The 72,089-nt window shown below is 45.0% G+C and overlaps 4 pseudogenes across 1 annotated transcript; 2 read left to right on the forward strand and 2 right to left on the reverse strand.

Annotated features, from left to right (window-relative positions):
* Window positions 1–9,095: 9,095 nt before the first annotated feature.
* LOC113177964 (ras-related GTP-binding protein C-like) lies at window positions 9,096–17,294 on the forward strand (annotated as a pseudogene).
* A 4,863-nt stretch (window positions 17,295–22,157) lies between these two features.
* LOC113177965 (rho-related GTP-binding protein RhoC-like) lies at window positions 22,158–24,762 on the reverse strand (annotated as a pseudogene). The gene is made up of 4 exons (XR_013344027.1): window positions 24,747–24,762; window positions 23,957–24,077; window positions 23,562–23,691; window positions 22,158–22,712 (listed from the first exon to the last, which is right to left on the reverse strand). The product of XR_013344027.1 is annotated as a rho-related GTP-binding protein RhoC-like (transcript).
* A 4,242-nt stretch (window positions 24,763–29,004) lies between these two features.
* LOC144256037 (protein phosphatase 1J-like) lies at window positions 29,005–36,014 on the reverse strand (annotated as a pseudogene).
* A 7,372-nt stretch (window positions 36,015–43,386) lies between these two features.
* LOC113178491 (chemokine-like protein TAFA-3) lies at window positions 43,387–45,556 on the forward strand (annotated as a pseudogene).
* The last annotated feature ends 26,533 nt before the right edge of the window (window positions 45,557–72,089 follow it).

Here is a 72,089-nt window from a genome sequence, read left to right on the forward strand (position 1 = left end):
GAGCACTCTCTGTGTTGGGTAGTCACCAAGTCATCACAGCTATGGAGAAAGGGAGTTGGAAAATGGCAACCTGTTCTGACTTATCCTCTATGATAGCCATGCTCACTGAAAGCTGGCGAGAACAGTTTGGGGTTATCACAATGGAAGAGGGGGAGTTGGAGATCTGGCACCTTCTCAGTTTCACTGGGCTGATATCACCCACAGAGACCTGGTGAGAAAGGTTTTGGTTATCACAGCTGGGGGGAGGGGGAGTTGGAGATCAGGCACCTTTTCAATTTCACTCGGCTCTGATTTTCATGCCCATTGAGAACTGGCAAGAAAAGTTTTTGAGTTATCACAGCTGTGTGGAAGAGGGGGCTGGGGGTCACACACCTGTTCTGTTGCCGATCTCACTGCCCTTTAGATCCACCAAAAGTTGATGAGGTAGATTTTTCCAAGATGGTGACCTCCTGTTTCCTCATGTCTGGTGAGGAGGAGGGAACTGGGCTGTTTCTCCACTAAGTCCAAATATCAGTCCTGGGTCTGGTGCCATGTGGAGATGCAGGTCACAGTGGTGTGCTCTATCTCCATAGAATCTGAGACTCTGTGTCTCTATGCTGCCAGATCTCTGCAGTGCTCAATTCCTCCCATTTTTGGCGAGCTGCTGTTCTGCTGGCAGGGTTCTGTGCATGGAGGAACTCAGAATTTCTCGAGTTCTGGACTGTGTTTTTGACCTGTTGCTGTTTAAAATCCTGACACAGGCTCCATGAAGCTTAAATTTGTAGGTGGGGGCTCCTATGAGGGGGAGTGTCTGTTCACTAACTCAGGGTCATGCCAGCAACGAGTTCTCCTCTAATCCTCCATCCAAGAGTAGTTTGTTGAAATGAAACCTGCCTGCTGTATTTAGAGGAGAAGACCCTTGTGGCTCGTGTTTGTGTCTTGTAGCCCCTAAACTCACATCTACCAATGCCTGAGTAGTTGAGTCTGATTTGCCTTCAAGCATGAAAGAAAAAGCCAAGGTGAGTGGGACCACTCTGCATTCCATGCCTGTGGGAATTGAAGTGCTCTATAGGTCCCCTAGGTCTAAAATGTGTATTGACTAAATAGATCTCGGGTTGCATTCTGAAGGCTGAGTCACCCTTGGGGCCTCAGTGCCCACTCAATCTGCATAAACAGAGAAGGCCTGAGTCTGAGCACTCTGGGCTGGTTTCCTCAGCAGGCCATACCTCTGAGCAGGGTGGGTGGTCTTGCAGCCTCTTTTACACTGGGTGATTTCAGTTTCTCCTCCAAGGTTATGTGAACCAGGAGCTTCTCTGAGCCAATTCCCAGGCTTCAAAGTTCACTATAAAGACACACAGACTCTTTGCTTCCCATATTCTGGAGAATAAAGATGACCCACATGGTAGACTGGAATCTCAGCATGAAGAAGCCATTGTTCCCCTTAAGACAGGTAAAGGAAAAGGCAGTGGGCCTCTTATTGTTCTCCTGTAGCAATAGTAGTACCAATATGGTCCTGTCTACTACCATTGGCTCTCCAAATGAGGAGTTTGGGTTTCCAGTGAGACAGAGCAACACTCCTCAAAGTGCAGGTAGGGCCTACCCCAAAGTGTCAGCTTGCATGGTCTGGCAGTCCATGAGCCATGTGTATCCAGGAGGGGAAGCTGGTTGCAGCTATAGGAGAACATCTGCCTAAAGGAAGCAGCACCCTGACTTGTGAAGTACACATTTCTCTCTCCAGCCAGCCCTTCTGACTTTTATTCCCAACACACACTATCATGCTGTGGATTATAGGCACTAAAGGTGTCTCAGACCAAGAATGAGCTGGCAATGGATCAGCCCAAAGCAACTCTGACACACTGTAAAGCATTGACCATCCCCTGGCCCCCCTGGGCTTCTAAGTATGTCTCAAGAAGGCTCTGCAGAGCGTGATGACTCCAGGACATGGCAAGGTACAGCACACAGAAAAAAATCACATAGCCTTTGGAGAGAAGATTCAAGGGTCTGTGGGAACAGTCAGTGTCACTGCCCTCCGCCAGGTGTGACATGGATGCTTACCTATATCACTCCTAATGTGAGTACCTCCAGAGCCAGTCCACTGAGCTTTTTTGAAGAGCCCAGCATATAAGATTTTTATGCATGTTCAGCCCAGAATGGTGTAGATCTCTGACTAGGTCAGAGGCTGTGGTCTGAGGCAGTGGCAAGGCCCAGGTTTTGATCTTCAAGATACAGCTTCACTGGCTGGGACAGCCGCAGATTGTTTGCTGACTTTCCTCCTCAGTGTTCTTTCTGTTAGATGTAGGTGTGACAAAAAGACAGTTTAGAAGTGGGTGTAGAAGGATTTCTATGCCTGTGCAGTCACCACACAATTATAAAATGCTAAGCAGAGGTGTGGAAAATTGTAAAAAAAAAAAAGGCGGCACCAGAAGTCACTCTGGCAGGCAGTAAATCTGCTTAGTCAGTCACCACTTGTGTATTCAGTGCCCCCCACCAGAAAGCCTAGAGCCCAGGACTGGAAAGGCCAAGGGGCTTCTGTTTCAATGGATTGGGAATCAAGTGTCTACAATCCCTTCATTTTTATTTTAAATCCGCAGTTTGTTACTGAGGGACTTTGTTATTCATCCATTTGCTCATTTTACAAGCAGGGAAACTCAGTCTTTGAGAGGAGATAGGTCCTGGAAGCAATTACCTACATTGGTGGAAAAGTCAGAATCACAGACCAGATCTTCTGACCCAGCTCTGGGTCGGCTTGATAAAAGATTCTTTCTCCCTCCTGGTTTCCATTTCATCTCATAGGTAGAGAGGGCCTCACTTAAACATTCTGGGTTCTGGGTTTGTAGTCTTTTCCCCACCTTTATATGAATGGAGGATTGAATAAGAAGACAAAGAGCTCTAAGTTGAATGTAAGGTCCATGTATGAGAAAGGCATGAACTTTGGAGCATATTTGGGGTAGAGTGACCCCTGGACCTTGACCTCTTCTCTACAGCATTGTAAAAGAATGAACATTTTCCCTTGCATCCTCTCAGCTCTCACTATATGGACATTTGTCCCAGCTCCCAATGGTCTGTGACCCCAAGTCCTCTCTCAGCAGATGCCACCAAGGAAAGCAGCAAGAAAGGCTTGAAAAGGAAGTTGTCGGAAGACCGGTCAAACCCCAAGATTAAGAAGAAGCAACAGCCAGAGATCAGGGAAGGCTTAGAGGGAGCTATTTTATCAGAAAAGCCCTCCATGCCTTCCAAAGGGACATCAAAGGGAGACAAAGCAAGGGACATCCAAAAGGAAAAGAAGGGGAAGGAATCTTATGACCCCCAAGGGGCCAAAATCAAGCCAGAAGGGGAGGTGGGAATGGTGAAGGTCAAGGTTGGAGATACAAATGACCCAAGAAGCAAAAGCAAGAAGAATAAATATGATAAAGGTAAGTAAGCCCATGTCCTTAGGCCCATGCTGAGTGTGTCCGGGACCCTTAGACAACTGTTGGTTTTCCACCCATGCAGAGGAAGATCCCTCGGAAGTGATTTGTTCAGGGTCTTGGGGGCAGCTAGTGGCAAAGCCAGGAAAGAATCCGAAGCACCTGGTTCATTGGGGAATGCCAGCTCCCCAAAGCCCAGAAATCTCTCTTTGCATTTGGTAGTCACATTCATTTCCAGCTTCAGGCTTCTAGAAGGTCCAGGCTCAGGCTGCATCCTGACCATTGCAGAGACTGGTATCCTCTACCCATGTGCCCCATGTCAAATTTTGGAAGAGCCTATTTTTTTCAGCTAGCTGTGGGGTGCTTATTGGACCAGAACGCCTGAGATCTTTTCATCTCTCTAGACTTCATTTTCTCATTTATTGATACCTCTGCTGGAGACTGCACTCAGCGGGTCCTTGTAAGTCTTCATGCCAGCACAAGTACCTAGAGAATTGAGGCTCAGAGTAGCAGTCTTCTCATGGTCACAGATTTTCACTGGCTCCAAATTAGCAACCCTTAGCACACTGTGGGCATTGGAGTTTAACCAGTTTGACACAGATTCATTGTGAGTCTCTTCTTCTTTCCTCTGGATTATTTGTGGGTATCTTCCATTGAATGGCATCTGTTAGCCTGGGAGGGTTCATCTTTCTGGGTGCCTACGACCAGACCCACTGCCTGCTGTCAGACATGGGGAAAGAGGGTTCCTGAGCGGATGCCACTCGTGAACTTCCATGAAGAAAGGGGGCCCCAGTGAGAGCCCTGCCTTCTGGGAAGCAGCAGAACTTGTGCTGAAGCCTAAAGCTGCTATGACTATGACCATGGTACTCATGGTCAGACTGGCTGGAGTTGTCATCAGGATGCCACAAAGAAAATGTGTCATGGTGGGACTCTGAACATCCCTTCAGAACACCATAAGAAATGTCCCTGGCAGTGCCACAGCCAGCCTGGCAAAGCTTGCATATGATCTGTATATGATCTATCATTTCCTACCACCCCATAGTGGATGCTGTAGAGAGATTGTTATAATTTGAAAAGAATGACAAGGGAAGGAGGAAGTGGGGTGGGGGTGCAAAAGCTGTGCATGTGGGCATTTCTCCCTGGGGTCAGTTCCTGTGGTGTAAGGTTAGAGCTCTGTTTAAAAAGCACCTCCGGCAGGTGCAGACAGGATTTCTTCCTGTTAACAAGGTGCTATATTCAATGACCCTCAGGTGGCATCTACCAATACATGGTCCAGTGACCCATGTGGTGTGTGAGAGGAAGTGGGCATGTGCAGCTCCAGTGGCTAAATAGGGGCATGCAGTCCTTCAGGAAGTCTGATCGATCCCTACTCCATTGTTCTGCCTCCAGGCTCAGATGGGGCCTGGACTAGAGCTGGAAACAGCAATGCTTCCTCTTTCTTAGTGGAGTCATCCCTGGAAGGAGAGAAGATGAAATGGAAAAATCACTATACTTTGGGGGTTTATGGCTTTACTAATGAAATGCAGGTGTAGAAAAATTCAGAGAGAAATCATAGGAATCTAACTGTCGTGTCTACCCTGGAGCCATAGTACATGATCCTGCCTTGCCCAAATTTCCCCCTACTGGGGAAAATATTAAAAGCAGAATGACTGAATTGATAAGGTAATCTATGGAAAAGAAGGAACGAGCCAAGCCATATGCTCAACACTTATAAATCAACCTTTATTAAAGACACTTCAATGCCATTTGTTAGACACTTCAATATTTTACATGATTTTCAATGTACATTGTAACAAAATTTCTATAAATACATAAGTCTGTACATAAAAGTAATACTTCCTGTTTCACAATGCCTCTCAGAAGCAGCAGATTCACATATTTTGTGAAAGTAACATTAATAAGTTAACTGTTGAGGACAAAACTAAATGTGCTTACCTTCTGGAACAATGATAACCTCTGACAGAAACATCTTACACAGGTAGCCATTTGGCTAATATCTCCCCTTCAGATTTTTGGCTAAATAAATGTACTTTGAGATTTTTTTAAGGACCTTATTTGTTTCAATGTAATTTTCAGTGAATTGGCACTCATAAGATGGTTAGCTACAGGTCTCAAAAGTGAAAACTCACCCAGGTCTAGGGAAAAATCTTACATAGTCCACACCCATTCCCGTCTGTGTGAGGGAAGGGTGTGGACAGGCCTGCTCTGGCTCCTCAGTAGAAATAGCCCAGAAGGGTGAGAACTTGATCTTTTTTATCCCCCAATGTAATATTATATTGGCAGAATTAAAATGTCACTATTGAAAGATGCACAGCTACCAACACCAGTAGCCTTTTCCTTAATAAAAGCCTCAGCTAATAATCCGGCAACATGGACAACACCACATTTGCTTTAACAAAAAATGGGGTTCAGAGAAGGAAGAAAGCCTAACTGTTCTGACCCATGGTGTGTGTTGGATTAGCAACATTCACTCCACCCGTCCCTAGGCACCACTGCAAAGATGATGTGGAGATTCTCCTCCATCAGGCTGGCTGGGCTCCTGGCCATGCAGTGCACTTGGCTATGTGCTGTCTGCTGTCTGTGGATGTGGGCTGAGAGTTTGGGGCCTGCTCCTTGGAGTAACTGTCCATGTCAGCATTGCAGTCACTGCACACAAGAGGGCCACTGGGTTCTGAAGGAGAGAGCAAGCCAGATCAGAACCACTTCTAGCTCATCTCCATCCCCGCTCAGAGAACAATCCACCCACTCACACCAAAGTGAGGTCAGGCTCCCCCATCAAACACCTTCTCAGAAAAGTCTGGGGGCATGCCACATTGTTAGTGGAGATGGGTCTTTTATGCTCACATGCCCAAGATCAAGCTAATCTCGTACTTAGAGAATGTAGTCACACTACTTTGATCACAGCCAAAAAAAAAAAAAGAAAGAAAGAAAAAGAAAACAAAAGCAAACCCCAACAGTTGAATTAGGTACCATGCAGGGTTAAGAGTTTTCTGAAAAACTAGAAATTTAACCTCAAAACAGCCTTGGTGAACAGATACTAAAATCTCCCTATGCTGCTTATTATTCTGGAAAATTCTTGCTCAGGTTTACTGTACCATAAATAGTATCTAAGAGACACACTCTTCTAGAATTAAAAGGGCACCTTCCTGTTTATATACTAAATACCAAATTCAGAGAGAGTACTAGATGGAAATGGAGGCATCTCCCCTCTTCATTTAGTGAGTAGGTCAACCCAGATTTTGATTTCAAAAAGGCACTGCTTTTCCTGATGAAAGCATCACCTACCCATCTCAGGTGGACCAGGTGCCCCAGTAGCTTTCTCTGTCAATTTTCCAGGGTTCTTTACTGTACCTAACACAGAGCTTGGGCTGCCTGAGTGTGATGCTGGGATCAACCTCTGGGAAGAGGCCTGAATCTCTCAGACACACAATTGCAACAGACTCCCTAGTTTAGAAACTGCTTAGGATGTCTCAATAAGCCTTAGGTACAGAATGGGCAGAGCTGCTGCTGCAATCTTTCTATCAATGATGGGTTATTATTGTGCAACCACGAAGCTGGCAATGGGCCTGTTTTCTAGTAACATTTTCCCAGCAAACAGTCCTTCAGCATCTGCAACCATATTAGAGGAGCAGCTCTCACAGGCTCAGCCTTCAGCCTAGCAAGCGCTCATATTTTCCACCAACTGAAACAATGCCCCCTGTAGAGTGCTCTCCCTGTGACACTGAAATACAGAGCATATCTAGGTACTGCCCCTGGACTCTCATCCCTTGGTATCCATGAGGGGCTGGTGCCAGAGCCCCACGCAGATACCAAAATCCAGATTTGCTCAAGTCCCTTGTATACAATAACACACCATTTGCACATTACCTACATATATCATCCCATATGAGTTACCTCTAGATTAATCATCATGACTAGTAAAATGTAACTATATACATAGCTGTTGGACTGTATTTTTAGGGAATAATGATAAGGAAAAGAAGGCTGCATGCTCTTGCAGCTTCTCCGCCCTGAATATTTCTAGTGTGTAGGTACTCACAGACACAAATGGCCAACTGTGAAAGCAGGGGCTTGGATTCGGGGCCTGGGTTGTCCCTTGCAGCTGTTCTTACAGCAGTCCTACCTTATCCCGACTGGGAGACTCATTAATAATCCCAGGCAGTGACTTTTCTGAGACACAGGATGTTAAAACCTCTGCAGAATTTGACAGACCAGGACTGAGCCAAAGAGCAGAGACCTTGGCAGGGTAGCCACCTTCTTCACCTGATGCTGCCCATCTAATGCTAGATGCCTGTCTTGGGAGGAGCCTAAGCAACTCAGTGAGACCCTGTCTCTAAATAAAATATTAAAACAGGCTGGGATGTGGATCAGTGGTTAAGCACCCCTTAGTTCAATCCCCAGTACCAAAAACAGAAAGAAAGAAATGAGACTCATTTCACATACACATTCACACACAGTCACTGTCATGATAATGGAAGACCCAAATGGAAGGATGAGATATAAATGATAAATGAGATTTGTAGAAAAGCCAACACATGGACGCATACATATTTCAATACTTAGATGAAAAGTTAGGAAAAGATGTACTTCACAAGACCCCAAAATGAAGTAGGGCTTCTGCTTTTGACTTTCTGCATTTCTGAAATATCAGATTTTCTTTGAATCAACATATGTTGTCTCTCAGTATCTGTGTAGGTTTGGTTCCATGACCCTCCTAACCCAATAACAAAATCTGTGGAAGCTCAACACTCACATAAAATGGGATAGACTTTACATAAGACTTACCTACAACCTCCCATATAATTTAAATCATCTCCAGACCACTTATAAAACATCCAATAGAGTGCCTACACAATATTTCACTTGTGTGCATTTAGGGTGTTATGTAGGATGTAGTCATTTCAAGTTTTGCTTTTGGGGATTTTCCAGAATTTTTGATTTTGAGGAGTTTCTGGAATTTTTTGCTAATTATTTTTATTCTTTTTTAATCTGTGGAGGCAATTTTCTCAGATGTCCGACATCTCTTGATCTTAAAGCAGTTTTAAGGGCAGGTAGGGTCCAAATCCGTTCCAGTTTCAAGCCCTTTGTTGGATACTCAGTATCAAGGCATCAGTAATTATTGGTTCCAGGAGTATAATTAGAGGAGCAGAACAATCAGTTCTTCCCCAAAATCCCAGAAAGCATCTCCCGTTGTGGGGTGCTCTCAAGAGCTCAGAAGAATGTAGAGACACTGTGAGGAGCCTTGCACTACAGGGAAGGACCATGGTGCGTGTGGTCAAGGGCCGAGCCAAGGGCAGAGGGACTAAGATTTGCAAGAATTGAGGCAGGGCCGCACTCCTCACGAATCCTCATCCCAGCCCCACTGCCATGAGTCAGACGATTCCGGGCACGTGCAAGGCACCACCTACCTTACAGCTCCTAAGAAGCGGCTCAGGCAGCAGGCGGAGGGGCAGCAAAGGTAGCGGCAGCGGCAACAGGCGGTGGAGGCAGCAGGCGGAGCAGCAGAGGTGGCAGGAAGCAGGGCTGAGGCCGCGGGAGGCGGGGCCTTGGCAGCCAGGGCAGCAGCGGGATGTGGGTCGGTGGCGGCTGCTGCTGAAGGCGGGGAGGAGGCAGCAGCTGCAGGTGGAGCAGCGGTGGCGGCGGCAGCAGCGGCAGGCGCGGGAGCCTGTGGAGCGGCGGCGGGGGCACGCGAGGCTGAGGGGGCAGCATTGGCGGCAGGTGGGGCGGTAGTTCCAGTGGCGGGAGGCAAGGCAAAGGTAGCAGCAGGCGGGGCCGCGGAGGTGGCAGGAAGCGGGGCTGGGGCCGCGGGAGGCGGGGCCTTGGTAGACGGGGCAGCGGCGCTGAAGGCGGGGAGGAGGCAGCAGCTGCAGGTGGAGCAGCGGCGGTGGTGGGAGCATGCGGAGCGGCGGCGGGCGGCCGCACCAGAGGCTGAGGAGGCAGCATTGGCCGCTGGTGGGGCGGTAGTTCCAGTGGCGGGAGGCGAGGAAAAGGTAGCAGCAGGCGGGCCAACAGCAGCGGTGGTGGCAGAAACGGAGGCGGTGGTAGGTTGGGCGTCGTCGACAGCAGGCAGCGAGGTGCCACTGCGGCAGGCAGCGGGGCGTGGGCGTCAGGCGGCCTGGCGTCCGCAGCAGGAGGTCGGAGGTGACTGCGGCGGCAGTCGGGTGGGAGGCAGAGGCAGCCACGGCAGGCAGGTCTGAGGCTTTGGCGGCGGCGGCGGCGGCGGCGGCAGGCGTGTGGGTAGGCGGGGTGAGGTGGCATCGCCTGGTCTGTCCTGGCCTGTCAGGGCGCGGGCGGTGGTGTTCTGTTTTCTGCCACCGTGTCCCTGCAGTATGGGGCGGAGGAGACGCCCCTGATATGTAGTTCCGACTGCGTGGATTGGTTCCCAAAGGACTTCTTCTCTGGTGGAGAGGAGAAGGATGAGCTCAAAGCTGAGGATTCTTCTCTTGGGGATGCTGCACAGCCGCAAGTCCTGCATTCAGAGGGTGAGTTGGTGGTGTTGGGTCCTTCGGTCCTCCCTTGGCTCCCCTCCAGTGTCCCAGGTGGCCGCTATCAGGAGGCCCAGAGGAGGGTGATGGTCATGCTGGCCTACACCTGGGTCGAAGCGCACTTTCTCTCACACTCCCACAAGTGGGCATGGAGCCAAATGCACAGGAATCCCGAACTCTGGCAAAACCGACTGGAGACAGACCGAAACCTCCCGTGGGGACACAGGCCCTTGGGCATTGACGGGGGGAACCCCCCTCTCCAGATCTCACTAGGAGAACTTGTTGGATTCCATCTCCTGCCCTGGCTCCTTTCAGGTGACCTGAGTTTGCAGAGATTCCCAGCCAAGCCCCAGGGAGCAGGGTCCAAAGGGTTTTGAGTAAGGCACCAGGCATTTAAATACTTTACTACTCCAGAGGAGTCTTGGCTCCAACACTTTTGGGAATTGGGTACTGTCACTCCACCTACTTAAATCCTAGTGACCTGGTGAGTGTAGTTACTGGTGGTATCCGCCTTGTAGATGTGTAGTTAGAAACATCTTCGAAAACTTTGAAAATGTTTTGCAGATACACATTAGTCCATTTGTTTTCACTTTGGGTCTATCAGAAATGAATGGAGGACTATATACTGTTTGGTAAAGGGGAAAATAAAGGCATAGTTGACTTCTTTCATCCTCATTACACACAAAACAAACTTCTAAACTATTATTGTGCACACCTAGAATTTCCCCCTTTCCACTCTGTTGAAAAAATCTATGCAAAAAAAGTCTGTGTGGTATTTCATAGTTGTGATTTTTTAAAAAGTACCCTCTTGAATTTGCTTTATTACTGTGTTTTATTTACTTTCCTTCTCACCTCTACAAAGACTTGGGTGTACTTATGATAGGTTTTTAGCAAACTGATTTTAGCTCCTCCCATTTGTTACAAAACCTTGTAAATCATTTTTTTATACAGTGTAATGGTGAGGCAAATTAATTTTATGTTATGATTGTATGGATTGTGAATATTTTGATTCTTAATATTTGCATTTACCATTTCTTTTCTCAAGAGAGTTGCCTATCTAACCTGTCAGCTCCCACAAGTCCCCCTCATGTTTTGGACATTTCTGTATAATTACATTCCTTGTTTGTTTTTTCCACAAGAGTGCAAACTTAATGAGGGAAGATTTAATGTTTATTAATCCTCAGAGCCTGGAGTAGGCATTGGAGTAATTTTTGAATGACCAAAACTTCTGGAAATTTTGCTACAAAAGTTTAATGATATTAAATTAGAGTTGGGCAAGTTTAAATCCCCAATAAAAGCAAACAAACAAAACCAAAAAACAACCCCCCCCAAAATAACAACAACAATGTGGGTACAATAGAGTGCTAATGCTAGTACTGAGTATGTTGCAAAGAAAATAGCATAAAATGTTTCAGCTTTAAAATAGATTGAATGGAAAATGATTTAGTGTTTTCCTTAGCTATAAGTAAAAAGATAGTACCAATGCATTTATAAACATTCAGTTTTTACCTTAGTTTGTTTGTTTGTTTATGCCAAAAGATCAAGTTTTCTAATGTTAATCCAGGATGGAGTTTTAAATTTAAATTCTGAAGTTGAAGAGACATAACATTTTTTTTCTCCTAGAAGGTAGTGTTTTATAAGATGCCACCCATTCTATTTGGAGAGTACCAACAAGATTTATAAAGATGACATTTCCAATAGCTACTTTGTGAATTTCCAGATTTGGGATTTTCCTGGGCCGATGGATTTTTTTGACCCAACCTTTGACAGCAAGATTATATGCAGGGGAACAAGAGCATTGATATATGTTATTGATGCACAGGTAGTTAGAAATAATTATGTTCACTTCTCTTCCCTGGTGGCAAAAATATGTAGAAACAATGGAAAATTGTTCGTCTCATTGCCATTTGTTTGCAGCTCATTTCTCTACCAGCAGATTCCATAACAGTATTCCATGCAACTGCAGAGGTGCTTTTGGAACAGGCATGTCATTGCAATTTGAAAGAATCAGTTGGTTAGGAGATTTAGTTTACATCCTGAGCCCTAGTTAATGAGCACTTAGCATTGGCTTTCCAGTAAATTTTGCTACACATTACTATTAGCTATTATAGTAGTACTACAACTTATCAAAAAGATCCTGCCAGTGCCCATAACATAAGATGGACTATGAGAAAGAACTGAGTCAATATATACTAGAGTGATTAGTTTCCTTGAGTGTCCCAATTGAATTTAGTCCAACAAGCATTTATTGAGGGCCTACTGTGTGCCAGGCAGTCAGATGAATGATACATGTCCCTATTCCTAAGAATCTTACTTTTCATAGCTGATACATTATTTAGGAATGCATTCTGAGTAATAGACCATATATTGGGAACTTTCACATGCATGATCTAATTTAATCTTCACAACATTGTGAAGTTAATATTGTAATTCCTGTTTTATAGATGTGTAAACAGAAATCGCAGAGTTGAAGCAACTTGTTTAAAGTCACACATCTAATAAATGGCAGAGCTGGGATTGCTTAGAAACTATTTGGAAGAATTGTTCATTTCCCCTTTCCTTAATATTATCATTATTAAAATTTGAGGCATTAATTTGGGATTTTAATTTTTTATCTTAAGAAGTGGAAGGACTAACTATTAGTATATTTGAATGTTTGGATATTTCTGAATAAATAGTGTAATATATTTTCTGTGGTTTGGGAGTTAGTTTGACACTTAACGAATTCCTTGCCTTTTGTAAGATTCTTTTTATAAAATTATTTTTCTGACTGACAGGATAACTACAGGGAGGCTTCAACAAGACTTCACATTACTGTTTCTAAAGTCTACAGAGTTGGGACTGGGGTTGTGGCTCAGAGGTAGAATGCTCACCTAGCATGTGTGAGGCCCTGGGTTTGATCCTCAGCACCACATAAAAATAAATAAATTTTTAAAAAAGGTACTGTGTACAACTAAAATACATAAATATTTTTTAAATAAAGCCTACAAAGTTAAGCCAGACATGAAATTTGAGGGATTTATTCCCAAAGTTGATGGTCTGTCTGATTCTCACAAAATAGAAACAAAGAGGGACATTCATCAAAGGGCCAGTGATGACCTTGCAGATGTTGGGCTAGAAAAAAATCCATGTTAGGTAAAAATACATATATTTGAAATGAGATCCCTCCCTTAAAAAACAACATGTGTGTTTGATATGAGAGCCCTGAAGATATATTCCCATCTCTGTCATTACAACCTCATAGCTTTTTGTTACTGATAGGCCCATTCCTAGTCTCTTCTTTGTTGAATTCCAAGCTATCTTGTAAGCCTGGTGAAATTGAGAAGTTATTTTTCTTTCTTTTCACATTTTCCTGGTGATTGAATCCATGTGACATGTATCCATTGGTGCTTTTGCCCCACCCCCAACCTCCAATTGCCTTAGGCAAATAATCTCTTGTTATATTTGTTGTTAAAGTCTAGCTTGAATTTCCATACTATCTTTATTAGTAGCAAAGGTTTTTTATAAATGTGGTACACTTTCAAGTCTGGACTGATTCTAATATATCTTAGTTTTTATAACACTTTACTTTTATGAAACTCTATCCTTTGTGTTAGGTGGATTTATTCTATAAGTTTGCACCCTTTTTCTATGAAATAGTTGAAAGTATTGCTTATTTATAATTATTTAATTAAGAAACTACTGTTAAAGATCACCTGCTAATTAAGATTAATGATTTTGAATTTGCTTTCTATAAGCATATAAGGAATAACTTTGCCCATCTTATTTTTTGTGATATTGGTACAAATGAGCATTTAAAAATACCAAGAAAATGTTCTCTTAATGATAGTAACAGATTACAGGGGAAGCAGAGGAGCAATACAATATAGTAATTACCTTATCCTGAGTCTGTTATGGTGACTTCCCTATAAGCTCAATAATGTTCTCTGGGCCTCAGGGTCCAAGAGCTTTTAGTAACTCCCCTAGAAAACCATGCAAAAAAGTCTCATTGACTTCTAGTTTGCCTGGATTAAATTTTTAAATCATTTATAGAAAATTAGTGCTTACAAAATAAAACTCAGTTCTGAGGTTGTGGAGCAGTGCTAAAACTCTTGCCTCACACATATGAGGCACTGGGTTCCATCCTGAGAACCACATATAAATAAGTAAAATAAAGGGTTTTTGTCCATTTACAACTAAAACATTCTAAAAATCAAACTATCTTCCTCTAAAAAGTATCCTCCTTTCTTCTCCCACTAAAATCTGTTGTTGTTTGTGGTGGTGGTGGTGTTTTTTGGGGGGAGTTTTTTTTGGGGGGGGTATGGGGAAGTTAACCACTGAGCCTCATCTGCAGCCCATTTTTGCATGTTTAATTTGGAGAGCAGAGCTACCTGAGTATCTTAGGACCTCAATAAGTTGCTGAGTTGGCTTTGAATCTTGCTCTTCCTGCATTAGCCTCCTGAGCCATTGGGATTATAGGTATATGCCACCACACCCAGCCACCAAATGTAATATTAGATTTATGTTTTTGTGTTCTCATTTTGAAGATTCAGTTTAACAAAAAATGATCACTTCTCCCATCCCAGTAAATTTAATATGTATCTATTATATTTTCCAAACATTAATTTGAAAGGATTCAGTGTTCAGTGGTTTCTTGGGCTTTTGTGTTATGTTAGATATTGACATCAAACTTTAAATCTTTTGTGTTTTACTGATTGCACACATAAGAACTTTCTGGTAGCATGATGACTCAAATCAGAGATGGATTATAATTATGTATAGCTTGAGTTTGGATAAATTTTTTGTTAAATGTTTTGGTGATCTCTTAGAAAATGATTCACTTAACCAAAGAGGAATAAGAAAAACATTTAACATATGCAATTATGTCAGTAAAATAGAGATGCAATTCAACTTTTATTCTTTGATAATTGAAGTGTTTCTCAAACAAGTACTATTTTTGTTTTGGTATTGTGTTGTATGGCCTTATATGTTATTTAATAATTTATGGTCTTTGAGTTTTTGCTAACTTTGATTCTTAAAAGATACTGAATACTTCCCTAATTTTGTTTTTTCAAGAATTCAGGTATTGGAAAATCTTTTCTCTTTGATGTTTTCACCAATATGTACATTGCAACAGACAGTCCCCCCATGTATATGTGGTCTTATGAACTTTGCTGTCTTGTGATTCATGTAGTAATGGATTTGTATTCTATATATGGGTGAGTTATATACATAATTCTGCAAGACTTCAGACACATGGAATAATAGCTCTATTTGTTGATCAAATTTCTGAGGCAAGTACCATATAAAATGTGATTGTGTTGATGGTAGTGCTTTAACTTGGAGCAAGACTTCTTTTAAAGCAGACTGATGGATCTTACTCTTTGAAATAGCTTGTCAAAGAGCAGTTGTAAAATTTGAGTGCTGACTTACTTATCTCTGAATATTTGTTCTACCATTATTTAGGGATTTGCACTGTGTCTTCTCACTACTGGGAGTTAACTAGATCAAACACTGTTAATTTATTTAAAAGAATGACAAAGTGCTTTATGAAATGTTTGAATCTTAATCTTTTAGGAGCACATAAGTAAGGTAGTCAGAATTCTAGATGGCAGAGGACTTATGCATACAAAAATTTAACCTACATATCTGAATTTCCAAAATAAAATAAATCTCTGAAATATGAAATATGAGCATATCCCATATGTTTACTCACAAAATGAAAGACAGCAAACAGCGTTTTTCTGTAATAGGTACTAGAACCAATGAAAACTGGAGCAAATAAGTGGTGTGTCAAAAGCAAATGGCATTCTGTGAATCTTCTGATAGCCCTGATTCCTTTATTATATTAACATGAATTCCAAAGATGATTTTAATTGCTCTTTGGCTTCTAATCCCTGTGTCCTCTGTTCCTGTTCTCAGATTTACCTATGACCACATCCATCATTTTGGTTTTTCTCCAGCTAACTCTGGACAGGAGAAGGTATTTTTTTTTTCAGTGCTGGGCTTAGAGCTCCAGATGTTGTGTGGAATACATACACCACCTCCAGCCCTGTCTTATCCATTTTAAAAATATTTTTCAGATGTTGATGGAACTTTATTTTATACATTTATACATGGTGCTGAGAATTGAACCAACTGCCTCACACTTTCTAGACAAGTGCTCTACTTCTGAGCCACAACCCCAGGTGTCTTATCCATTTCTGACCCACCTATTCTTATTTCCATTTCTTATATCTTATTCACTTTTGTGATTACTTGTTCACCTTTTTCTTTTCCTATAATGAAAATGAGACATATTACCCATTATATTGCTCACTCCTATTTTTTTTTTTTTTGGTACTAAGGATTGAACTCAGGGGCACTGAGCCACATCCCCAGCCCCATGTTGTATTTTATTTAGAGTCAGGGTCTCACTGAGTACCCTAGTACCTCACCTTTGCTGAGGCTGGCTTTAAACTCATGATCCTCCTGTTTTAGCCTCCCAAGCTGCTGGGATTATAGGCATGTGCCACCAAGCCTGGCTTTTAAAAATGGATGAGTAGAATGTTTGCTTCTCTTTAAGACAAATCAAAATTTCATAAGACAAATATTTTACAATTTGAAAATCAAATTTAATTTTAAAATTTATTTAGTAAGGCAAACCAGAAAAGTAGGGAGACTTGGATCCTCATCCTTGGGTGGGTGAGAACCTTCCCTGGGCCTCAGTTTCCTTGTCTATAAAGTGGCCCATTGTCAGAGTGAGGGTGGGCATGGGTAGAGCCAAGCTGATGCCTCATGTTGCTTCACAGTCCACAGCCCTATTGTAACAGGGATGTGAAAAAGGGGGAGTATGTGTTTCCTGCCAAGCAGGAACTGTAGGAATACCGAGTCTTAATTACCACTCATCATGGCCAGCAGGTGGGGAGTGTGTGTGTAAATAAAAGTGTAGTGGGCTGGGAAGATGGGGAAGGGTTCTCAGTGGGTGAGTGAGGGACCAGATTGGGTGAACATTCAGGTTTGATAGTTGGGTGCCTGGGGATGACCCTGCCTGGCCTGAAACCTCCCAGGTTGGTATCAGCCTAGTTTCCCATCCATCACTTCACACACATCTTCATTGATGATGCTGACCACTGCATGGAACCTGAGAGTCAGGTGGCCATAGCAGGTGAGCAGCTCAGGGTGGGGTGCAGGTGTGCCACCCTGCATGGGGAGATCCCATCACTTACCTTTCTCCTCATTCCACCCTTGCCTTCTAGGACTGATGGAAGTTAAGGAAACAGGCAATCCAGGAGGGCAACTGGTGCTGGCTGGAGACCCTCGACAGCTGGGACCTGTGCTGTGGTCCCCACTGACACAGAAGTATGGGCTGGGGTACTCGATGCTGGAATGGCTGCTCACCTACAGTGCCCTGTACAAGAAGGGCCCTGACGGCTATGACCAAGTTCATCACCTCAGTTCATAACCAAGCTGCTATGAAACTACAGATATGCCCACACCCTAATCTCCCTCCACTGCTAGCCCATGCCTTCGCACCCACTACGCCCCAGCAGGAGGCTCTGGTCTGCATTCCTGGTGCTCTGCGCCTCTGTGATGCAGAAATGACTATAGACTGGAAGGTCCAGAGGCCTCCTTTAGCTAGTGGTTTCATTCTGGACTAGTGAGATTATCTAGATATGGGGGTGGTCAGCCACCAGGATGTGTCTGATGTCTGTCTCAGATGGCATTTCCAGGCAATCCAAGGAGAAATGAGAAAATGAATAGTTTTTCATAAACATATTATCAAATTAGAGGGCTAGGCAGGGTTGTTTGTTTTGCAGTGGTGGGGATTGAACCCAGGCTCTCACACATGCTAGGCAAAAATTCTACCACTTAGTTACCTAGCCAGCTCTGTTTTGTTTTGATTTTTTAAGAATCTCTTTGTTGCCCAGGCTGGCCTCAGGCAGTCCTCCTGCCTCAGCCTCCTGAATAGCTAGCTGGACCTACAAGCACACAGAACCACACCCTGTTTATATACTTCTTTTACTGAATAAGTTTAGACATTAAAAATGCTTGGATGAGTACCAATAGGACAGTTGCAGAAAAGAAATGTTATTGTGTTGTTACTACTTTTATTTTTTGATTTAACATATAATGGGAAGTGATACATTGTTTTTGTACTGCCCTTCCTTGGCAAAATTGAAAGCTGAGTCCCTAATTTCTTAGTTTTTTTCTTTCTTTTTTTTTTTTTTTTGAGGGATGGGGTGTGCCAGGGATTGAACTGGGCACATGACCACTAAGCCACATCTCCAGGCCTATTTTGTATTTTTTAGAGACACGGTCTTACTGAGTTGCTTAAGTGCCTTGCTTTGTGCTGAGGCTGGCTTTGAACTGGTCATCCTCCTGCCTCTGCCTCCAAAGCCACTGGGATAACAGGCATGCACCACCATACCTGGCAAATCTTAGTTTTTAAAAGTAATTTGAAAAAATAATAATTTCGCTGGTCACTGGATCCCTATGGACCCACAAATTCTGCTTTATGTGGTGTGCAATGCCTGGCAGGAGAGCTTGCAGGTGAATGTGTCCTGCTATGCAGGAAGCAAGATGCTCATGTGTGGGCCTAAAGCCTGTCCCCTCAGGGCAGGACAAAAGTAATCCAGGCCTTGGTCTAGCTCTCCCTCCCTCCTGCCTGTCAGGTCCCATCCCACCATCCTGGACATTCCCTACTACAACGGAGAGCTGCAGGCCTGTGCAGATGTGGTGCATTGAGAGTGCTTCTGCCGCTAAGAGGGTCTGCCTCAACAGGTGAGGCTGGACAGAGCAGGACTCAGGCCCCCACCCCCATATCTTGATTGTTTACTGAAGGTAGGAAAAGGCTCGACTGGACACCAGGGGTCCCTCCAGTTGTCACCTTGGCCTAAGCTTCCTTATTGCCTGCAAGGGTTTTGGAGTGGGAGGGAAGGGAAGCAGGGAAGTCCAGCTGAGGGTTTCTTCTAACCCTGTGTCCAGGGATTTCCATCATCTTTCATGGTGTGATGGGCATCCTTCTTCAACCCTGAAGATGCTGCCATGGTGACCTCCTACCTGAAGCTGCTCCTGGCCCCTTCCTTTAATCTTTAAAAAACAAATACCAAATGACTCCTTTGATATAAGGGGAGTAAACAAGGACAGGGTAGGGACGAAGAGCTTGAGAAGAAGATTTACATTAAACAGGGATGAGAGGTGGGAGGGAAAGGGAGTGAGAAGGGAAATTGCATGGAAATGGAAGGTGATCCTCAGGGTTATACAAAATGTCATATAAGAGGAAAGGAGGGGTAAGACAAGATAATACAAATGGAAGAAATGATTTACAGTAGAAGGGGTAGAGAGAGAAAAGGGGAGGGTAGGGGAGGGGAGGGGGGATAGTAGAGAATAGGACAGACAACAGAATACATCAGACACTAGAAAGGCAATATGTCAATCAATGAAAGGGAAACTGATGTGATACAGCAATTTGTATACGGGGTAAAAGCGGGAGTTCATAATCCACGTGAATCAACCGTGTAATATGATGTATTAAGAACTATGTAATGTTATGAACGACCAATAAAAAAATAAATAAATATAAAAAAAAAAGAAGGGGAAAGCCCGCCTGAGCCCACGAAGCATTGGAGTCATCTCGCCATACCGGAAGCAAGTCAGGCCCTCAGTTCCCAGCAAGGATGGGTCCTCCCCCAGGTGATACCTCTCGAACAGCCCTGGCCTCTGCTGGCCCTATATCTCAGAAGAGTGCAGAGGTCATCCGCCTCCTCCCTCTTTGCTCCCCAGCTCTCTGGCCTCCTTTCTGCCTGGTTCCTCTTGAATTGAGGTGACTGCATAAGAGAAAGATGCCTTTCCCTTCATTCCAGGTGGAAAAAATCCATTATTGCATCACCAAACTTGACAGGGAGCTTCGGAGACTGGATGACATAAAGGACTTGAAGGTGACGCACTACTTCACATTCACTCTCACCTTCTTTGTACCCTTCTTTTTCCCAAATCAGAGACCTCAGCTCCTGTGCCACTGCTTCAGTCTGGCCCATGTCCCTGTCCCACCTCCACTGCCTTGGACAGAACTGGGTTTTTCCCCATCCTCTTGCTCCTCAAAGCTCCAGCTTATAGTTCTGGCATGGGATCAGGAAGCCTGCATATTTAACAACCTCCCAGGTCACTGTGATTGGGCAGGTTTGAGGTCTTTTCCCTAAGAATGAAGTCCAAATGCCACAGCCTACCCTTGCCTGTCATGTGATATTGTCACCTCATCTCCACCCTCAGTACCTTAACACTTGCTCTGAGATGGTGATTTGAAGCTCTTAGTACAGAGAAAAATCACCTGGAGCGCTTTTAATACTGCCAGGGCCAATTAACACTGATATCTCCGGGCAGAGCCAGGGCACTAGTATTTTTTACAGCTCCTCAGGTACAAGCCTGAAACCTACTCTTTTGAGATTTGGAGACATCTGCCTCGGAAAATTCTGATCAGGAGGTCTGGGTTAGGGCCCAAGGTTCTATAGTCTTAACAAGTACTTGCTGATTATCTCCAGGAAAGTTTCAGAAACACTGTTTGTAGTTACTGTGTTCTTTGCAACACTGTTTGCTTTGTTCTGATGGTTTTACAGGCTCAATCCCAGAGCTAGCTTCACTCTTGAGGTTGTGCTTCCAGAGCATGCCTCCTGTCCCCTGTGGCAGCACTCACCCACTGATCGGCAATTTCCCAGTGTACCCTCCTTGCAGCTCAAGCGCCATGGGGCGGATGTCCCTTAAGTTCCCCTTGAACCCACCTATTCTCACGCCCTGCCTCTATCTCTTCTAGGTGGGCTCTGTGGAAGAATTCCAAGGCCAAGAATGCAGTGTGGTATTTATCTCCTCTGTGTGAAGCAGACAGAGCTTTGTGCAGCTGGATCTGCACTTTAACCTGGGTTTCCTTAAGAACCCCAAGGTTGGAGGCCTGGTGGGTGTGGCAGAAATTCTTCCTTCCTCTGGCCCTTCCTTCCCATGACCCCACCACTTCTTCCTTCCAGAGGTTCAACGTGGCTGTGACCTGGGCCAAAGCTTTGCTCATCATAGTGGGCAACCCCATTCTCTTGGGCCATGACCCCGACTGGAAAGCCTGAGCATTCCTGCCCTGTAATCCCTCATGGTGGCCACAAGCCCCAGCTTAGGCAGCTGTATCTTCATTAGTACCTGCTTATGGCTCAATCCTCAGGATCAGTTAATCTTCATAAAACCTCCATCTTATTTGTAAGTGAGCTGACACTTAGAGCTTGAGCAACCAAGGCTCAGATGTGGCAGGACCCAGGCCTGGCCTCCAGCCTGCGCTGGTACTCCTCATCCAGGCCTGCACAACTCTGTGTGCCAACACCTCTGTACCCCACAGATTCCTGGAGTTCTGTAAAGAAAACGGAGGGTATACAGGGTGTCCCTTTCCTGCCAAACTGGACCTACAGAACGGACAGAACTTACTTCAAGATCTGAGCAAGCTCAGCCCCTCTACCTTAGGTATGGCTGGGCCAGGGTGGGCCAAGCAGGGGACAGTGGTGGAAGAGAAGGTAAAGAAGACAAAGCATACCTCCTTTCTTTCTAGGGCCCCATGGTCATGACTACCTCCCCCAGGAGTGGGAGAGTGAAGGGGGCCTGTCCCTGCAAGTGGAGCCCGAGTGGAGGAATGAGCTCTGAAGACACAGCTTCCTGCCTTCTCACACCAAGCCAAGCCTTAGCCCGCTGCACCCATCCCTGAACCAGAACCCAGCTGAGCTGCCCCTCTTAGGGACAGGAAGGCTGGGGGAGGGTGTTTACAACCAAGCCATTCCACCCTTCCACTGCTGGGGAGAATGACACATCAAGCTGCTTGTTAGCATTGTTATGGGGGAAGGGGAAGGAAGAAAAACTCTGAAAACAAAAAATCTTATTCTATGCAAAAGTTTCTTGATCGTATCTCCTCATCTTGGCCCCAGCTTCCTGTGTCCCCAAGCTGACCTACAAGAGGGTGAGACTGTCACACCCTGTCCAGGGCCACATCTCCTCACAGCTTCCATGTCCAGGGGAGGAAACTCAGTGGGAAGCCACCCACTGGTTTCTAAGTTTAGTCCAGGCTAGAGACCATGCCCCTCACCCGCCTCCCAGGCTAAGCCAGGCATGACCTCATCTCTGCTCTAAGACTCCACCCTTCCACCCTAGTCCTCCTTTGCCAACAGGGGGCCAGTCTGGCAAGCAACTTGGAAATGAAGAGAGAGATGGGACTCTAGGCTTGTAGCCAAGATAGGAACCAGACAAAGGAAATAGGAAGCTGCCATACCCGTGTTAGAACCTATGGCCTTTATTCATGCCCCCCACCAAGTGCAGTCAGAGACAAGGCCCCTGCCCAAAGGAGAAACCCCAATCCACCTACCCTAGAAATGCTCCTCTGAGCCATAAGTATATAAAGTGCTAGTGTGTGACCATCCTCTGGGGAGGGCCAAAGAGAGCAAGAGCCCTACCCCTGGACCAAGGCAGCAGGGAGAGGAACTGCTCAAGAAGGGCAGGCCACAGGCCCAGCTCCCAGAGGACAGGGAGGGAGGGCAGGCCTGCCACCACTCTGGGGGCTAGGGAAACGATGCAATCCTGGGCATGAGGGAACTGGAAAAAGGAGCCTTCAGCATGGAGTCCTAAGGGAGGAGCTCAAGGGCAGGTGGGTGATCCCTAAGCCCCTGTGAAGGAAAAGGGCATCAGGAGCTGTGGGGATCTCAGAGAATGGGACAGCCCCTCTGGTGCTTATTCTTGCGGACCTGGAGGCCAGCTTGAGTGGCCATCTCAAAAACCTCCGGCATTCCCTCATAGGTTTTGGCAGAGCACTCAAGGCACTGATATGATTTGCCATATCCCGGCCTTCCTCAGATCGGACAGGTTCCTGAGAAGACAGAAGATAAGGCAGAGGAAGCTGTTGGTTAGGTGCACCTCTCACCACATCACCCATAAGTATAGTAATTTTAACAAATACCTCCTCCAGCCTTGAGCCCACAAAGCATCCAGGCCCCGGCTGCCCCAGGCAGGGATCTAAACCTCATGTTTACATTCAAAATTGTCCCCAGACTAGCCCCTCCTCTCCCACCTAGTTGCAGACCCTATGGTCCACATATGTTTTGCCTGAATGTGTGTTGGCTACCTCCTAAATTACTACCTTCTCCATCATCCCCCCAACCCATCCTCTGCCTGCTGTCCCCAGTTTAAAACCTTGCCTTATATAATTATCCTCTCAAGATAGTCTCTATTCCATACCCTGGCAGCTTCCTATAATAAACTCTTCCTCTGGTCAGTGGACCACTTAGTGAGACCCTGAATAAGCCAGCTCCCTCACCCTCTAAGCCTTTCTTAAGCCATTGATGATGCCCTTCCTCCCCAGGTACACTGATGGCACAGTCTGCATACCCTAAGTGAAACATAAACTGTCTCCCCATGGACAAGGACTTCCTTATTCATCTTAGTAGCCCCAATTCCAAAGACAGATTAATAAACTGGAATAAATGAAAATGACAAGTGACCTTGGACAAGTCATTTCACTCTCTGATCATCTGATTTGATACTGAGGTTTCTTCTGGTTCTTAGCAGGGCACACACATGGGAGTGGGGGAGGTAGATATCACTATGACTGCTTAACACAGGACAGTTGGCTGAAGAGAGAGCTCCTTTCTGCCCCAGCCTGCAACCCCTCAGAGGGCACCTTCCTCCCCAGGGTTCCCCATCAGGCAGCCCCACCCACCTGCTTCATCTTGGCCAGCTCTCTCCTGGTATGCTCATCTTGCCCGAGTCCTTCTTATTCCCCACTAGGATGATGGGCATGTTGGGGCAGAAGTGCTTCACCTCCAGGGTCCACTTCTCAGGAATGTTTTCTGCACAGACATGTCCCAACAGGTACCTCAGTTTAAGCATGTGAGCACTGGTCTTCCTTCCCATAGCAGTCTGAGGCTGATGGTCTCCTTCATACCTCAAAACCCCGTCCCTTGTAGCATATCCTCCCCCAAGCCCTTCCAAACACCAGAGATGCCACAACAAAGGAGCCAGCAGAGCCTGTGTGGACCTTGTGACTCCATCCCCACAGCCTCGGAAGATGGATGACTCCAAAGGGTCTCCACCTCCTCTCTCCAAAGTCCTCACCCAGGCTGTCAGGGCTGTTAATGGAGATGCACATGAGGATGACATCTGTGTCCAGATAGGAGAGAGGCCATAGACATTCATAGTCTTCTTGCCCTGCTGTGTCGCACAAAGCCAGTTCCACCTGACAAATGGGCAATGCATAGCTGACCCCAAGGGCCCCAACCTACTACCCAGAGATCCTCTCAAACCACTGGTCCTGCTGTGTGCAAGGCACCGTATTAATCACAGTCATAACAAACTCAATTGAGTTTTTCTTTAAATTTCTAAGATGTAAACTGGATGTACTGGTGCATACCTATAAACCAGCTATGTGGGAGGCTGAGGCAGAAGAATTGCCAAGTTCAAGGCCATCCTGGGAAACTTAACAAGATGCTGTCTCAATTTGTTTAAAAAAGTAAAAAGGGTTGGGGATGTAGTTCAGTGACAAAGTGCTGCTGGGTTCAACCCCTAGTAACCCCTCTCCAAAAAAAAATCACTAAAATGTGTTTGATTTTTGTGATCTCAAATGAATTGCTATCATGAATACCACTTTAATTCTCACACTCCTTTGGGGTAAGTCATGCCATCATCACCATTTTGTGGTGGTGGGGATTTTAAACCCAGAAGCAAAGGGACTTGGCCCTGATTACAAAGCGAGTATGTGGTAGAACCAGAGGATATATCCAGGTTTTCTTTGGGATACTGGGGATTAACTCAGAGCCTCACACATGCTAGGCAAGTACTCTACCAATAAGCCACACTCCAGCCCTTTTTATTTTAGAGAGGGTCTGGATAAGTTGCCCACACTGACCTCAAACTTGTGATCAATCTTCCTGCTTCGTCTCCCGAGTAGCTGGCATGATGGGCATGTACCACCACACATGTTTACACAGCTGCATGAGTTGAACTAATGGGAGTAGGTGGCGGAGTTGGAAGAAATCCTAGTGTTAGTCACCTGGGTAGACTTCAATGAACCCCTGTTTGGAAAGGGATGTGCTGGCAGAGCACATCTTCCCTGTTATTTGGGGTATCAGCAAGATCCCCTCTGTGATCCAGAGAGTGGTTCCGATAAATTCTCAGTGACTCATGTCCTCTTCCCCCACATCCCAGTTTTCTGAAGGTGTAAGTGGAGGAGAGGGAGGGGCCGCCAGGCATCCCACTGTTGAAGAGAAACAGCCTGGGGCTGGAGTATTCTGCTTCCTAAAAAGCAGACCCAGGCTTTGTGAGGTGGTGGAATGCAGGGACTAGAAGAGCTCAGCCCAGCATGACAGGATGTGGGACTGAGGAAAAACTAGGTTTGAGGCAGAGATCAGGTTACCTACCATACCCTGTGCTCCCTGCCTAGTTGATGGAGGGACTGGTCCTCATTTGTCATTTCTTTGGGGGCTCCTCCCAGCCCAGGCTCTAGCTCCCTCCCTCTTCCCAACAGCCTAGATTTCATTTCAGCTCCAGAGCACACCCTCTCTTTCTCCCTGACTGCAGGGCTGGGAATCTAGCTGGGTGGAGGTTGGCTCCCCTCCCTGGGGAAGGAGGAAGTGAGGGGAGCTGTGAAGGTGTGATGAACTGCAGGTGTGATGAACTGCTCCTTCATGTGTGTTGGTACTCATGAGGGACACATGTTAACCCTGGGAAGCTGACTTCCCCTGAAGTTTGGGAAATACTCACTCTTCAGTTGACACTTCTTCCTCAACTTTAAAGCCAGAACTGAGAGAACTCTGTGCCCCAGGATCCCCAGCCAACACCCCTAAAATAAATCTTTAGCCTAGCTAGGGAGTGTGGAGGGTACATTCCTTCACACACTCGCATGAAGGAACACACGAACACACAAGGGCTGGACCCTTCCCGTTCTCCCCTACCCCATGCCCCAGGCAGTTTCCAAGGACTTTCGAGGGCAGTGTCCAACCTCCGCAGAACAGTGGCAGCCCCCAAGGGTCACACCGCGCCCTTATTCCCTCCACTCCACCTTCCGGGCCTGGGAGAACTCCCAGCGCATCCCCAGCACCCCAGGCCAGGTCCGCGCTGGGCCGTCTAGCTTGGGGCTAGCCAGGGCGTCTGGGCTGGGTTCCCTCGCCTAGGGAGATCAAGGCCGCTCCCTTGTTCCGCAGGGGAGGCTAGGGGAAACCCGGAGGGAAGGGAAAGGGCTCCCATCAGGGCCTCAGCAGGAGAGAGCCCCTGCCAGGCCGCTCCTGGGGCCCCTCGCTGCAGTCCGGGGAGGAGCCGAGCAGGCCCGACCCCAGCACAGCCCGGATGCCGCGTCCAAGGGGAGGGAACGGGCCAAAACCCCTCGCTGACCCGCCCGAGCTCCCAGCGAGTGGAGAGGAGGAAAGTGTTCTCCCGGGAACTGGTACGCCCTTCTCCCCCTGTCCGGACCCCTGTACCTTCCGCTCCGTGGCCTCGAGTTGCGTGGCGGTTGCAGGAGGCTGAGACTGACCCTAGGGGCCGGGCCCCGCCCTCTCCCTCCTTCAGTCCTTGGCTAGGCTGGCCTCTGGCCCAGCCCCAGGCGGCCAAGGGTCGCATCCGCTGCGGCTCGAAGATTGGGGGCGCCTGCCCTGGGCTGGGTGAGAGGCTGGAAGGAGAATCGCTGCGAGCTGCCAAGACTGCAGAGGAGTGGGCGGTGACCAGAGCGGGTGGGACCCTGGAGGACTCGGCCTCTGCCCCGCCTTCCAGCCCCTAGGGGCAGATGGGCGTAGAGAAAGTTGAGAAAGTTGAGAGGCGCTCAGGGTGGCGTCAGGAAAGGCCGCTGCTGCCCTCCCTCAGCCAAACAGCACCCGCTCCTGCCCCACCTGGGCGCTCTCGGGAGGCAGGACTGGGAAACCAGGGTGCCAGCGCGAGCGATGAAGTGGGACGTGGTGTGTGCAGAAGACCACTCTCTGCCACTAGAATCCTTGCGGACCTTCTGGGACCTGCAGACCCAGACCACCGTTCTGCCTCATATTCCCTTCCTTCCATTGCCTGGAATTTCCCTGAGTCCAATTCCTACCTACTTCTCCAAGGGTACTCTTGGAAGTGCTTCTGGATCCCCAACCAGGAATACAGTTCCCACTCCTATTGTATTATTGTGCCCTTAGTCACGCTTAGCCCCCGTCTGATACCGTATTTACCTACATGTAGATCTTTCTTGTAAAAATGACTGAGGAGGTGGACAAAGAAGGAGGAAATCTATCAACATTTTATTGACTTGTATATTCTAGGAACTACATAACTCAACCTTTTAAATACTTGTCACAATCCTTTCGGGGGAAGTATACCCATCTCCTTTTGCCTGTAAGGAAACTGAGATTTGAAGACACAGCTTAGCAAATGTTTGAGATTTCTGATAGCAAGAATTCATACAGTCAGTCCTGTGTGACTACAATGCTGGTGCTGTCTTCTGATGACTACTGTGCTCCTCCAGTCTTCCCTTCCCCTCGTCTAGCACAGTGTGTGTCCCATGATTGGTTTTCAAGAAATATTTGCCAAATGGATGCATGTTAGAAGTATTACAGACTTTAAAGATCTGAAGTACAGCCAACACATTTGGTAAATGAGCAAACTGAGTTCAAGAGCAGTTTGGTCCCCAGGACTCTTAATCCACTCAATAGTTCACTCAGTATGAAGTGAGAGCTATGTGCTGAAGATTGATTTATGCCTTCAAATAATTTATAGTCTAAATGAGGAATACAGATAATCTCAAGATATCTAACGCTTAGGGAACCTGACTCTATATACATTAACTATTTCAGTCCTCACAATAACCTGATGGCCTAGTAGTGTTATCTCCATTTTACTGAGAAAACAAATGGGGGCTCAGAGAGATTACAGAGTTGATTTTGGGTCTGGTCAAATGGATTCTAGAGACCTTGCTCTTAATTGCCATTCCCTATGGACAACTCTTGCAGGCGGCCATACAGGAGGCATTTGCTGTTGGGGTTGGAGAGAATGCATTAGCTGTGGGATGCTCAGCCCTGAAGAACAAATGAACTATTCAAATTAGGTTGATGTCTATATTTTAAATAACAAATTGAAGGTACTGCAGGCCTACAGAGTCATGGGAACTCCCCAGAAGACAGTGATGGTGATGGAAGATGAGGCTGGAGAAGGAAACAGAGACAGACCATAAAGGTCCTTATATGCCATGTCCAGGAGTTGACTGTGAATTTTGCTCAGGTACAGCAAGGAGCTGCTAGAGTTAGGAAACTAATATAATGAAAAAATAAGGAGATGACAGTGGGAGTGAAGATATGTGGGAAAAGGTACACACACACGGATACATAAATGTATATATTCAACAATACAGTCATGCATCATTTAATGATGGGGATATAAGAAATGCATCATTAGGCAATTTTATTGTTGTGTAAACATCATAGAGTGTACTTACACAAACTGAGAAGGCATAGCCTACTACACACCAAGGCTATATGGTGTATACCATCATAAATGCAGCTCATTGTCATCATATAGTACATGATGGTACTTAGTGATGATTAGCATGATGAAGAGGAAATTAAAGGGTTACCAACTCCAAGATTTCTAATTTGAGCAGCCAAGCTGATGCCCTTTGAGAAGATGAAGTAGGAGAAGTAACATGCTGTGGGGAAAATAGTGGATTGAGGTGTGTTGAGGTGAAGTGTCAGTGGGCTTTCACGGAAATGTTTGGGAGATGATTGATATGTATGAATCTAAAGCTCAGGAAAGATTTGGGAAGAGAGCCCAATTTGGAAGAAACATCAGCAGATGGATGAAGATACAGAAGTGTCTGAGAACACTTAGGGCAAGTGAGTGGATTGAGGAGAGGAGAGGGCAGAAAGAAGAACCTAGAAAAAAATTCATTTGGGGGGGGGGGCTTTTCTGATGTCCTTTCCACCACAGCACAGAACTTTTCCTTAACTTTTAGTTTCTAATCAAAGCAAATAAAGACACACACCTTTATCCATCGGGTTTATTTGCCAAGAGCTGTAATTCTGGGTCTAGTGGATATCCCTTTTTGGGTTAAACTGCCACTAAAGGGAGACAACTGCAGAATTTGGGCTTAGAGAGAGGTAAGCATGGAGAGGCTGGGTGGTGGTGGGAGGGATGGGCTGATCCCCTCAGAAGTAACTGCCCGGCCCTCCTAGGGGGATGACAAAGACCGAGATGTCATCCCGGGAACCCAGCTTGTTGTTAGGGAGATGCCAGCCATGGTCCTGGGGGGTGCCCCGTGCCCCCAGGACCAGAGCTTGGGCAAGAGCTGTATACTTGCCAGGAGCACATGTGCACATTCATGTATATGGGAAGATAGACATAGAGGCCCACATGGGGTCCTCAAGCATTGCTTCCCTTTGCACTTTCCTTTGCCAGTGCCACCCCCTTACCATCATGCCATGCAACCCCTACCAGCTGGGGTCATTGGGTTCTTAGGCTGACAGCACCCTGTCCACAGTGGCAGCTACCTCACAATCATTGGTGACATCCCATAGGCCATGTGTTCCCAGGACTAGCACATCGTCTGGGAAGTGCTCATACTATGTCAGGTCATATACGAGAACCTGGTGGGGAAAGAGTATAGGGAGGATTGAGGTGTGGGGTTTGCTGGACAGGAAGCTTGGGGATAAAAGGACCCTGGATGAAAGCCAGCTTGAGACCCACAGAGGAGGGAAGGTATAGTTAAGGAGGCCCCCATACAGCTCACCTCAGGGAAACAGGAGAGGAAAGGCTTGATGGGCAGGGTGGATCTGCAGACATTAAGGTTGTGGTCTCCCAATCCCCAGGTTACCCCAATAGTGGCCATCACTCGTGCCTGAGGGAAACATGGAGGGGAGACAGCTATTTAGTCCTCTGCCAGGCTCTCTGAAACCACACAGCCCTCCCACACTGCCAAATGCCAATGTCTCGGCTTGGCACAGAATCACAAGCCACCACACAGCTTTGTAGGTTCAAACAGCAATTCTTTATTCCCGATCTCACACCGCCTCCACACAGGTTCAGGGGAAATTCTCTATCTCCCCCACAATACACTGTAAGAGGGGTCCGGCAGAGCGTCGGAGGGAGAGACCACACAAGAGACTTACTCGATGCAATTGGCAAAAGGGGATTTATTGGGGATCCATTCCAGCGCGCTGGGGCCCTGTGCTCACTCAAGAAGGGAGAGCAGGCCGGAGCCCAGAGCAAAGGTCAAGCAGAGCTTAAGTACACTTTTTGGAGAGGGCGGTGGGCTTTGCATACATCAGAACAAATCATCATGAGGCGTGGGAAAATTGAACAACAACTCTGAGAAGTGATTGGCACATTCATTGGCGGGAACAGGTCGGGCGGGGGTGATTGGTCATTCCTAAGCAGGTTACACATTCAAACTGATTGGTTCGGGCCCTGTGACAAACTGCACAGGGCCCTAGGCTAAATGGCCAGTAGGGCGTTGTTTTATTTTATTTAATTTTTTTTAATATTTATTTATTTATTTATTTTTAGTTTTCAGCAGATACAACATCTTTGTTTGCATGTGGTGCTGAGGATCGAACCCGGGCTGCACGCACGCTATGCGAGTGCGCTACCGCTTGAGCCACATCCCCAGCCCGAGCTGTTTTAACTATCTCAGGAATTCCAGGTTCTGGGTGTAACAGAGGAACTTAATAATACCTAATATTTTACATTCAAGCTTTCCAGCTTAGAATCTTTACCCTTTCAACACGTCCTAAAATACATTTTTTCCACGAGAACTCAGCAGGAACTCAGGCAACAGGCACGCCCTACTCCCAGCAGCAATAATCTTCAACCTCCTACTTCCCTAAAACTCCTTTTGTCTTAAACCGGGAACACCCTAAGGAGCGGGATACTTCCTCAAACCTGATCAGCTCTAAACCCGGATCCGCCTTGGTCCTTGAGCAAGGTCACCTTACATGCAATGTCAACAGCGAAATCTATTTAACATGGGGTACGCTGGCAAGGAAATTTTGAAGCGTCATTCCTACTTGACAATGGCCCTCAGCACCACACCTACCCTCAGGTAGAACCTCCACCTCTCTAGACAAATTGTGGTGGGTCCTCCTGCCCTCTCCCACCTCTACTGTGGATCTTACCTTTTTGCCCTCCCCACAGACCAGAGGAAACCTGAGGTCCTCCAACTGGATCTTTTTGTAGGCCCTGGGGAGGGGGTGGGGTAGAGGCATCACCTAGGCATCAAAGCCCCCTCTCTTCTAGGAGCTGGACACCCGCACACAAACCCCTTAGAAGGGCCCCATCCCCCAACTCCCAGCCTGGCCCAGCCTTCAGCTTCCACCTTGCTACTGGTGAGGGACTGGTTGGGTTGCCATGGGAATGACCCAGCTCTGAGGTAAGTGTTACCAGCCAGTCATGTTCTGGTCCCAGTAGAGCATCCTCTGCCCCAGCTCCTTGGGCTGAGCTCTGCAGGGGAACTCAAGGTGGGTGAATTCACCACCCAGCAGCTCTGATTTCAGGAAGCCCTGGGGTTGAGAATGGCCAGACAGAGCAAAGGGCCAGGGGGTGTTACACTCACAGCGTACCCTAGTACAATATATAGATAATGTTAATTTTTTTCTTCTTTTGCAGTAATGGGGATTAAACTGAGGGGTGCTTTACCACTGAGCTACATTCCCAGCCCTTTTTGATTTTTATTCTGAGACAGGGTCTTGCTAATTTTTTGAGGCTGTCATTGAACTTATGCTCTTCCTGCCTCAGGCTCCCGAGTTGCAGGAATCACAGGTGTGCCACACTGTATCTGGCTAGATGATATTTATTATAGCAGACCTTTAAGTAAAGGTCCACATGCTACACCCTATTCTGATACACACATTAACTCAGTTACTCTTCAAAACCACCCATGGGGCAGGAACTATTACTGCACAGAGAGGTTAAGGAATTGTCAAAGGTCACATAATTAGCAGAGAACAACAAACCAGGATTCAGTATCCAGGCAGTCCAGTTCCAGAGTCCAGGGGCCTTTTCTGTTCCCTCCCCCCACCTCTGATTTTACTTCCTTCCTCAGCTGGGGCCACAGTGGGTGCTGCAAACCATCTCAGGCTCCTTCCTGTAGCATTATCCCCTGGGCTCAGCCCTGCACTCAAGAGCCCACACAGCCAACTTCCCAAGAAGCTCCCAGTAGGGAGTATTCTGTGTTTAGTGGTAGTGGTGGTTGTGGTGGTGGTGGTGGTGTGTGTGTGTGTGTGAGAGAGAGAGAGAGAGACAGAGAGACAGAGAGAGGGTAGGGCTGGGGGATGTTCTCAGGGACAAGAGTGCAGAGAGGCACAAGAACCAGTAAACGATGGGAGTAGGAAGTTTGGTTTCTACTTACAAGCAGCTGAAGATGCTGGCACTCAGTCTCCGGGGTAAACTCCCGGAACATTGGAATGATTTCACCATTCCGGACAACGATGGCCCTGCCCAGAGACAGAAAAGGCCTGGCTCTCCTCAGCCCCCTTCATGGATAATTCCAGAGGGACCAGGCCTTCTGCTTAGGATTCCTTACCCAGGACTCCATCTTTCCTCTCCTTGTGGATATATCAGGCCTTTCTTTATATCTATGGTCCTCCAAGCTCCTTCAATCTTTAGGATTTCTTTAAATATTTTATTTTTTTACAGTACTGGGGATTGAACCCAGGGAAGCTTTACCACTGAGATATATCCCCAGCCATTTTGATTTTATTTTGAGACCCAATTTATTATAGGGTCTCACTAAAGTTCTGAGGTTGATCTTGAGCTTGTGATCCTCCTGCCTCAGCCTCCTGAGTTTCTGGGATTACAGGCATGTGCCACCATGCCAAGTCCAATATTTGACTTTGAACCCCACCACCTCACTCTTCTATCCCCCCATCCTAGAGAGTATGTCCCCTTGTTGCCACTTTTAAAGCCCTTCTCCTTCATACCGGCTGTCACCTGCATTGGCCACATACACCTTGCCTAGCAGGTACACCACAACCAGTGCACAGCAGCCCCCTTCTACTTGGTGGCCAAGACACTCCTGCTCCCAAGCCATCTGCTCATCCTGCCAAGTGAGGAAGGGTCAAGAGAGAGGAGAGTAAAAGAAGAGGTTGTAGACACCGAGTCACCCTCCCCACTCCCATCTGCAGAAATCATCTGGCACAGCCAAACCACAACTGGAAAAATAGTGAAACACATGGGGGTAACTATCCCTTCTGCCTCCCCTCAGAACCAAACTCTGCTCTGGCTCTCAATAGCATTGTGGGTTCTCAGGGTCAGTCCCTGAGGCCACCTGACTCTCACACAGAATTGGCCAGAGTGTCTGCCTAGCCAGCCTTTGTCCTGGGCCACCCACTCACCATGAGCTGGAAGGCATTCTCAATGGCCCCTACTACCAGGCTTTCATGGGTCACTTCCTTCTGTGAGGACCAGCAGGACTGAGGACCAATCAAGTGAGTAGAATCAGAGGAACCTGGGGTCCCTGAGGTGCACGGGAGGCAGAGGGGAGGTGGTGAGTGGTCTTTTTTTTTTTTTTAAAGAGAGAGTGAGAGAGGAGAGAGAGAGAGAGAGAGAGAGAGAGAGAGAGAGAGAGAATTTTTAATATTTATTTTTTAGTTCTCGGCGGACACAACATCTTTGTTGGTATGTGGTGCTGAGGATCGAACCCAGGCCGCACGCATGCCAGGCGAGCGCGCTACCACTGAGCCACATCTCCAGCCCTGGTGAGTGGTCTTGAAGTGTTTCTACTAGGTCCTTTAGTTCCTCCCGGATGTGGCAATGCAGGAGCCGTGAGGCCATTTTGGCAGCTCCACCACTGCCATGTCCATCAAACAGGCCCCAATAATAAAAGCAGAGTCCCTGGTGGGGAAAAAGTTGAAGGTGAGTAAATCTCTGTGTGTGTGTGTGTGTGTGTGTGTGTGTGTGTAGTATAGTATAGGAAAAAGAAAAAGACTGTAGGCATCCAATAAATATTAGAGAGGTTGACATTACAGGCAAATTAGATTTATTCACTTATTCACCCAGGGCACACTATGTGTCAAAAGAAAGGAGACCCTCAAAAAAGCCAAATTCTGAGGATAAAAGATGCAAAAATCAGTATCAATAATTAATTAAATTATCCATAATACAAGAACATCTACATTTGAAGTAGAAAAGTAAACATTCATCTGACATGGCAGGAATCAATGCCACATAAGGGTTCTGTGGCAAACACAGAAAGCTAGTGAGTTAGGAGGCAGTTTTTCCCAGTCTCAGAAATAAAACCAGATGCCTGTTATCCCTCAGGACAAGTGTCTGTGACTCTGGAGGCTAAGAGAAAGGGTGAGGTCTTACTGGGCTTTGGCTAGGCTCCCTAGGGGCCCCTGTAACACCCCTCCATCCTTCCACGTACACCACTTCACAGCAAGCCTGGTTCTCATTGTGTCGGCTCTTGCCAGTGTTGATGACACTGCCAGGCCAGAGTGACCACATCAGGTTGGACACCAGAACAGGTCCTGGAATAACCCCCACCTTAGACATATACACATCCTCCCCTGTGGGCTGGCCAAGCTGAGAAAGGTCACAGCCACCTGGTATCCAGGCCAGAGAGAAAAGGAGCAGGGAGAGCTGACGAGGAATACTGTCTTGGTGGCACGCCCTACTTTATAGAAAGGTAGACAGTAGCACCTGCCTGCCTCAGATCCCCCCTTACTTGGCAAAAGAGGCTCCCTCAGGGGTTCTGCTGGAGGAGGCAAGATGAGGATAAGAAGCTTTACTTCTCTGCTCGCCAAGACCCTACATTCCACCTCCAACCTCAATCAGTTCTCCCAGTACTTTGTCCCCAGCGTTCCACAACTCATGGGCACACCCACCCTCACCCTAAAACTACCCACAAAAGTTTCTGCCTCTTTGGCAGTGAGGAAGTGCTTCAGCTCAGATCCTGAAAGAGGAATTGAAAGTAGAGTAAGAGTATAGGCCCACCTGGACTGGGAAGGAGCCACTTAACCACAAACTTCTCCCTTGTAGGAAGTTAAAACAGGTGGTGGTGGGGACATGAGAACACCAGCCACCTTTCTCAGCCATCTCAGTGTCCCCATCTCCCTCAGGGTTAGGTTTTCTGGTAGATGCATTAAAAAAATCCATGTAGCCTAGGAGCATGCCCGCCGTCCTGATCAAGGGGTCTGTTTCCTTTATCAGCTGCACCAATAGGTCTACCCAGAGAACGCAGTCCAAAGGGTACCCTCCCACTGCAGTAGGCTGCCCCGTCCCCCACCCTGGGAGGCCAGCGGCCTTCTGGTGTTTGGCTATTTCTGGGTGTGGAAGGGGAGGGGAAAGGTAAGAGGGACAGGGAACTGGGGCTCTAGGGCTGGAAGCTGCTGATAGTCTTTCCAACCCCTATCCCCTGGTTAGAAGGAACTCCGCTCCTTTTTGAACAACCGCCCTCACCCCGAAGTTTCTTAGCCTTTAACCTGCAGAGCTGCGATTAGGACCTGGCCAACTCATCCTTGGCAGAGCCCCCCCACCCCCTCAGCTCTGGGTAAAAACGGGGTTTTGAGGGGAGAGAGTGAGGGTTATCAACAAGTTACAAGGTCCTGAGGAAGGTGATTCAGGCTGCACCCGATTGAAGAGAGGGCCCGGAGCGAGTGGTGCCCAAAGCTCAGAGGATAGCAAAGGTCCCGGGAAAGGGGGGTTCATGGCTCCTAGCGCCGCACAGGGGGTGCATCCCTTTAGCGGGGATGCAGAGTTGGGGAGAAGTGGTAGTCCCATCCAGGTTTGGGTGCCCTGGGAGGGCGTTCAATCAGTGTAGCCAGTGCTCCAGGGCAGGCGGCGGCCCCTGTCCGGAGGGCTTTGCACAGCCCAGCCCGCGTGGTCCTCGGCATGTCACAGCCCCCTGGGACTCAGCTGCAGAAAGGTCGGTCTGGAGAAGCTCGCTGGAGCCTCTACGGTCTTCGCTGACGCCCAGCTCTCGCTCCCTGGCCTCGCTGGAGGGCTCTTGGGCGTTTCTGTAGCAGCGGCAAGTGGTGCAGAGGTCATGCTGGGCAGGTCTGGGGATTTGGTGCGCGGAGGTGAAGCACCCCTGGAGTAGAGAGAACCAGTTTTAGCCTGCTGCTTCTTGGCCCCGCCCTCGGCTGTGGCCCCGCCTCTCTCAGGCCCTGACCCTAGGGCTCAGCGTGGGTGGTGCTTACCCCTGTTGGTCCTTTGAGGCCATTGGCTCCCTGCCTGGTTGGGACTGTGCGGGGCAGAACTTCCCCTAGCTCTAGGCCACCCCGGAAGTGCCCCACTGGCTCCCAATCTCTTCTCCACCTCATTCTGTCTTCGTCCAGCCGCAATTTCTCAGAGGGAGATGGGTTTGTTGTGGGAAAGGTCTGAGAGAAGGAAATTTTACTTCAGTCCTGCTGTAGGAGAGACATCAAATAGACCTTCCCTATTGTGACGAGGGTGGGGGAGGCGGTCTCCCAGCTTCTGGTTCAGGGTGGTCAGGCTGCCTTCAGGGCAATGAAGCTGATGACCTCAGATCCAAACAGCCGCTTCAGGGATGCTGGGTGTGAAACAGCTGGTGTGACAACACCTCTGGAGCTACTGGAGTGAGAGTGAGAGCAGTGAGCTGGTGCAGAGTGGAGGCAATGGTAACCATGCAGGTCACAGCTGATCACCTTGGATCAGAGAGCCGGGGTAAATTCCTGGGCTCTTGATGGTACTGTTAGCTCTGAAGGCCACTTCCACATGTGGGAGAGCGGTTGCCATTCCTACCCCACTTACTTTCTCAGAACCTTCCCCTTACACTCAGATTCAGACGTCTCATCAGTTAATAAGGATAACAACGTAATATAATAAATAAATACCATTTATAGAAGACCTACTGGGCAGTAGGCCTTTTACAAAGCGCACTCTATACACCAATTTATCACTCCCATTTTACAAATGAGACGGGACTGGATGTACCTGTCATTTAATATGGCATGCCAGAAGAGATCATACGGCCATTGAGAGATTCATAACCACGTCAGTCTCCTGATACCAAAACCAGGTTCTGACTTGAGGATCAAGTTGATTTCTCTGAATCAGGGAGGGAGAGTTAGGGAGAAGATGACAGCAGTTAGAGGGATGAGGTTCCTCCTTTGCCTTCCTCCTCTTTGCGCAGAGGCTGGGAAGTCCTGGAATGCTGGGCAAGTTCTCTGCAGCCAGGGGGAGACAGAGGCCAGGTTAAACTCCTGCCTGGACTGATTAAAAGCCCACTTGCTCCAGGACTGAAACTAGACCAAGTACCAGGTGGGATGCTTATTCTTTCTTATTCTTTCTTTCAGGGAAGGTGGTACTGACCTGACCTGGGAAGAGCTCTATTCCTACATACGGTATCAGGGAATAGATCATTTTAGGTCCCAGGTACACCCACCCAACACACAGTTCAAATGAGGTCAAGGTCTCTGTGCCCTAATGCAAGTTGGGCTAGCCATCACAGGACACTGGAATCAAGTTCATTATAGAGACCCTACCTCTGAGCTCTGTCCACTGAGTGCTTCCTGAAAATAGTATACTCTGTCCCCCAGGCTAAACTGTGCTCCCAGAAGGGGTGGCTTTCCTGGCCTACAATAGTCACTGAGGTGTATGGATTTGCTGTAATTATGCCCGAGATTTGGGCAGAAAGCCAGATCAAATGAAGTCACAAGAGGGAGAAAACATCAGACCCCACAGAGCAGCAAAGACAGGGACAAAGAAAACGCTGCTGCTTGTTATGGGTGTTCCCCTCCTGTTTGAGGAAAAATGGGAATCAGCTCTCTGATAAATGACATAACATCACTGCCAGGTCAAAGACTGAAGAAAAATATGACTACTAGCTATTTTTATTATTCAATGTTCCTGGGACAGTTTACTTATCACTTCTCACTGTCACACAGCTCCTTATTCCCTGCTCTTCCCAGCATCTATGGAGTGGCTGCAAAAATAGGCCACAGAGCTAGGGCCTGGAGACCCCTTGCTTCTGTACCAGATAATCCTCAGGGAAGTTGGCAGGGTCTGTGGGCTGTTGCACAGCACTCCAGCCTACCCAGACCCTAAGACTTTCATCTCCCTGAGCGACCCACCCATCCTGACATGATCGCACCTCCTCCATCCTCAGACTGTCCCAGACCTGGTAATGCAATCATCGCCCTTACCCATCCTAAGGTGGCAGAAGGTGAGAGGAGAAAGGTAGCAGGCTGGAAAGAAGCAAATCTGGGATATTTTCCTTAGTTCAGACTGATAATGTCTAGCCATAAAGGGGGACTGTAGAGCCTCAAGGCAGGCCCCTTTTTCACAGTCCACATGCAGGGGTTCAGGGCCTATTATTTTTATTATTTGGTGTTTCAGGAATAGTTTGCTTACCATTTCTTCCTCCTTGCCTTTTCCCTCCACATTACCCCAACCCCAGAGCCCTGTTACAGTAAGAGGTATGTCCTTCATATGAAGAGAAAAACTCACAGAATCTCTTTGCCTTTATTTTCCTAGTACTTTTCACATACAAAACATAACCTTACAAATAATTTTACTATTGCCAGGCATAGTGGTGCATGCCTGTAATCCCAGTGGCTTGGAAGGAAAATGGCAAGTTGGAGGCTAGCCCCAGCAATTTAACAAGGCACTAAGCAACTTAATGAGACCCTGTATCAAAGTAAAAAAAAAATTAAAAAGGACTGGGGATGTATCTCAGTGGTAAAGCACCCCTAGGTCCAATCTCCAGTACCTAAATAAATAAATCTACAGTGGAAATTATATTAGAATTTTTTTTTTCTGATGCAGACACTGGGTCCCAGAATTTGGTTCCCAAGTTGAGACGCACACCCATCATCCATAGGGACCATTCACCAGGCTATTATAGCCTTCCTGCCTGTCACTAAGGGTACCATTTCTGAGGTAGAAATATTGCCTTCCAGATATCAATCTAGGAGAGGACTGCTGAAAAGAACTTTGTAGCTGGGTCTAATGGTGATTGTTTGTAATCCTGTTGATTCCAGAGACTGAGGCAGGACGATCACAAGTTTGAGGCCAGCCCTCATCTATACACCCTACTGTCATGTATATCTAAAAACAAATCATATATATATAAATATATATATATATATATATATATATATATATATATATACACACACACACACACACATACACATACATATATATCCCCTTCAAAAAAAGACCTCCTTTCAAAATAAAAAGGACCAGGGATGTAACTCCAGTAGAGGGCCCCTTGATCAAGCCCTTGTAGAAGGAGGACAGGGAACAACTTTGTGCAACTGTGGGAATGTTCTATATCTGCTTTGCCCAATACACTTGTCCCTAGTTTCTTGTGGCTACTGGACACTTTAAATAGCGTTTTAGTGCTAAGTAAAATTTTAATGAGTTTTAGATTTAAATTTAAATAAAATGTGGCTAGCGACTACCCCACTGGACAATGCAGTTCTGGAATCTTCAAAACTCAAGACACCTTGCAGGTCCGGGCAATGACTCCTCACTTCCAGCACCCCACTGCCACCTCCACCCCACCGCCGCCCTTCACCTCCGACCATCACCTCCTTCCCTTGAGCCACAGAACTAGGCGTCAGGAGGCCTGCATGTTTGGGAGGACTTCCTCGGGGTTACCTATCTGACCATAGGGGCCAGTAGTTCTTCCCTCCCTCCTCCTGTCTTGAGTCGCCAGGGGCCGCTGCGGGCCGGCTGCGACCGCCAGCCCGCCCATCGCCCTGCGCTGTCCTGAAGGAAGCAGTGGTGCTGGCTCAGGGTGGAGGAGTGGGGCAGCACCGGCGCCAAGGCTGCAGCGGCCGCAGCACGCTCCCCAGCCTTCCGACGGGAGGATCGGAGAGGGTCCGACTGATCAGAGCCGGGCCCAGGGGTCTCATCACTGCCGCGTCGGTGATGCGAGTTTGGCCAGAGCCCTGCTGTCCTGGGGGCACAGCAACTTGGTGAGGGACGCAGACAGAGCCCTGGACTGGAGGGCATTCAACCTGGCCGCACCCAACAGTAGTCTGCTCTCTGAGTCTTGGTCCCAGGTTCAGAGGCAGTGCGGACCTCAGGCCAGCAGGTTGAACAGTGGTCACCTCTGTAGGGCAGGTAGGTCCCTGTGAGAGTGCTCAGAATTTTTGAGGACTGAATGGACACTGGAGTTGTGTGAGGGTAGGTTGGGGAAGGTTGGAGGTTCTTGTGGTTCACGTCTTCAACTCCTTGTTGGTGTGCGTGCTGCTCACTCAGTCTCACTATAGCATGGGTTGGAGCAGGGGGGAAACAGGCTGGGAAACTGAGGTAGAGCATAGAAGTTGAAAAAACATTCCCAGAAGCTTTCTGCAGCTTCCTCTAGCCCCAATCCTCTCCCCTCCCCCAGGTCTTTTGAGTCTTGGGGTTCATAAGAGAGACCAGGTGAGTGGGATTGAAGGGTCTGTAAGCTCAGAAACAAGATCACTTGAGACAGGCTAAGCATGTAGCTCAGTAGTAGAGCCCTTGTCTAGCATTCCTGAGGCCCTGGGTTCAATCCCCAGCACCCCTCACCTGGGAGAAACTGCATTTCTAATAGTTGAAATGATGTTTCCTGATAGGGGCGGAGAGAGGAGAGACCTATTCAGGAAAGAGATACATCCAGATAGGTGGGAGCTTAACTATCTCCAGGATATTGCCATCACTTCCTCTGAACACCTTCATTCCCCTTTGTAGGACCCTTGTTGCTGGGAGCTAGGAGGGAGGGTTCTCTTCCTTCCAGGGCCTCACCATCCTGCGTTTCACTTCTGCCTCCTTAGGAGGCTGAAAAAGGAGGAGTACTTAGGAGAAGGTGTTGGGGAGCTGTGGCCTGCAGTTCAGAGACCTGCTGAATCCCCATTCTGGCTCTGTGAGGTGAAAGAGGGTGACAGTGGCAGAACTGAGCCAGCTGTATGTAATTCCAGGAAGCAAGTGCCATGGGACATTGGTGGTAGAGGCAAAGAGGATTCAGGGCTCGGGAATCCTCCCCAGAGGTCTATCCCAGCAGGAATCTATCTGGCAGATTCTGATTAGAACCCTCCCCTGATCCTCAGCTCTGTCCCAAATCAGAGAGATGACAGTGCTGATTCTTAGACCCCTCCCACCACTGCTTCACTCCTGTGACATTGAAGCTCCCTGGCCACTGGTCCCAGGCTCATCCTGACTCTGTAAGGGCCATTCCCAATCCAGAAGAAGAGACTCTGCTTCTGCCTAGAACAGCTTCAAAACTGGACTCCGCCCAGCCCACCCCCTTGCCTTCTCCCAACCAGACCAGGACCCGGGTTCCCTCTGGACCTCACAACTCACTGAAATCTTTCCTACTTGTCCAGGTGGAGTGAGTCTGAGACCAGCAGATGAGCAGACTGAATCGAAAAGATCCTAGCAAAAGGTAAGTGAAGAAACGGTTGAATATTTGAAGTGTGAGGGGTGGGCAGACATCGGGCATTTTATTCTAATATGGCAGCAGGTTCCTGGCATTTGGTTGATCCCTAATACTCTCAGAATTGTGCTGGCACTTGAGGGAGGTCAGCAGTGACCCAAGGGGCTAGGTGAGCAACAGAGGTAGTGACCCAGGTCTATCCCTGAGCTTGAGACTCTGATGCCTTCTGAGACTGATTTTGCCCCCATCTGTGGCTGGGCAGCTCCCAGCCTTTGTGTACCTCCTCAGCAACATAAGGAGGCTTTAAGCAATTTAGCAAGACCCTTTCTCAAATCAAACAAACAAACGATAAATAAATAAATATAAAAAGGGTGGGGCAGGGGATGTGGCTCAATGGTTAAGTATCCCTGGGTCCAATCCCTGGTACAAAAAAGGAAAAAATAAATAGGGAGTAAAAAAGAAATTAGTAGAAAAATAAGTCATCTTCTTTCTCAGCCAACCACTTTTCCTTCTTAATGGCAAACAATGTTATTCCTGTTTTTTTCCATAGCTAATTTTTTGACATTTTTGTTTGGTGAGGTTTGGTTTGATTTGGTGTTTTGTATGTGTGTGTGTGTGTGTGTGTGTGTGTGTGAGTGTGTGTGTGTGTGCGCGCGCTCACTCGCGGTATTAGTGATTGTACTCAGGGCTACTCTATTGCCAGCTACTTCCTTGGCCCTTTTTATTTTTAATTATTTATTTTCTGAAATTGTCCTTTATTTTGTTGTACTAAAACTGATACAAAGTAACATTTTAGTACAGAACCTCCCAGGTTGTCAGATCCTGTATCTGCCTGCACACCACCCATCACAGCCCAATCTGCCTGCAATATAGAAAATCAACGTGTAACCAATGCCTCAAGAATGATCTATAGTTTTTCTCAGTTGTCTGAGCTAGAAAACTTGTACCTGAAAAAGAAAGGTCAGCATTGAGAACCAAAGCTTGTTTCTCTTTTGAACGCTGTGCAAGAAATCATATCCCTTTTTTAAAAATATCAGTAATGGCTAAACTACAATCTTGTTTCTAGAATTACAAAGAATAAAATCAAGTCAAAGACATCTTGGTATTAAATGAAATTTTAGGAACAGTATTAAAATATGGATCCTACACCAATGACATTGGAGCCTGGTATAGAACCTACTAGCAGGACTGCAGGACACACCATTTAAGGAATCTTCAGCCAGACTTATCTGGCCTCCGAAGTGCATGCCCTTTTTATTGTATTTTGAGACAAGCTCTCACTAAGTTGCCCTGGCTGACCTCCAACTTGCAATCCTGCCTCAGCCTCCAGAGTTGCTGAGATTTACAGGTACAGACCACCACATGTGGCTCCAGAGCTAGTTTATGCCTATTCAAGCAGCATAAATAATCCCTCTCTTTTACACATTTTATACACATCGTCCCACATGTTGCTGCTCCCTCTTAACAGTGGATTATCATTGGAGATCACTGCATGCATCATTAAATAAAGCATTTTCCATTGTGTTTCCACGGCTGTTTGGAAGAGACTGCCCAGATTCTCTTCAAAGTATTTAGCCAGTCCTTCACTGGTGACTGTTGAGGTTGTGTCCAGACTTTTTGAGTTTCCATTTGCTCATCTATGAAATAGGTAATAACTATCCTACTTTTTGGAATAGTCATGAAGGATTCAAGAACATGCCTGGATTAAGAACTGAAAAAAAAAATGGGAGTTAGCATGATTGTTCCTCCCACACCACAGCCCATTTTTTTTTTAATTTTGGGGGGATACCAGGGATTGAACTCAGGGGCACTTAACCACTGAGCCACATCCCCAGCCCTATTTAGTACTTTATTTAGAGACAGGGTCTCACTGAGTTGCTTAACACCTCGCTTTTTGCTGAGGCTGGCTCTGAACTCTGTATGCTCTTGCCTCAGACTTGCAAGCAGCTAGGATTACAAGTGTGCCACTGTGCCCAGCTCTAAGACCCCTTTTAAATGTCACTTCCTCCTCAGGTCCTCCCTTCCTGCTCCCCTGTTCTCTGTGGCATCCATCGCTTCCTACAGTGACTTTGTGCCAGGCTTTGAGCTGCTTGGGGACAAGGTGGGCATCTTACCCACCCTTGCCTCCCAGAGGGCATAGCACAGAGAAGCAACTGGGGCTGGGCACTAGGAGAGCTCCTCCTGTCTGGAGCTATTCGAGGTGGGCCCTTCTCTCCACAGGATGAGTGAAAGGGCCGTGCAGAACTGGAACTCAGGCCACTGGCTGCTGGCACTGTGCCTGACGTGGCTGTGGACCCTCCTGGCCTTTGCTTCCTCGCAGCCTCCAACTGCCACAGGTTAAGGGGAGGCAGTAGGGACTGGGAAGGAGGTTTTCCAGCACACCTGGAAAACTGGATAACACCCCACCCTGATCCACACAGCGAGCAGATCTCGGAGGCAAAGTACAATCCATAGATTTCAGGGTTCTGACTCCTTTTTTGTTCATCACCCAGGCAACTGCTCCCTTCTGCTATCCCCACCAGGAGGATGCCTGGGAAGACCCACTGTTCTCTGTCCCTTCCAGGCCAGAAGGTGTTCTGCAGGGAGAGAGGCCCTCAGGTGTGGGCTTAAGTCTAGCCTCCTGGCCTAATTCTGGGGTTTTCCTTCCAGGATGGCTGAAGCCTATATAAGTGGATGATCCTCTCCACGCACTGTAAGCCCTGGGGCCCTTGCCCTCACCCTGAGAAAGCAGGGAGGTGGGGGCGGAACTGGTGCCTGACTTCAGCTTTCTTCTTCTCAGACCCAGGGTCTGCCAAAGGATGATGAGTGCGGCTTCACTGGAGAGGAACAGGAAGATTTCATCTGCTTCTTTCTCCTCTGCCATTGGATTTTTTCTGTGTGTGATGCTGGGGATCGAACCCAGGACTTGATGCTGCTGGGCATGTGGTCCATCAGTGAGCTAAAACCAAAGCCCTGGAAATCTCTTTAAAAACCTTCCCACAGCCAGGTGTAGTGGTGCACACCTGTAATCCCAGTGACTTCTGAGGCTGAGGCAAGTTGAAGCCAGCCTCAGCAACTGAGGGAGACCCCGTCTCCCAATAAAATATAAAGGGCTGGGGGTGCGGCTCAGTGGTAGAGGGCTTCTGGGTTCAATCCCTAGTAGTTCCCACCCAACACACACAAACAAGAAAGGAAGGAAGGAAAGGCCTTCTCCCTAGCAGGTAGAAGCGGCTCAAGGACCTGCAGGTGGGTGGGAGGGGAGCAGGGCTGGAGGCCTGGGCTGGGGACCTGATCTGATGTGGCTGGCCCCATCAGTCTTTGTAAAGCAGGGCACCTGTGAGATGATCGCTTCTCACCGCTGCTGCAACAGGAACCGCATCGAGGAGCACTCCCAGACTGTAAAATGCTCCTGCTTTTCCAGCCAGGTGGCTGTCACTATGCGGGCAAAGCCCTCCTGTGTGGATGGTGAGTGAGAAGCTAGGCCCTGGTCAGTGAGACTCTGAGCAGAGAGATAAGGAGGTCTGGTTGGGCCTTGCCATCTTCTGGGGATCCAATTTCATACCTATCTCAGGGCTTTCATGATCAGAGTCTCAAATGATGGGGCACCCTCTGGGGGACAGGAGGGCAGATATGACTATCTCTCTGTCGTAGACAAGGAAAGCTCTTGTTGTGTGCTGTCCCTCACTGCCCACCGACAGATAAGTTCCCTCATACTTTAGGCTTTCTGCCACACACAGCCTTTCAGACGTGGGCTCTTCACCTACTGCTCTCTCCCCAGCCTCTTCCAAATGCTCTACTCTCAACCCTGCCTTTACATGAACACTTGTGTTCCTTCACATCCCCACTCTGGCTTCTGTTCTCACGCTTAAGTGGCATCTGAGTAACCATGCCCAGTGTGATCACATGCATGCCAGCTTGTGCCCTCCTGGTCTGTGGACCTCTGCACATGGTGCATAGTAGCTCACACACACCAAGCTGAAGATTGGTACCTCTGTGCCAATGACATGATTGCCTCAGAGACAACTTCACCTGCCTCCTTTCCCCCCCAATGTCTTTGGTGAGATGCTGGGACCTGTAGGATTAAAATTGGTAGGGCTATGTCCCCAGGCCTCAACATTTCTTCCTCTCTGGGCATCCCAGAGTAGGCAGAAGACAAGCGAAACGAAACACGGGACTCCATGTCAGGGGTGTGTGGAAATGTGTACCTCATTCACAGACCCCCCCCCCCGACTGCTGGGTGTGCTTGCAGAGAGCTTAGAGCTGCACTCCTGCCTCCTGCCCCAATAGCCTCTATAATCCTGCAGAGGTGGTGGTGACAGATGGAGCCCTGCCTGCCAGGGGAGGAGTGTAAGGTGCTCCAGGACCTGTCGGGATGGAGCTGCAGCAGTGGACACAAAGTCAAAACCCACTAAGGTATCCAGGTGGACACCTCATTCTACTCCTCTTCTTCCTCTTTCACCTGGGGCAGCCAATGGGGCACAGGAGCCCTGGGGATCCAGGATGGCATGACCCAAGTTGGTATCTGTGAACAGTGGGATACTCACTGCATCCCCAGGTGGTCCTTCCATGTACAGTCAGACTCTGAGGACTGGTGTTAGGGATCTGGATCAGAAATCCAGGAGTGTCTTTCTGGCAGATTTTTTGATGGTCCATATGCCTTGGTTTCTCTTCTTTGCCTACAGTGAGTTTGCTTCTGGAAAACATCAAGGCTATATGAACAAAGTGGGGAATTGGGGAACCATCTAGATAATTCAGGGAGGATTATCTTCTCCTACCTGAATTCCAGGTATAGTAGTCACTCTGCCTAACACTTCTCCATGGACTGTCCCCCCATTCCCACAATTCTAAACTCCTTACAGTTCATACCTCCCTTCCTCTAATCAAATTGCTCTGTCTGCTGTGACAGCACCCAAGAGGATTATTATTTTCATGGTTTGTTGCCTGTCCCATGAAACAAGGGGTAATTAAAATTTTATTAAAGTTGTTAGCAATTCTATGCGTGTCATGGTTAATTAGTTGCATCTCTTTGTCATCACCATTTGTACAGATAAGTGACACTGTGGGGCAAGCCAAGGCACTGCCTTCTACATTCTGTGCCCATCACCACATACATCAAACAGGCAAACAAACAAGAAGAGAAAGAAAGGCGGCCTCAAAAATTTTGAAGAAAGCAACCATTTCCCCAGAGCACAGAACAAATGGAGCAGGGAGTTTGACTAGTTATAGAGCATCTTATCTGTAGGCAGAGAAAGGAGACAGCCATTCTGAATATACCTATGCTTAGATGAGAGTGAGACCCACCACAGAGCTTGTGACATTTGTCACCACATTATATGTTTAGGTTTTTAGCCCATAAAACCTACACTGTGCTTGCAATTTGTACAGTGACCTGGAAGCAAATGGTGGGTAAAGTGTGCCTGATTTATGTTTGCATGGTCCACCTTGGCCACTTTCCCAGCCTGGACTGCTTCAGGAGCAAGGGACCAGAAGCAATGTGACCTGCATATCCTGGAGAGTCTCTGGCACAATGGAATGGATCCACCTTGTCTTCTCTTACCTTCCTCTATTGTTTGCTGTTTAGGTCACATGATAGCTCTTAGGGATCACAGCCTGGACAGGAGAAGCTTGATTGAGCCTTGGACTAAAGAATGGCATCCAGTCATCACCCAGAAAATTTAGAGATTCACTCACCTGGACTCATGCTCCATGTCAAATTTAGCATTACCTCTCTTGATTTTAATCAAGTCGCTAAGCAAATATGGATGGATCTCCAACCGCATATCTTAAAGACTGTGCTCTGCTAGAGACAAAGAAGTTCAAGACACAATTCCTGCCCTTAAGGAATATCCAGTTGGGCTGGGGAATTGAAGACAGATAATTTAGGTCATTGAGAGTCTATGGCACCAAGACTTCTGAACCACCTGCTTTGGGCATGGTAGGAGTTTGGGGATGAAATTTTCGAAGCTCTTTGGCTACTCCCTGGTCACAAGGCACAAAGATGAGAATTCACACTCAGCACCTTTCCATCCATTCTGATTCCCTGGATTAACTGTTAACAAGTTGAAGGAAAACTTTCTTCCCTATGCCAGGCCAGTAATCTCTCATTTGGATAGGATTGGATTGACTTGGGGAAGGAAAGCAACAACGAAGCATCTGTGGAGTCACGGCATGTTTGAGCTGTTTGTTGGGTATGGAATGCACAGGTCCTTAGAATCAGCCTCATCCAAGCACCTCAGGTTTCTGCTCATTTGCTAATTGTAACAGATAAGAAAGCTGGATGTGGTGGCTGCACACCTATAATCCCAGAAACTCTGGGACTGAGGCAGGAGGATCACAAGTTTGAGGACAGCCTGGAAAATTTAGCAAGTCCTTGTCTAAAAATAAAAAGAGCTGTGGGTGTAACTCAATGGTAGAGTACTTGCCTAGCATATGTGAGAGGTCTGGGTTTGATCCCCAGCATTACCAAGAGAGAGAGAGAGAGAGAGAGAGAGAGAGAGAGAGAGAGAGAGAGAGAGAGAGAAGAAACTGAGCCCCAGAGTGCAGAGGTTGAGATGATTATCCCATGAGCTCACAGCCTGGTCTCTCAAATCTCTAAGACTGCAGCTTTTCACTAGTATGGACATTGAGATTCCAACCTGGACCTTCCTTATTACACCTGACCCTGTAAAGCATTGGATGGACAGTAGCAACATTTTTCTTGGAACATGCTAGACACTTTGACCAAGTTTACCGTTCTCCTATCTGCAATAACCCAGAATCTTCACACACCAGGATGTAGAGTCACTTTGTCTCCACTCTGTCCTAAGCCCCCCAAACTCCAAATAAGCTCCATGATAACACAGAGGTCACTCATCCCACTTGCAGTGGGGGTGCTCTGTTGGCATCCCCATTGCCTGCTCTGACCCGTCTCTTTTGTGGTCTTTAGCCTGTGACGCTCTCAGAGGTTCTGGTTCTAGGAGAAAGTCTGGGAGGAGTGTAGGGCTGGCCAAAGTCCTGTCACTTCAAATTCACCTGCTGAGATGGTAGGCTGGAGCCTTTGTCTAGGGCTGAGGATCAGCTGGCACCATATGATAGCTTGGATGCAGCCTCTGTGATGGTGGGGATCACCAGGGCTTTAGGGTAGGGTGTCATCAGAAACAAACTGGGATGATGCCGCTTTCTGATCCTCAAGTAGGCAAATAAGATGATTTGGGACTAGTTTCAGTTCCTCCCTCTCTGCCTACCTCTTTATACAGTAGAATCAAGACTGATGTCTCCCTCACCCCACCCTAGTGTATTTTTTCTTTTTCCTTTATTTTTTGTTAATGGGGTAAACAATGGTGTCAGATTCTTGCTGGACAGTGCTCTGACAACTATAATCTCTGCATAGAGTGGGCTCTCAGGTGGGGTTGTCAGTGAGCTGATCAGAGCCATTCTTGCCTCCTTCAAGGCTGGGAAAGGACCTGGAGGAGGGAGTAAAGGTTGACATACTATTCCTGGAAAGAGTTGGAGAGTAAATATTTTAGGCTTTGCAGACCACAAAGTGGGACACCTTCTCCATCAGATTGAGGACAGCCTGTTGCACATTCTTTGTTTTTGTTGTTTGTGTCATTTGGTTTTTTTTAAAAAACTTTCAAAACTGCAAAAAACTTTAGCTCAAATACAAAAAGCAACTCTTGGCCTTTTTCAGAAGGTCACTAACCCCAGTGAACCTCTGAAGTCAGGCCACGTTTGCAGCTTGGGATGGCTTCCCAGCCTCCTGGCCTGCCCTGGGTGCCGTGGAAACCTGAACTTGAGGGCAGGGGTGGGTTTTGTTTTTCTCTGAATGCTCCTTTAGGGATGGGTAAGTTAATTATTTAGACTACAAGTGAGACAACTTTAGCAGAGTCAGGCAATAAAAGCCTGCTCTTCTGGAGGCCAGGATGTGGGCTCCTCCATTCCCTCCTCACCCTCAAGACTGTGTCTAGGAGGTAGGGACAGAGCTCCAGGCCCCTGCTCATCATAATCCAACCAGTGCCAGCCTCTGCACCAGCCAACCTCATTCTCCTACCTTCCCTGGCCTCCCTCATCCCTGCTCAGAGGAGACTGCTTTCCTTTGACACATGCTGGGATCTGGTAGTTTATTTTATTAGCTCCTCAAAGACACATTTCCTCCAAACCTATTCATATATTTATCTGACGGGCTTTGAAGGATATCCTTTGCATGGCCAGAAAAGCCCCACATGAGAGGATCTGATGGAGAATTGTCCCACTTTCCAATAGTAGCTCCCTGGGATCTTGTTTCCAACTAAGTCAATATTTGTGTGCATTTTGTAGCTGTAAAATGAGAGCCTAGAATGTAAATTGGTTTCCATGGATTGTCTTCCTCATCTCCCCTTAGTGTGCTGAGTCTCACATCCTCTGAGTTCACAGGCACCCTCTGCCCCTCAGCTGTGAAGGCCTTAGGAATGTTGCTAGTTACAGATCATGTAGTGGATTTCTGTTGTCTCCTGGCAGTTTCCTTAAGGTTTGTGAGTGACATCTTAATTAATGGCCCTAGACAATTGCACAGAGTTGATGCTGTAGCTTCCTAAAATCACAAGCTCACAGCTGGAAGGGATTTCAGGCCAGTTAGTTAACTCGCTCATTTATTAGATAAGGAAAGGGTGGCTTGGAGAGCTTAGATAATTTTCCCAAAGATACGCAGCAGACTGCTGGCTTGTTCTGCCCAGTGACCCACCCAGACAAGTGATATTTTCATTACTGCTCATCACTTTTTACCCCAGAACTGATGAGGGACCTGGAAAGTAGTTAGCAAGAATGAATGTGAAGCTAGGTGCTGTGGTGCACACCTGTAATCCCAGCAGCTCAGGAGGCTGAGGCAGGAAGATCTAAGTTCAAAGCCAGCCTCAACATTTAGCAAGACCCTAAGCAACTTCCTAAGACCCTGTCTTTGAATAAAATATAAAATAGACTGGGGATGTCTCTCAGTGGTTAAGCACCCCTGGGTTCAATCTCCAGAACAAAGGAAGAAAAAGAGGAGGAGGAGGTAGGGGTGAAGAAGAAGAGAAAGAAGGAGGAGGAGAATTATTAACGTGAAAGAGTCTGGACACTTTTATGGCTTGAGTGCAAGAGGACAGAAGTAAAATGGAAACATTTAGAGATATACACACAGAAAGAGGGAAGAAGCAGCCAATGCAGTGGGCACATGTGTAATCCCAGTGACTGGGGAACTGAATCGGGAGGATCACAAATTTGAGGTCAGCCCAGGCAACTTAGCAAGACTCTGTCTCAAAATAAAAAGTAAAAAGGGGTGTGGATATAACAGTGGTCAAGTGCCCCTGGGTTCAATCCCAGTACTGTATCACTTCACCACAACATCAAAACACCAGAGCACAGGACACGATAAAACAAAACTAATGTCATGACAAAGAGAATTGATTTTTGCCTTTTCTGGAGGAAACGGAATGGAGCCCCTGTCAACCCCTGAAAGCTGTGAAGCCAGCCCTGATGGCTTTTAGGTTCTTACAGTCTGCTACAGGAGTCTGTAAATGAAACTCCTTGGTTACCTTTCCTTGTTAATAAAGTTTTATTGCAACAGAACCATGTTTATTTGCTTATTATTGCCTACTTATTATTGGCTACTTTTGTGCTATAACAGCAGAGTTGATTTTTTTTAAAGAGAGAGGAGAGGGAGGGAGGGAGGGAGAGAGAGAGATTGAGAGAGAGAGAGAGAGAATTTTTTTAAATATTTTTTAAATTTTTTCGATGGACACAACATCTTTGTTTGTACGTGGTGCTGAGGATCGAACCTGGGCCGCACGCTTGCCAGGCGAGCGCACTACCACTTGAGCCACATCCCTAGACCCAGAGTTGAATTTTTTTAAGAGAGACCATATGTCCCCCCTCCCCCCAAAACCTAAAAAATTATCTGAGCCTTTATAGAACAATTTTGCCAATCCCTGCTAAAGTGTTTTTTTTTAAGCTTTCTCAATATGCACATTCACAATTTGGAAAATGAGACTGCATTGTATTCCTGCTTTGGGGGACCTCTTTGTTTGACACTGAGTGTACCTGTGTCCCTTTTATTCCCTTCCATTGTCACTTGTGATACCTAAAAAGAATTGAAGACATCAAGACTAAGAGAGAGGGGCTGAGGCTGTGGCCCAGTGGTAGAGCGCTTGCCTAGCATGTGTGAGGCACTGGGTTGATTCTCAGCACCACATACAAATAAATGAATTTTAAAAAAGAAAGAAAGAAAGACTAAGAGAGATGCCATAGAGAAGACTTGGAGCAAATAGAGCCTTCCCTAAGGTTTTGTCTCTCCATATATCAGTTCAGTTCATGCTTTCCAAGTTCATGTTGTTTCTACTTTTAAACTTAAAGAATATAACTGCAGGGGCTGGGACTGTAGCTCAGTGGTAGAGAGCCTGCCTCATAAGTGTGAGGCACTGGGTTCGATCCTCAGCACCACATAAAAATAAATAAATAAAGATATTGTGTCCATCTCCATCTAGAAAAATACGTTAAAAAAAGAATAAACTGCATATGTACCTTGGGGTAATGATATAATTGTACATGCCTGTATGCTGCTGGTGTTTGGGGTATCTGTTGATTTTCATATTTCCATATCTACAATCAAGGATGATACTTGTATCATCAAACTATTTTAGCACAGAGATGATTAATCAAGACAGATGGCTAGACCAGGGCACACTGGCTGCACACAGTCCAGCACATAATTGTACATTCCTCCTCCACCTGCTGGGGCTAAGATGGGACTCCATTACAGGGTAGAGAGGACTCATTTCTCTCTTCCCCCAGGGCAAGTAGCTAAACTGGATCCTGATATCCTTAAGCTTGTGGTTTGTCACTAAGTGTGGTTCTGCAGTGGACATGGGCACAGCAGCTACTGGACCCAGATGGCTATTCATGTATTTGGAATAGCCTTGTAGAATAGGTAAAAGAAAGCCTAGTCAACTGCCTTTTAAACCATTAATGAGGGTACTAACTCTGGAAGGGGAGTTCAACGTTTGAAAACGATTATGCATTTTCAAAAGTTGGATTGACCTACATGCTGGGTGATTGGCAATGTACCATCATCACTGCTATTAATGAATGTCTACCATGTATCAAGTACCATGCGAGGTAACCATATATTAAACATGTGAACTAAAGATCTCCAAAGAGCCTGAAGACTGTTTGATGTTGGACATCTAACATACCTTGAGTGGAGAGAATGTTGCAGATCAAGAGAAAAGTTATCTTGGGCTATCTTTAATGTCTTTAATAGCTTTTTATTATTGACCTGTGTATCTGACCTAGCATTCTTGTGACTATGAAATAAAACTCTTGGAATGAATACTAAGCTTGGTAAAAATGTGATAACAACTGAATCTTGTAAAAGATTTCCTCAGTTTATGAAAGACAACACCTGAATCTTCTAGAAGAGATTTCTCCATCTGTGTGTAGTCCCCATCTACTTTCTTCTGTGACTATAAAAGCCCATTCAACTTCTTCCACAGGAGAACTATGTCATTTCCAGAGAACTTGAATCTGTTACCAGCCCATGGTTACTCATGTTTGGCTCTGAATAAATCTTTTTCTTATTCCTTAGAGCAGAGTTGTTATTTTTGTTGACAAATGGAACTCCTCCCATCCTAAAATTTTGAGAGAGGGATTAAATATTGGAAAAAGAAAATAGGATACGAATTATTCTCGAGCAACCCTACATTCTAAATCAAGATGCAAGACTATTTGTTCAGACTTGTAAAGTGGGTGGTCAACAGCTCATTACCCGCCTCCTCACGGAATGACAGAAGGCTAAGAATTGAGGCTAAAAGGTACACTTGAAGAGCTGTCTGCAGAGAGATGTCACTTTCTCCCCCCTCCAGCCAAGGGTATTGATTATTTCTTACTATAACACTTAAGGTGGGTATTCCAGAGGGAAAAGAGTTTTGACTGGAATCATTGATATATGTGTGGGGGTAAAGGGACTCAGGCCTAAAGATAATCTAAAGGCAAGTGGCTGTGGCAGGATTGCTGCTCTGAGAGTGAGTCCAGATGACTGCCTTCAGGGTGAGCACACCCCTGAGAGCTTAGTAGAGCAAATGTTTGCATTTTCCATGGGCCAGATGTAGACTGCCTGGAGGGCCTGGAAAAGAGAGGTGACCCTAACTAGGGAAAGAATTACAGAAGCCACATGGCCAAATGGTATTAAGTGGCCAATAGGAGGAGTATTTCCCACATCAGTTGCAGAGAATCTCTTACTTACTTATACCTATAAGTAAGAGATCCTCTGCAATAGAACATCATCCAGAAACCCAGGACAATGTCATTCAAGACAATGCCAAACTGTGATAGAAAGAGAAAGATTCATAGATATTAAATAATTTGCTCAATATTAAGCAGCTAATAAATGGTGTATGGTGGTGGTTTTGTATAGGGTCAATTTGGGTAAGCTAGAACTATATTTTCCAGAATCATCTTCTTGTCATGGTTAGGGTTGGCCAAAAAGATATATTTTTAAATTATGTGGAAGGCAGAGAAATTCAGCAGAAGCAGCAATTACTTCCAGAATGTTCCAGGTTGTACTTATTCTGTCCCATGCCACTACCAGAAGTAGTAGCAACTTCCAGCCCTTTTGACCCACAGAAATCCCAGTCCATATTTCAGAGGCAAAGACAACAGACTTCCATTGACTTCTCTAGGATCCTGCTCTAGTAGCTGGCCTGCCTGAGCTCAAAAAGTTTGAAAGCCTTTCTCTGATCCTCCAATTTCTCTATTCAAACCTTATTCCCCCAGTGTCTCCAAAAATCATTGCTATTGCTTGATTATGGTTTATTCCCTTCAAAGCTCATGTTGTAATTTGAAGTGATGGGAGGTGGGATCTCTAAAAGGAGATTTGGTTGTTAATGCCTTTCTCATGGGAGTGGGTTTTGCCTCTTCTACACACACCCATATGCCCTGCCACACTGAGGCCCTCACAGAAACTGAGCAGCTGCTGGCTGTGCTCTTGGATTTCCAGCCTGTGGATCTAAGACCTCTTACGGCATCTGGTTTACAGGTGTTGACCTGGCAAAATGCTTATTCTTTATGCCTGTTAGGAAAGGTCATCAGACTCAGCTTACTGCCAACTGGTAAAGCCAGCAATATGCCTTCATCTTCCTTCCTCAGGGCTTTATCTACTACAGGAATGAGATGATGCTGAGTGGACCAGGTAGGTATCAAGTAGCAAGTACTTCAGAGGCTTTGGTAAGACATATGGATCCAGATGGTTGGAAATAAGTACCACAGAAACTTGGGTAAAATTTATTGAGGCCCAGAGATTTGAGTTACATTAAAGTATCACATCTAAGGTGAAAGACAAATTGCTACCTCTCTCTTCTCTACACTAAGAAAGGGGTGCAGTGTTTGGTGAGCCTCCTTAGATTTGGAAAGTAACATTCAATTCCTTTGGTCATGCAGCTTTAATATATCAAATAACTCAAATATCTGACAGTTTTGAGTAGGACCCAGAATGTGCAAACTTATCTGCTCCTTGAACCAAGCTGTCAGGTTCAATGGTTCTTCAAGTGTCTGGTAGTGTATAGGACTATGAATAAGTGTATGGAAACTTCAGCAGATGCTAAAGATGAATCACAGAACAAACCTTTAGGATTTTGGATCGAACTATGCCATTCTCTTCAGATAATACTTTCCCTTTTTGGCTTCATTGGGGAGGGGCTACTAGAAAGTCAATGTTTGACTCTGGATTACCAAGTTACCATGTGACCTGAGATGCCTATCATGAGGTGGATATTATTTACAGCAATATTCTACTATCAAATGGAAGTGGTATGTATATGTGTTAGAACTTGAGCAGGCCTTAAAGGTGAAAAAATTGCATGAACATGTGCCCCAGAATCCCTTGGCTCCTAACCTGCTAAACTGCCGCTTCCCTGTCATGTGACCCTATGAGAAATTCTCTCTGACTCAGTTGACCTAAAGGAAAATATTTGCAGTACTACTGTCCCACTCAGAGGGGACCCAGAAAGAGAGCTGGAAAATCCTCCCTTTGTTCAGAAGTTTTGAGCAATACACATAGTTGCTCATTTTTCCTGGAAGGCCAGATAGCCAGCGATAAAAATATATACTTAAAAAAATGTTTTTGTGTGGGTGTGTGTGCTGTGGCTGAAAGTTTGACTTGATACTTATAGTATTAGAGGAAAATACACATTTGGAAAATCAGTAATAAGGAAATCTGGGGAAGAGGTATGTGAATGAACCATGATGAGCTGAGACAAAGTGAAAATATTTGTGTCTTCATGAATGTCCACTGAAGTGAAATCTTAATGGAGGATGATCTTCATAATCAGGGCACTAAGACAGCAAATTTCTTTCCCCAACTGTCTTTATCAGCCATCTCTATCTTTGTCCAGTGTCTCATAGTTCCATTGTATAAGTTCAGGGACAGAAATTGTGCATGGCTTAGTAATATGGGCTTCTATTCATTAAATCTTATCTGTCTACAATCACTGCTGAGAGGCCAACTTGCCAACAGCTTAGACCAACACTGAACCTTCAATGTGGTGCCATTCCCCAGGGTGAATATCCAGTCACATGGTAGAAGGCTTATTACATTGGAACACTTCTATCATGAAGGGGCAAGTTTCTCCTCACTAGGGGACACTTAATCTGAATATGGATTTTTCCTTCCTTCTCTACATACTGCTAACTAGATCACCAACTTACAGAATATCATATTAATATAATATTTCACTAAACATAGCTTCTGATCGAGGATCCTTTAACAGCAAATAAAATATGGCAAAGTACTCATGATCATAGAATTCAGAAGTCTTATAATGTACCTGGTCACTCTGAAGTAAATCACCTAATAGAATGGTGGAATGGTCACTTGGTGACACAGTTTCAATGCCAGTTGAATACTCACATTGGACAGAGCTGAAGCAATGTACTTCAGGAAGCTGTGTATGTCTTGAAGCAATGATCAATATGTAGTGCTTTTTTCCCCCATAGTCAGGATTCATGGTCTGAAAATCAAGAGGTTGAAATGAGAATGATTCCTCTCATTGTCATTCTTAGTGATCCATCAGGGAAATTTTTGCATTCTAGCCCCACAACTTTGTTCTTTTCAGGTTTAGAAAAAAAATAACTGCCTAGTTAATGGCATGTAAATAAAACATGTAATACATATATCTTTCTTTTTTTAAGAGAGAGAGAGAGAATATCTTTTTTTGTAGATGGACCCAACACAATGCCTTTATTTTTATGTGGTGCTGAGAATTGAACCCGGGTCCCGCCCATTCTAGGCAAGCGCTCTACTGCTGAGCCACAATCCCAGCCCAATAATACAGATATCTTTCAATGATGACATTTAGTGTGCTGGAAGCAAAGGGAATATAGATTGAATAATGGAGAATGAAGTTAAAAACACCAACTATGACCACACAACTAGCTATAAAAAAGAGAACTGCAATAGTTAGAAATGTTTTCTTTACATTAATATGAATATTATTATGACCATAATTATACAATTATAACATAATTCATTATATTAATACAATATGTTAACATAAATACTAAAATTTATTTTCTTCCCTGAAACTCATGAAATTGATCAGGGCAATTTATTATCTCAAAGCAACGAGAAATATATACAGAAGCTGCCTGAGATTCATCCAGAACCACAAAAATGAGGGCATATGTTGGGATTAAAGACAAAGGTGTGGTAAATAATGAAACTATTTCCTGCTTGAGCCTCCCCACCCAAGTCATTATACTTCAGCGAACTGGAAAAAAATTTTCAGTGAACTGACTACATGTACCTTGAAACATTTAATCTGCTCAAGACCTATGAGGTAAGTGCTATTAACACCAGTTTACAGATGCAGAGAGGAAAAAAAAAGCCTTTGGGCCTTCGATAGCTTTCATACTAACTGGGAGAGAGACCAGGAAAATGCATATGGAAAGTGAGAATTGGTGGGGGAGGATCAGGCAATGTGAGTTGTCTCATTTAATCCTCAGAACAATTCCATAAGATAGCTATTAATATTCTCATTTTATAGACAAGGAATCTAAGACCCAGAGTCTAACTAATTTGCCCAAGATCATAGAGCCCACAAGCAGAAGAACTAGGATTTACCCAGGATTGCCCAGCTCTAGAGTTTGTAGCATTTTATAACATGTGGGCTGTGTCCTGGTCATATACTTGGGGACCCAATTCCCCACAGTCCAAACACTCCACAAGAAATGCTTAGGGAAGATGAGAAGGCCTAGGGATAGGCTGAGTAATAAATGCCACTGCAGAAGCTGACAGTTGGCCAGAGTGAGCTTGGAAGAAGCTGGATACTGTGTAGTTTGAATTCTACACTAAAGACAATGGAGAGCCACACAAGAACTCAGGAGCAAAAGCCAAAGTAGATTAGCACATCCAAGACAGAGCTGCTAAGTCCAGATGAGGGGTGAAACTGCACAGGAAAGATCAGAAATTTTGACAATAATAAGAAATGATAAGTTCTTAAAACAAGAGTTGGCCTGGGGGTGCAGAAATAGGGGAGAGGAAGATGAAGATGTTTTCCATCTCCAGGCTCTTTCTATTCTCTAGTCAATGCTTGGTGTGTGTGTGTGTGTGTGTGTGTGTGTGTGTGTGTGTGTGTTTTCTCTTCCCAATTGATGAGTGGCAGCCCTAATTCCATCTACTAGGCAGATGACTGACTGCTTACATACTGAAGGCTCAATATTCCAATATACTGCCTTCCGCAGAGCCTATAATCCCTTCATGTGAGTTATTTTTTATTTATTTATTTATTTTTACAGCTGTATTCATAACAAGCAAACATAGTGGTACTCTGTTTTAAGGGCTACCATTTGAATCTGAACCAACTGTGAGGAAAGACTGAAATGCAAAAGTTTTGATGGTATGGCCATTCTGGAGGACTAGATGTCCAGGAATTCCCAAGAAAGAAAAGAGGCCACTCTGCCCAGGAAGGATGGACTGCTGGGGCGGGAAGGGGATTCCTTGAACACAAATAATTTTTGCCCTTTGGCTTCTAGGAATTTTGAGCTTTGTCTTTTCCCTCTCATTCTGACACAGCATCAAGTTTCTCTTTAACTTCTCTTAAGGCACAAGGATGCCCAGAACAAGATTGCTACATGCCATCCAGAGCCTGGATGGAGCTGGAGAGGCACATGATAGAACATTTCCTCTGATGCATTTTTCCACAAGAAAGGAGTGACAGATGTGGAAAACGAGGCCCATTCAGACTTGCAAGACCTATCAATGACCAGTCAAAAACAGGAGCAGTGTGAGAAGCTCAGTATCCAAGTCTCACCCTGCACAGTCCCTAAGCTCTTGTGTAGGACTGAGCCCAAGGCATTCAGGTGACAGGACTAGAAAGTGTTTTTGTTTTTTGTTTTCTCCTCGAGAGTGATATCTGGGAAAGTCTTCAAAGCTGGAAGGTCGAGGATAGTTCCCTTTTTCCCACCTGAGGGGGTTTTTCCTTGCTGTTCTCCACCAGCTGGTGCCCCTTTTCTGTGTTGTCCAACACAAGCCAGGGGACATGCAAACATCGTTTGCTTTTAGTTGCTGATTGTTAAAGATTAAGCTGCTGGTAAACTGATTGCAAAACAATAATCTTCCAGAAAAAAAATCTTTTAATTAAGTTTACATAGAAACAATTGGTTGCAATCATAGACATTTGTCAATTAGACGTCCAAGGGGAAGGTGGGGGGCTGGAAAGGTGGAGGTGGGGAGTGGGTGAAGGATATGTACAAGATGGGGGGGAGGGAGGGTTGTCTCTGGGTTAAGCAGGGCGACAGCTCTTCCAAGACAGATTCTGCTTCCCTGTCGCCCCCATCCCCTTCTGGTTGGACAGTGACTCCCAGGAATTCTATTTTACTTAGAGGTAGGCAGATGCCTAGGATCAATGAAGCAGCACCAACCGAGGACCCTTGGGACTGGACCGCATCGGGCTAGGCTCTGTCAGTGACCCTCGGGGAGCTGCGGAGCCCGCAGATCTGGGATCGGCGGTGTCTCCCAGAGGATGTCCACTGATGCACCTCTGGGCTACAATGGGGCACAGGAGGCTAGTGGACGACCCAGAGCCACCCGGCACGTCCTGAGCGAGCTGGCTTTGCAGGAGGGCAGATCCGGGCGCCTCTGGGCGGGTGACCGCCTTCTGAGAGGAGGCCGAGGCTTCTCCTTTCCCACCCGGTAGGCTGCTCTGGCCGGACAGGTCCTGCCCGCTCCCATTGCTGGGTGGTCCACCGCCCCAGTCCTCCAGAAGTGGCACGCCGTGGCGCTTGGTGCAGGAGCGGGTGCGAGGCTGAGGCATTGGGGACCCAAGGGCGGATCCAGGACCTCCAGGGACATCAGGCCTCCGCGCATAGTCAGGGGCACGCATATTGGTTCGGTGTTCTGGACCTCCAGCCTCCGAACAATCAGCGGCCCCTAGCGGTGGGATCGGGTGGTGCTCCCGGCGCCCAACCTCGCGGGGGCGACGAGGGAGCTGCGCATCCTACCTCCAGCCCTTCCTGGCCTGTTAGCTGGACTCAGCCCGCGCCACCTTCGCCTGCTCCACTGTCCGGAGTCCAACCGGGCTGAAGGTATTAACTAGAGTTCCTCTTGATGTTGGGCTCTGTGGCACCCCGACAGTCTCCGAGCAGAAAACCTGGGGCTCTGTAGGTGAAAATGAAGATACAAAGGTGCCAGAATATTGCCTGTCCAGGTTGAAGCTCAGTGCAAAGCTGCCTCCTTTTTCTATTCTTTTCTTTTCTTTTTTTAAACTGAACTTCATCGAAGTACAGATTGCATGCAATAAAATGCACCCATTTTAAGTGAATATTTAGATGAGTTTTGACACATTTACATACCACTGACATGATTATTTATATACCACGTACATCTCCTTAAAAGTTGTCATGTATGCTCAGTAACACACACACACACACACACACACACACACACACACAAAGTTATCTGTGTGGTATCCCAAACTACTCTCAGCCCCCACTCCAACCCATCCATGCATCTGGGTTCCAGGCAATCAATGGACTGCTTTCTGAACACTATAGATACATATTTCTATTTAACTGTGCCTAATTTCGTTCACTTAGCATAATGTTGTTGAGAATCATCCCTTTTGTTGCAAGTCATTAATTTACTCCTTTTATTGCTAATATTGCATTGTCTGGTTTTATAGCAAGTTTATACTTTTCCTTGTCTATAGATATTTGGGCTTTCCCACAGTTTTGGCTATTTAAATTAAGATGTTATGAATATTCAAGTGAGTCTGTGGTGAATAAAATTTCATTTTTTTGAATGGTAATCTAGGGATGGGATTGCTAGGTCATATCAGAAAATGCATTCAATTTTATACGAAACTGTACAACTATTTTTCTGAAGTGGTTGGAGAATTTTACCCTCCCACTTGTAGTATATGAAGTTTTGATCATTTTCACACATTCACCAACATTTGTATTTTAGTTATTCTAATAGGTGTCTTGTGGTATCTTACTATTTTTTTAATTTCAAGTCTCTATGTGGGGTTTCTTTTTATCTGCTTATTTTAACAATTCATATATCTCTTTTAGTGCAATGTCTGTTCAAATATTCATTTGCTTTTGTAAGGTCATTTGCTTTATATTATTGAATGGAAAAGTTCTTTGTATCTTTAGGATATAAGTAAGTCTATGTTTTTTATGTATTTTCTTAAGTTTGTGACTTGTCTTTTTTTTCTTTCTTTTTTCTTGGTACTGGATACAGAGGGCTCTCTACCATGGAACCACATTTCTAGCTTCTTTTTATTTTTTTTGGTACCAGGGAATGAACCTAGAGGGGCTTAACTCCTGAGCCACATCCCCAGCCCTGTTTATATTTTATTTAGAGACAGGGTCTCACTGAGTTGCTTAGGGTCTCACTAAGTTGCTGAGGCTGCCTTTGTAATCTCGATCCTTCTGCCTTAGTCTCCCCAGTAGCTAGAATTGGGGTTCATCACCACTATTTTTTAGTCTGAGAGTATGTCTCACTAACTTGCCAAGTTTAGCCTCAGATTTGCAAGTCTTCTGCTGCAGGCTCAGTAGCTCAACTCTGCATTACAAAGAGTAAAGTTTTAATTCTGGTGAAGCCCATTGATGATAATTTACCCTTATGGTTTGTGATGTTTGGATTTTAGCAGAGAAATCTTTTTTTAATGGCTTTATTTATTTGTTTATTTATCTATTTATGTATTTATTTTTATGTGGTGCTGGGAATTGAACCCAGTGCCTCACACTTGCTAGGTAAGTGCCCTACCACTGAGCTAGAGCCACAGCCCTTAGCTAAGAAATCTTTTGCCTTAAATGAAGTTGTGCAGATTTTTCTTCTTTTTCTTATAATTTTTATAGTTTTACCTCATATCTTTAAGTCTATGATTTATTTCTAGGTAAATTTAATATGTGATGTGAGGTACAGGTTGAGGACCATTTTTTTTTCTACGTGGATGCCCCATTGCTACAGCATCATTTCATTTTTTGAATAACCTTAGCACCTTGGCAGCTAGATCTTAAGATGGCATCTAATGAACACCTATATTCAGGCCCCTGTGTAATCTCCCACAACCTTGGTTGTATTGCAATCAATAGGGTATAATTTTGCAGAAATGGAGGAGTAAGATTTACAATGCTAAATCATAAAAACATTAGCTTCTACCTTGCCCTCTTGGATCACTTTCTCTGGGGGAAATCAGTTGGATACTCAAACTACTCTATGGAGAGTTTTTTTTTTTTTTTTTTTTTTTTTTTTTTTTTTTTTTTAGCAGGGAAACGAAGCCTCCTGTAGCCCACATCTACCTGCCAGACAGGTAGGTGAGCCATTTTGGGAGTAGCTCCTCGAACTGCACTTAAGAATTCAAATGCTTAGTCTCAACCAACATCTTGACTGCAACCTCAGGTGAGCCTGAACCAGAACCACACATCTAAACTGCCTCTGAATTCTTAACATACACAAACAATACTTCCGGAATCTTATAATTTTCTGGTCCTTGGATTTATGTCTATCCTTACATCAATATCACACTGTATTTATTTCGGTGACTTTATGGTGAGTACTCACACCCTCTAATCTTGTTTTCTTTTAACATTGTTTTGACTATTCTAGGCTTTTTGTCTTTTATACCAGTTTTAGAATTAGCTCATTAATTTCCTAAAAAAAAAAAAACTTGTTGAGATCTTAACTTGGCTTGCATTAAATTAAATTTTAATGTAGGGAAAGTATTGAAACTTCTGGTCTATGAACATGGAATGTCGCTGCATTTACTTAGGTTTTCTTAAAAATTTTTAAGCAATATTTTGTAATTTTGAATATTCAGGTTTAGGTCTTTCAAATATATTTTGGCAAATTTATCTCTACACATTTTATGTTTTTTAATAATAAAATGGCTGATACAGTGTTTTAAATTTCTGCTTTTAGTTAATTTGTGGCAGTAGTAATGATTAACAATTGATATTTCTATACTGACTTTTTATCCTGTGACCTTTTTAAACACCCTTTTTACTTCTAGTAGCTTTAAAAAAGATTCATTTGGATTTTCCACATAAATGAGCATGTTGTTTGTGAATAAAGATAATTTTACTTCTTACTTTCTATTATGGAAGATTTTTATTTATTTGTCCTGCCTCACTTCATGGATTGGACCCTCTGATACAATAATTACTAGAAGTTGTAACTACAGACATATTGCTCTTATATTGGAGGAAACATTCAGCCTTTACTGTTCAATATGACATTAATTGTAGGTTTTCTTAAGTATTCTTTATCAGATTGAAGAAGTTCCTTTCTATTCTGAGTTTGCTGAGAAATTTTATCATGAATAGGTGTTGATTTTTATCATGGGATTTTCTACATCTCTTGAGATGATCATATGATTTTCTTTTTTTCTGGTAAGTAATATGGTAAATTAATAATGTTTATTATTGAATGTTAAACTAATCGTGCAGCATTCCTAGAATAGATCCCATTTGAGCATAATGTAGTTCCTTAATATATTGTTGAATTTGATTTGCTAAAATTTGCTAATATTTGGCTAAGGATTTCTAAAAATCTGTGTTCATGAATGATATTGTTCTGAAGTTTTCTTTACTTATAATATCTTTGTCTTTATTTTGAAAACAGGGTAATGCTGGCCTCATAGAATGAACTGAAAAGTATTCACTCTTCTACTTTTTAGGTAGAGTTTATATTATTTTGTTGTTCCAATTGTAATGGTTATTACTCACTAATGAAGACATCTGGCTTAGAGTTTTCTTTGTGGTTTGATTACTAACCACAAATTAAAATTCTTCAATAATTATAATGAATATTCAAGCTATTTCTTCTTGATTAGTCATCAGTCTTTCAAAATTATTATTTTTCCATTTCATTGAGGCATTGAATTTGTTGTCATCAACTTATTTAGAATATGCCCTTATTATTTCTTGAATATCTGTACAAACTGTAGTGATGCTCCCTCTTCCATTCCCGATGTTCATAAATGAATCTTTTATCTTTTTTTCACATTCATTCTAGCTACAAGTTTTTCTAATATTGTCTTCTCAGAGAATTAGCTTTTCAGTAATTGATTTCCCTAATTTCTGTCTTTTCTAACTAGTTTATTTTGTTCACCTTTATTTTTGCTTTTTTTTTTACCTTATATTGGATGTATTTTGTCTTTTGTTTTCTAGTTTCTTAAGGTAAAATTTTAGAATACCAATTTGAGATTTTTATTCTTTTTTTTACTGTAAATATATATAATGCTCTTACTTTCCTTTATAGCTTAGCTGCTTCCTATAGATTTTGATATGTTATAATTTATTATTATCCAATTAAAACATTTTCTAATTTATCTCTTAATGGATTCCTTGGCTCATATGTCATCAAGAAGCATGTTGCTTCATTTCCAAATACTTGGGGATTTTCCACTTAGATTTCTGTTATTGAGTTTAATTACATTGTAGACAAAGAATACTCTACATGGTTTTAATTACTTCATATATGTAGGGACTTATTTTCCAATAAGTCTGTGGTAAATGTTTCCAATATGGTCTGTTTGGTAAATGTTTAGTATTCACTTGAAAAATATGAAAAATTTTCTATTGTGTAAAAATTCAGTTAAATAAGTTGGTTTGTAGGCTTGCTCAAGTCTTTTATGTCTTAACTGCTTTTGTAGGTAAGCGGGGGGGGGTCCATTTCAACAACTACTGAGAAAGGATTGTTGATATCTCCAATTATATTTGTAGGTTTGCCTATTTTTCCCTTTTTTATCCTATGAGGTTATATTTTCTGTTTTATTCTACTTTGTGTGATAATAATATAGCTATATCAGTTTCTTTGTAATTGAGTCTTCAGATTTGAAGCATATTTCTTGTAAAGAACATATAGCTGGATCTTGCCTCCCCCCCGCCTCAATTTGATCTGACAGTTTCTTCCTTTTAATTAGAATATTTACAGCATTTTCATTTAAGGTAATTATTGATATGGTTAAATTTAAGTCTAACATATTATTCTTTTATGAAAATATTTATTTACTTTTTTAAGAGAGAGAGAGAGAGAGAGAGAGAGAGAGAGAGAGAGAGAATTTTAATATTTATACACACTTCTTATTTTCAGCAGACACGACATCTTTGTTTGTATGTGGTGCTGAGGATTGAACCCGGGCCGCACGCATGCCAGGTGAGCGTGCTACCACTTGAGCCACATTCCCAGCTCCCTAAAACATTTATGTTTTAGTTGTAGATGGACAAAATACCTTTATTTTAGTTTTTATATGGTGCTGAAGATCAAACCCAGGTTTTCCATATATATTTTATAATTTTTTGAGAGAGAGAGAGAGAGAGAGAGAGAGAGAGAGAAATTTTTAATATTTATTTTTTAGTTTTCAGCAGACACTACATCTTTGTTTGTATGTGATGTTGATGATCGAACCCGGGCTGCACGCATGCCAGGCGAGCGCACTACCACTTGAACCACATCCTCAGCTCCTCCATATATATTTTTTTGTGTTTGTTTTTTCTTGCAGTGCAGAGGTTGAATGCAGGGCCTCATGCATGCTAGACAAAGCACTCTACCACTGTGTATCCTCCCAGACACAACATATATTTCTTTAACTTATTGTAGTTTACTTTTTATAATCGCATACCCCTTTAAGTATCTGTGAGATCCTTACAAGAGTTCAGTCGGGTTTCTCTCCTCTAGGTATTTGTGTTCCCCTCTGTATCTGCTGTTTCTGGAGCCCTTTATTCCTTGGTATACGTGCAGATTTCCATTAACACGATTTCTTTTCTGTTTAACAAGTTTTTTTAAAAAATGTTTTTTGTAATTCTGCTCAAAATGAGTTCTCTTAGCTTTCATTTGTCTGAAAAAGCCTTTTATTTTGCCTGCATTTCTGAAACATATATTCAGAATTGAAAATGTAGGTGAAAAATTCTTGACAGGTTTTCTTTGTCTAATTTCTTTCTGTACTTTAAAGGTGTTGTAATATTGTGTTCTGACTTACATGGTTTTTATGATGTATTGCTGTCATACTTATCTTGTTATTTTAATCCCTCTGTAGTGTATTTTTATCTCTGGTTGCTTTTTAGATTTTTTCTTTGTTACTAGTTTTCAGTGTTTGGTTATTATTTGTCTTAGTATGGAATTTTTTTTTTTTTTCACCAGGGATTGAACCCAGGAGTCGCTTAACCATGGGGCTACATCTCCAGCCCTTTTTATCTTTTTATTTTGAAAAAAGGTCTTGCTGAGTGGCTTAGGGCCTCACTAAATTGCTGAGGCTGGCTTTGAACTTATTATCCTCTTGCCTCAGCTTCCTGAGCCACTGGGATTTCAAGCATGCACCACCATATCTGGATGTATAGGATTTTTAAGATTTGCTTGGGATTTTTTTGAGCTTCTTGGATCATTAGGGTTATAGTTTTTGTCAAATTTGGAAAATTATCAACTATTTTCTCCCTCTTCCTTCCTATACTTCTGGGACTTTATTGGTACACCTTGCACATATTACACATGTCCAGTCATACATAAAACTAGACCACTTGTTATTGTTCCTCAGGTCAATGAGGTGCATTACTATTATTTTTTTCAGTCTTTTTTGTCTCTTTGCTTCTGATTTTTTTTTCTGTAGTGTCTAACCTGTTGCTCTTCCTATCCAATGTACTTGTCAACTCAGCTATTATAGTTTTCATCCCTAAAAGTTCCATTTGAATTTTTTATACTTTTCTTTCTCTTCTCTCATCTTTATGTTCTTCTTGACCTAATTAAGCAAAGGAAACATATTTATGCTAGCTATTATAATATTTGTGACTGCTATATACATTATTTTTGTCATTTGAGGGTCTATATTTTTCCTGCAGTTTTGGAGATCAATCCAAAGGGCACTGCATCACTGTTACATCCCCATCCCTTTATATTTAGGGGTAGGGGCTTGTTGAAGTGTCAAGATGGGCCTCAAACTTGTGATTCTCCTGCTTTGGGCCCTGGAGTCACTGGGATGACAAGCGTGTACCACCATGCCAATTTATGGGGATCTATTTTTATGGACTGATTTGATTTTCATCTTTGGGCAAAATCAACCAATCAACCAATCTTGATTGGTTGCTGTCATAGTGAATTTTCTGCCTTGTTTTGGACTTTGCTGGCTTGCTTCATTTTGTTGTACTCCTTTAAAAACTGTTGGTTTGTTACTGGTAGATAGTTAAGTTACTTGCGGGTTAGTTTCATCCTTAGAAGAGTATTTTATTGGGGTCCTTGAGAAGCCTTTATTCCAGGACTTATTTAGCCATACTTTTAAAATTAGGTCTGTGCATGGCTGTCTGGAAAGAAGTTGAATGACACACAGCCTGGTGTCACCTTTGCATATTGTTGGTTCTCTAGCTCCTAGGAAGGGGTGGTCCTACTGATCTCGGAGTCCTCAATTTTGTGAGATTGCTGAGCTTTCTTTGGGTTTCTTCTCCACTGTACCCTGAAACACTGTCCAGGAAGTCAGTGGATGCAATCACAGGTCTTACTCCATTTGTTTCTTTTCTTTCTGGGCTATCTATTGCTCTGTGGTTACCCCACTGGGGCAGATTCAGTCCCCATCCCAAGTGGATTTGGATGTCAAAGTGAATGACGCCACACATGGACCTAGAGGGTATGAAAACATTTATTGCTCACACAATAAGACTTTCTGAGGATGAGCACAGCAGGCTAATGCTAAAGCTCTTGGGATAATTTGAGCAAGAGGATGAGTGAATGATCTTGGTATTTAATGTGGTTGGAACCAGGGTAAAGATTCCTTCACATAAACCATGTTTGGTTTTTCCAGTGGAGATCAAACCCAGGGCCTCCCACATACTAAGAAAGCACTTTTCCATTGAGCTACGTCCCCAGACTGAGCCATGTTTTGATTTGCCCCTGCTGGTCCCAAGGAAGGAAGCATGTGTCCTTTTGGGTTTGCTTATATGGATCAAAAAAGGAGAGAGAATGAATGGGGATTAAAGGTTGTTAGCAGTCAAACATCAAAAGATGCAGTCAAACTCTTTTTGCAGTTGACCTGCACTGTTACCCAGGGTATTAAAATAGTTATTTTATATATTTAGTTTCTTTTTCTAGGTTTTTTTAGCATTGTCAATTGTCATAGCAGTTAATCCTTCACAAAGGAAGCAGAAGTTTTCTGTGTTGCAATAAAACCTGGGTTTGCAGTGATGTGCTTATCCAGGCCAGGAGACTGGGGAGTACCTTATTTTGAATGGTTGACATTATAGAGCCTGGAGTAGGTGCTGGGCAGATCAGAGGCCCAGGTGAGGTAGGCCTTCTCATGGGAGGTCCCCAATCTACCTCTGGCAGGGAAGGCAAAGAGAGCTCATTGATTTCCTGAAACTCCTCATAGAAAAGGCTTTATACAAGTCTAGGTATGTGTTCAACATTTGCAAAATATTTGGCCATTGTCAAAGCAATTCCATATACTTAGTCTCCTTTACCCTCTAGAACAAATGGAAGGGAGGATGGGTAGAGGGTAGGGGAAGTGCTTTGTTCTTGGGTACCTTAAAAATGACACCTGCATCTTAGTTGACAGGCCAGTGGAAATGGAGGAGAAGAGAGAGTCCTGACCCAGGAGAAGAGATGGAAAAGACTGGCAAAAGTAGTGATCCAGAGTGAGTGTTAGCACACAATTTTCTTTGATATGATTCCATTCTTCTGATAATACATATCTATTAAGCATCTGGACCCAGACCCTGGTGCTCAGCACTTAGCTGGCCGGATCTTAGGGAGAGCTGCAAACTTGAGCCTTGTAAAAACCAGACTAGGACTTTATGTCTCCAAAGATCAAGGCACCCAGGATATCCATTCAGCAAGTGACTCTTTCTCTGTACCCCAGTTTCCAGGGCCTTCTGGGCTGGGCTCCTACCAAGTCTTTGTCTGAGTAATAGCTTGTCTCTGCCTGATACTTCAGATCCCAGCTCACCTCCTCTCCCTGAGAAGTCAAAGTGGTGCAGGGGTGGAGGCTAGAGGGTGGAAGGGCAGTTGTCTCACATTGATAGAGCTGCTCCCCAGGCAGAGGAAGCAATGTGAAGAGAGAAGAGAGCAGTGATAAAGAGACTAAGGGTCAGAGAGGATCCTAACAGCCTACCCTACAATTCATACTGCCCAGAGTCATACTTTCCCCCTGCGTTGTCTCTTCATAGGTAATAGGCACACATTAAATAACTATTGTCGTGTTTTTCTGTTTCATGCACTGAACAGAGGCCTATCTATGAGTAGGAGATTCCTCATGTACATGTGTGAGGGAAGGAAGGTCTGACTTGGGAGGATGCGTGTGTGGCAAGCGGCTGTGTGCAGATGGAGGTCTGTGGGCCTGTGTTTTCTCTGTGAGCTAAAAAGTCTGCATTTCAAGCATGTGGTGGTGTGTACTGTGGCCCAGCTATTCAAGAGGCCAAGGCAGGAGGATGGCTTGAGCCCAGGCATTCAAGATCAGTTAGTGACACCGGTCTCAAAAAACAAAAACCAAACAGCTTAAAATGTTCAGTCTTATTGTAGATGTCTCCAGAGTAGTGAGGGCAGATCTATCAGAGGGGGTTCCTCAGGGGTTGTCTGGCAGCAGTACCCACCCCTTACAGTAAAAATAGTTCTTGGGCTCCCATTGTTATGCCTCTATCAATCCCTGGTGACCTGTTAAAAGACTTCAAAGTAGAAACTTCAGATTGGGAACCTCACTTACCATTCACATCTTTTAACGTGGTGGACTTGACCCTGAAGACCATGTCTGTCTGTGAGTGCTAATTAGTCTCTAGAGAGAAGGAGGAGAGAATAAAACACAGATCCAGAGCTGTAGAAGGCCAGAAAAATGCTGCTGAGGCAACGGGGAAAAGGAGTTACTCCCCAAATTCTGTAAAATAACCTCAAGGATCCACATGCTTCATGAAGGTGAGGAAGACTAGTGGTGAACAGTTACAGAAGGATCTGGGCCCAGAGAGGAGTAAGTAGGAAGAGAGGCGGAGCCCAGCTGGGGATATCCCTGTAGAAAGAGGCACAGGGAGTGGCCTGGGCTGCACTGTCCTCGCACAGAGAGGACAGAGGCCCCACAAAATGGGAAGGACTAGGCACTGCAAATGGGGGGCCCTGCAGTCCTCACCCCTAACCTTTCTTACCTATATCTATTAACTAACCACAGCCACTTCTATCTGAAGTCCTACTTTATTAGGAAGAAAAAAAAATAGCACCAGGAACATTCACAAATATTAGGCTTATTTAATTCTAACACTGTCAATAGTAAGTAGAGAATTAGGTAATAGGACCTCCACTTTAGAGATAAGTATTTTTTTAAAAAACCAGGGATTAAAACCAGGGGCATGAGACAAGAAAATTGAACACCAAAAAGTTATGTCTGGGGGCTGGGGAGATAGCTCAGTTGTTAGAGTGCTTGCCTCAAGTTCACAAGGCCCTGGGCTCAATCCCCAGCAACACACACACACACACACACACACACACACACACATATACACACAAAAGTAATGGCTGGGGTCATGGTTCAGTAATAGAGCACTTGCCTAGAATGTGCGAGGCACTTGGTTCAAGTCTAAGCACCACATGTAAATAAATAAAATAAAGGCCCATTGACAATTTTTTAAAAAATGTCATGCCTGGTCGGGCATGGGGGGGGGCACTCCTGTAATCACAGGAACTTAGGAGGCTGAGGCAGGAGCATCACAGGTTCAAAGCCAGCCACAGCAAATTATCGAGGCCCTAAGTAACTTAGGGAGAACCTGACTCAAACTAAAAATAAATAAATAAAATGAGCTGGGAATGTTGCTCAGTGGTTAAGTGCCCCCTGGGTTCAATCCAACAACAAAAATCATGCCTGGAAGTCATGCTTGGAAGTCATGCCTGAGTCTGGCTCCTAACGCTGAATTAGTCTGCTTCTATGTTAGTCACCTTTCTATTATTGTAGTAAAATACCTGAGATAATTAAGTTATAACGAAAGAATGTTTATTTTGAAGGTTTCATTCTGTAGTGGCTCTCTATTGTTTTGTGGCTGTGGTGAGGAAGTACATCATGGTAGAAGTGCATGGCAGAACAAACCTATACACCTTATGGATGGGAAGAAAAAGAGAAAGAAAGAGGAAGGGGCCAGGTTCCCACTATCCCTTTTGAGGGCATTTTCCCAGTGACCTAAAAACCTCCCCTCAGTCCCCACCTCCTAAAGGCTCCACTGCTTCCCATATTATCTTGCTGACCACCAGTCCTTTAACAGTAACACGTGGGTCTCTGGAGGACATTTAACTCAAACTACAGCAACTTCTAGCTTTTGGGTTTTGAAAGTTTAGTTTGTTACTATTAAATTTTTCAATCTTCATTTCCCCCTGGTTTCCAGGTAAAACATGCTTACTGAAAGGCATTTTTAAAATACTGAAAGTTACAAAGAAGTATATAAAAATCATGTGTAATCTGTAGTGATTTCTATTTTCTTCTTTATACTTTTAATAATTATTAAAGATAGATACTGTTAGGAATGTTTTCAGTTGAAATACAACTTGATCACCAACACAAAGATAAAAAGGTATTTTTAAAATAGAAATTTGTTTTACTTATGTAATAGAAAGGCTGTAGGTAGACAGCTGCTGCTGCTGATTTAATGGCTTGGGAACAAATCAACATGTTGAAAATGTTTTGGTTTTTGCCTCATACTTAATAAATAACTGTTGAAGCAGCTCCAAAAATCATTGTCATGTTCAAGTGTAGTAAGAAGAAAGAGGAAGCACTGCCATGAATTTTCCTTTTCTTTGGTACTTTCCAGAGATACTTGACAGACTCCTGTTTATAACCTACTGGCCAACAGTGGATCATGAAGCCACTTTAAGTGTATTAAGGAGAAAGGGTTGGGAAGGGGAGTTGCTTGCCTATCAATGATGTCTCCCATAGATTGACCAGGTCTGATTCACACCCACCTCTGAAACCGAGTCACATGGACTGAAAATGATGGAGGAAAATGTGATACTTTAAGCATAAAAGGAAAAGGGATGCAAGGGAGGCAAAGATGAAAGATAATGGAAATTACATTTTATATCACACTTACTGCACAACAAATCACTCCCAAACTCAGTGGCTTAAAGCAAGCATTTATGATTTCTCACACCTCTGTGGATCCATTGAGCAGTTACTCTGTTCTTGAAAGTGAAATAATAGTGGCTACTATGGACTATTGTATCTGTCAGCTTTGTGTTACCAAGAGAAATGCCTGAGGCAATTAATTTTATAAAGAGAAAAGATTTATTTTGCCCACAGTTTGGGAGATTCAAGGTCCAAAGAGCCTAGCAGAGTCTTGATCAGGGGTGCTCTTGGACTTCATCCATCTCATGGCAAGAATGGCAATGGTGGTGAATGAATGCTGGAGTAAAAGGATCACATGTCTGATAGGAGCTGAGAGAGAGAGAAGGGACATGTGAGGTCCCACAGTCCCTTTCAAAGGCACAACCTCAATGGCCTAAGGACATTC

The sequence above is a fragment of the Urocitellus parryii genome, chromosome 7 (assembly GCF_045843805.1).
Source record: "Urocitellus parryii isolate mUroPar1 chromosome 7, mUroPar1.hap1, whole genome shotgun sequence".
NCBI classification, from domain to species: Eukaryota; Metazoa; Chordata; class Mammalia; order Rodentia; family Sciuridae; genus Urocitellus; species Urocitellus parryii.